Source organism: Ciconia boyciana, chromosome 5 (assembly GCF_034638445.1).
Source record: "Ciconia boyciana chromosome 5, ASM3463844v1, whole genome shotgun sequence".
NCBI lineage: Eukaryota > Metazoa > Chordata > Aves > Ciconiiformes > Ciconiidae > Ciconia > Ciconia boyciana.
In genome coordinates this window covers 77,402,513-77,463,460 of record NC_132938.1, presented here as the reverse complement: position 1 = coordinate 77,463,460, position 60,948 = coordinate 77,402,513, and the positions used below count along the sequence as shown (strand labels likewise).

Here is a 60,948-nt window from a genome sequence, read left to right as displayed (position 1 = left end):
ACACCAGCAAATTCGATTTTCACTCTAAAGGTCAATCTGTTTATATTCCCTACATAGAAATTTGGAGACTTCTTTAATAAAATGATTTGCCAAGTAGATTTCTCAGTCCCATACCCTATTTCTGTGACTCTTTGTAGCATACAATGATTAGGATTTAGATCAATGCCAAATTCTCATTGCTGTTTCTCAGAGGGCCTCAAACTGAAAAGCTTTAGTTCACTGTGCCAACTAGTCCCAGCTTTCTTTTGGAAAATACATGTAATACACAAGCCAAATTGTTGTAAAGATCTCATAGAAGATGTGAAGCGTTATTCAACGTGATTGTTTATATCCCATAGAATAGGAGATTTAAAACAGGTGTTGAATAATTTTATTGAAATATTATTACAGTGATTATCTGAAGAAAATGTGTGTCTCTGGAATGTAACATAACTTACTCAAAGATTAATTCAGTGAAAATGATTCTTTGCCTCAATGAAAAATAGCCACTGAACTAATGCATCTCTTTGTTATTTCAGACCTAAAGAACTTAACAAGAGGGTCAATAGTTATTGTGAGAAACCACAGAAATATACAGAAAACAAGTCGTCAGTTACCGACAATTTTGTTTGTCATTCTCCTAATCTTAGAAATCGGTCAACCCATAAGCACCAACAGCTGGAAGCAGTGTGAACCAGAATACGTGGAGGTAAACCTGAACCATCATTTGCAGAAGGCACAGCCAAACTCTTCCTTCACACTCAACAACCCTCTGCAGAGAAATCATGATGGGTATATAATCTAAAGCAGAAGTGAGACAAGACCACAGGGGCAAATCGGATTATTGCAATGACTGGAAAACTTCTCTCTCCTACTTTTTTTAATAAAAAGTTCCAGAAAAATGAGTAGCCCACATCAGTAAGCGAGCTTTTGTGTAAACTGAAAATACTACAGAGAAACACTGATCAGAAAGATAATTAACAAATACCATCCGAAGTGGTAAAGAACTTATAGCAACTGAAATATTGTATCTATTGGCCCTCCTGATATATAGGGTATATAATGGTCATTTTAAACAAAAGAACATGCAGTGACTTTCCTCCTGCAAATGCTCAGGGTTGACTCGGATTAATGTGAAAAAGGTCAGCTGAGTGATAAGCAAGGTCATAGGAATTAACGTCAGGGTCTGAGTTTTGCTAGCCCAGACTGCCTACTGGACACATACATCGGCGTTTCGTTAAGTACTACACAAATGTTAAATCAAGTTTAATAACCTTTTCCTGAGATGTCCCAGGAAACGAGGTAGTAAAATTAAAACAGTTAGATGTCTGCTGAAAAGCAAATATATTTATTATGCACTTTCATATACACAGGGATTTTCGCTTAATATAATACAAGGAATAAAATAAAAATTTTACAATGTGAAATTCATTCAATGTACATTAAAGGCTATTTACAACCCACTCCAGGAAAAACAGTCTATCTGCAAACCAAGTTAACTGAGGATTTCAGATGGGGAATATTAAGCATAACAGACATTTGCATAGCAGAGTAACTGATGAGGGAAAATACCTTTTTATTTTTAAATAAACGGTAATGGTTTCAATACTGATCACAGAGAAGACAAAACTGCATCAATTGTGCCTCTGTATCTCTTAATGCATTTCTCTTTTGAAGAGTTTTTCCACATGCATACAGTATTGATATCCGTGTCCACAAAACAGTCTTTTCCCTAGCACTCCCATCAAGAATTTTCGATGTCTTGTGGAGATGACCTTGGAAGGACCAGTGAAATGGGATGAAGAGAAACAGGATTCACGTTTTCTTCAGGTTTTTTAGGTTGTGAGAACTGTTACATTGCCAGAAGAAACAGTGCCGAGTCACAGCCACGCAACTCCATTCAGCTCCACTTGATTGTACAGATGGGAAAAAGCAGAGCGGAACAGAGCAAACAACAGGGGGAACAGCAACTTTTCGTTGTACGCAAAACCCTCACAAATGATGATATTAAAAACCACACGCAACAGCAATGTGGAATGACACAGACCTTCTGAGAAAGTCGATGTTTTAAAGCAATTCATGCTGTGTTCCAAAGGGATATTCGAAATCTGTAAGAGTTGTCATTCTGTCATTTTCAACAGGTCTACTTTCTGCTGATTTGGATATGAGGTTTCCCCACCAGCTGTTTCAAATGTAAATATTATTCACAAAAAAACCCATCAGGCTATCTATAAGTTGTGGCCCCTTGTGAAACTGGCCATATTTTTACGTCCTCTGTCCACAAGGTGCAATTAATAACAACACAATAAAATTAAATAAATATAATCCCAATGACAGTCAAGGTCAGTAGAAAAATGTCGGCATTCAGGGATCCCTTTCTACAGAACAAAACATACATCTAATAACTAAGAAAAGTTGTATTCTTGCACAGTATTGCAAATGTACTGTACTTGAGGTTCGGAACAAGTTTGCTGAGAACATTTTGGTACTCTCTCCTTACTGAGCCACTAACCCTCTTAAGGCCATTCTGCCAGACCCCTGTTATGTTTATTTTATAATTGTCCCACGGGGACAAGAAATTCAATACATGAAACATTCAGAATAATCAATATTGCCGTGTGTCAACTTTTAACATCTAATTTTACTGTATGCTGAATGCCTGACTATAAAAGATTCTTTTTACATTTAGTAACAAGCAAATAAGAATGGAGGTGCATGATATTAAACAAAAAAAATGTTCTGACGATTGTTAATCATAATAACAAGACACGGAGCCCTTTAGTGCCTCAGAATATGCACTACATATACATCCAGGGGCCATTTATCAAAGTTTAAGGATAGCCATACACCTAAGTAATCCTCTATGAAAAATAACCTCAGGTTTCTATCATCTTATTTGTGGAATGATCAGAATTAGAGTATGAAAAAGATGAATCCCAAGCCTTTAGAAGAAATACTCACATACAAAAATAGGCTTATTTTCTAAAGAGCAAGGCTGTGTAATGGTGAATAGTAGAATATAGCTTGCATTTTTAGGAGAAAATAACCCACTTGTTTCATTTTATCACTCTCAGAGCTGTGCAAGTAAGATGTGCACGTTCAAAGGAAAAATTCATACTGTTCACTTTCACAACAATGGCCTTGATTTTGCTCTCTTTCATACAAGTAAAATTTTTCTGCTGTAAGAGTGGGGAACCAGCTTTCCGTTATCCGTAGATGGACTATCCAGGCTGCTTATTAACCGTGCTCCAGGTACAGAGATACTCATGCTGGCTCTACCTAATCCATCTGAAGCAGTAACCACATTCATACAAGTTTGTGCTTTAAAGAGTTATTGTCTCAGGACAGGGCTAACTCAGTAGTACTCCCCAGACAACGGTATTACTAACCGTCTGCTTTTCCGTTGTACTCTCACTGTATATTCTCTCAGCCTCATTAACAAAGCGCCTGTATTTTCCATGGTTTGTTTCACAGACATTCACAATACAGTCCTTTACCTTGGAAAAAAGAAAGAGCTGTTTCTAACGTATAAAGATATACATGAAAGCAGGATCAGACCTTTTACTTTAGCACCTAAAACATACCCATACTCTGTTACCTCATCACCATAACAATAACGGAGGCCATTTAAGATCAGGTGTCCAAGACCAAATTTGCCTATTGCTTTCAGTGGTCACCGTCTGCCATCCAGATTTGGTGCTGTAGTACCAGACAGTGGATTTTGTCTCTTAAAAATCCCAAAGATACTGCAGACAGTTGCAGTCCGACTCCTTTGCTACCACTGAACAGCTATTACACAGACAGAACACACAAGTACAGTATTTATAAAATACTGCTACAAGACTTGTATTTCTGGAGACAACTTTTTGAAGTACACAGGGAACTGACCATACATTACAACAATGCAAATGTGACAAACTGTTTGCTTATTTTCTTTAGCCACAGGAAAATAAATACAAAAAGCACTGCCCTTCCACACACAGTTCACTGTGGCACATGCACCTCTACCAAGCGTTCTGGAATAGGAAATCAGAATTCCTTGTTCTTACCATTTTCAGCTGTTGTCAGGGAAATACAGCATATATCTTTCTGCAATTAAAAAAAAGTGCTCATTCTGTGTATTAAATACAAAGTACACAAAATAAATTTTTGAAGCACAGAGGGTTATACTGAGAAGGCAGCCTGAAAATGTAGGCACGTTACAGTAATTAAGGTAACTGTACTGTAGTAATCACATTCTTGAATTTCTAGGTGGACTAAACAAGCATTGTATGCTTTCATCCCAGCCAGATGATAAATCATTCGGAGCAGAAGCGCTTCTGTTCGTAGCATCATGGAATTGGCCTAAAAGTACAAAATAGAAACATTAAGTTTTGGAATACTCCGTAATACGAACAACGTTGTCAGAAAGAGAGCTGTATCATTTCTAATTAAAGTTAAAAGCACACAACGACATACCAGTGATGAAAAATATTTCCTGCCTAACTCAAATCCTGTGATTGATTCCCTGTGCTCTCTACCATCCGAAGCAGCTACAAGGTTCCCACAGCAGGAGAGACTTCCCGAAGAGAGCTGGGAAGCGGCAGCCAGGGAAGGAAAGCCGTTCCGCAGGTGCTCCAGTAGAGTATTTCTGATGTGATTCTCCACAGGTGACTAATTTATTCACTGGTCAGGGAAATTACTGTTTTTGTGCTTGAGACTTGGCAAAATTATAGCCTGCGCCAAGCAATTCATAATCCACACAAAATTGTTTTAAACTTCCATATTTAAAATGAAGCTATGAAAAATTGTTAGAGAAAAAGCAAAAGGAACCATTTAGTTATCCACCACCTCATATGCTTAGCTACTTGCATAAACAAGTACTTCACAGAGAAAACCCCTGACTTTTCAGTAAAGCACTATTTGTTCCAGATAAAGCAAAGCCCAATTCGAGTTTCAAAATTATATATGGAATGTTCCAATTTTTTTTTACATGCTTTGTTTATATTTTAATATCAACAAAGATGGAAAATTCATCAAAACTAGTCTTTTGATGACAGGTCAGGTCAAATCAATACATCCTACGTCAAAACCATACAATTTATTTGCAATAAAGCGTAACATGAAAGTAAGCACTGAACATCAGGTGCAGGTACAGAAGAGTTAGGAAATACAATTCTTAATTATACATTTTAATATGTTTTATGGAAGCAGGAAAAAAATTACCAACAAATTTAAAGCCTGTTTGGACATGAGGTAGAACTGTGGGAATCTAAAGTTCTTTTGACTTTTAGGAAGATTTATTTAGGGCCCATTCTCTCTCACCTGCTTATTCCTCTCTATGCCTGCTCCCGTTTGTCCTGCCTCTACACTTTCGCCTGCCCCACAGCTCATCTGACCCTTTGCTAATATTTGGATTTTACAAATGTGCAGGCTCTAGTATATAGCTTTTTGAAACACTGTATTGTTTCAACTATTTTAATTTAACCAAAATGCCAACCCCAAGGAAGTATCTTGGAGTCCTGCATAATTTTCTAACGCTCTGCAGTTCACAAGAGACCTCAGCTACACCTAGAGAGATGCACTCCACTAAAGTGAAATCCATTTCCAGGATGTTTCGGGAAAACCCTGTCTGTGTATTTTTGACAGCTGAAAACCCCCCATTTGTGGACTCTGTACCACCTGCAAGTGTCCTAGAAACCTGCAGTCTTTGACAACTTGCAGCAGAACCGAGGCAGCTAGCAAGAACATTCTTGTTCCAAGGAGCAGCAGTCTGATCTGTCAAAAATGCAGCATTTACACAAACAAAAAATATGTTTTCAAAAATAAGCAAATGAGCAATAAGAGATATGCATACATTTCATAAAGGTGCTGCTTCTTTGAAATTCAAATAGAAAAGATATTAATTATTAACACATTCCCAATACCCTAAAAAAGATAAACTTCATCAGGAAGAGGGAGAAAAATAGTTCTATTTTAGCTGACTCACTGACAATTCAGCTCTGGAACAGCTACATAAAATTCCTTTTTCAGCTTAAAATTCAGTATGGGAGAGAAAGTGAGAAATCTAAATGAACTCCATTGATTAAGAGCTACAGAATGGTCAGAAAATCGGTACCATAACATAGATTCTAATCTTGCTCTGAGGAATGCCATCTCTTTTATAGGAGGGTTACTTTCACAGTAACAGAAATATAAAATCAAAGCTTTAGTGTAGTATTTTAACTTTTTAATTTGTAGATAATTATGCTACTGAGATTTCACATTTAAAATCCAAATTCTCAAAAGGGGTTGCCTGTAATCTATGAGAATCTTCAGAAGCTTCCTGAAAAGCATTTTTGTAAATAATGAAATAATTACTGTACCTGAAAATATCACATATTAAAATTCCAAGCTGTCCTGATGTTTGAAAAGAAAATTCCAAATCAATGCTACGTGAAACTTGCTGTTTTATTCAGTCACATATCAAAGACAGTGGGGTACGATTTGAGCAATCAGAATTCAACAGAAAATATGACGGTGATCCAATTCATCTATGGTTGATGCTTTTAAATGACAGCAAAACAAATACTTGCCAGGTTAAGATTTTAACATTCATGGTTTTCATTAAGAAAGCAATCATGATGATAAACGACAATAAAATGTAATTTTAGCGTATTTAAAATGCACATGATGAAATACACGCATTTGCTTCCTTTGTGACTGGACAGGTTACCTTTTATAATGGTGTTTCCTTCTTGTAGTTGAAGCTTGGGTCGCTACCTTCAATCTGAAGTTTTAAGGCTTGCTTAAGGCTGAGTTCTGTCTCTGCGGGAGGATAGCCTTCCAGTACTTCCTGATGCCCTCTATCCTGCACTGTTCGTGGGACAGAAACCCGACCGAGAAAAACCTGATTGCTCTGAAGATGGTAATTTGGATTTGTCATAATTCCATTTCTCTTCTTCTGTTCTCCACTCTGTTGGTGAATTAGGAACTGTTGCTGAGATCGGCCAACTTCTTGCTGAGCTGGCGGGACCAAAATTTTGCACTGTGGCTCTGCCGGCATTGATTTAAGTGGCACGCTCGTCCCAGATTTGGCAATAGGTACTCGTTTATCAAACTGAGTCATTTCATACTCTAACACTTTTGGTTGTGAGGAACTACTTTGTTTTATTTTTTTTCCAGCTGACCCAGATTTGCTGGAGTTGTCCGTTTTCCCTCCTTTGTTAGCTTTAGTTGATTTCAAACTAGGTTTTACTTGGCTCCATTCAAATTCACTACTTGGTGAATTATGATTTTGACTTAGGGAATGAGTTGTGGAAGAAGGAGAAACAATAGACTGCCTACTTCTGCTGCGTGGCAGGGAATGCTGCTGTATTTGCTCTGTGAATGACAGGCTGTGGAAACTATCAATGGGCACAGTCTGAGCAGTCGCAGTTGACGACGTGGTGCGGAGAGAAGAATTTTTGGAACTTTTCAGGGAATTATTTGATAAAGATGACTTCTGACGGTCAACTGTAGAATCAGGCGACTCTGAAGGAGAACTGAAGGCATGAGCAGGCCCATTAGATAAGCCACGCATACTAGGCTGCATATCTCCACCAGTACTCCCTGAACTATTTGACTTCATTGTTAATGACTGCATCTTAGAGGAGACTGACTGTAAGGGTTTTTGCTCCATTGTGTGGACTGGAGACGGAGTGCAACCATTCAGAGTAGATGCACCATATTTTTCCAGTAATTTAATAATCTGAGAGTGTCCATTTTTAGCTGCAACACGCATAGCAGTGCGCCCAAACTGGTCGGCATGATTTGGATCAGCACCATGCTCCAGTAATATCTGGACAACGTCAATGTGACCTTCTTGGGCTGCAATGCAGAGTCCAGTAGCACCTTGATTACATGTATGGTCAACCAGAGCCCCATGCTCAATGAGAAGCTGCACTACCTTCACATGACCTTGCCATGCAGCAGACTGCAAAGCAGATCTCTTCTCATTATCTGCAGCATTCACATCAGCATGGTACGTTATCAGCACCTGCACCATTTCCAAATGGCCCTGCCAGCAGGAAACATGGAGTGCTGTTCTTCCTTCAGCATCACTTGCTTCTACGTTTGCACCATTTTCTAAAAAATACTCAGCCATCGTAAGCTGGTTTTCTAATGCTAAGATATAAAGTGTTGGCCGGCCATCAGCATCTTTGTAGTTTACATCCGCTCCATGGCTGAGCAGTAGTTCAACTATATCTCTGTGACCTTCTAAAGCAGCAACCCGGAGAGCATTTCTCCCATCATAGCCTCTCTGATCAATGTTGGATTTATTTTCCAGTAATATCTGCACACAATCATAGTGACCTTCTTGTGCAGCTAATATGAAAGGTATACGTCCATCATTATCAATTTCATTTGTTCTAGCACCTTGTTCTATAAGAGCTTCACATATCAACCTGTGACCTTCAAAAGCTGCCATATGCAAAGGTGTCCAGCCTGCATCATCTCTATGATTTTCATCTAGCCCCCTGTCCAGCAGAGTCCGTACTACTTCAACATTGCCTTGTGCAGAGGCTATGCTCAGAACTGTTCTCCCTTCACTATCAATGCTATCAACAGCTGCACCCCAAAATAAGAGAGTATTTACAACTGAAGCGTGGCCCATGGAGGCTGCTGCCAGAAGTGGTGTACGACCATTGTTGTCTGTGTGATCAACATCAGCTCCTCCTTCTAGAAGTAGATCAACAACATCCACATGTCCTTCATAAGCAGCTACCAGCAGTGGAGTCATGCCGTCTTTATCGCAATGGTCAACTTCAGCACCCCGGTCAATTAGAAGACTAACCACCGAAGCATGTCCCTTACTGGCTGGTACACAAAGCGCAGCGACAGACAGCGCAGTCCTTCCATCCACATCCTCATGGTTTACCTCTGCACCATGGTCCAGCAGGTGCTCCACAATCTCTTTATGCCCCATGTACGCGGCTGCAATCAAAGCTGTTCTGCCCTCATTATCAGCTTTATTAACTTCAGCACCATGTTGAAGCAGATTCAGCACAATATCTTCATGTCCTCCCCAAGCTGCTGCTCTCAGTGCCGTTCGACTATCAGCATCTGCACAGTCCACTTTGACTCCAGCATAAAGGAGCGCGGAAACCACCTCTGTGTGCCCACCCCATGCTGCAGATCGCAATGCCGTCCAGCCATCGTGATCAGTGTGGTTAACATTAGCCCCACATCCGATCAAGCAATTGACAACCTTGGTATGTCCCTGCCGAGCAGCTAAGGTAAGTGCTGTTTGCCCATGAGTGTCTTCTATCTCTAAATCTGCTCCCCTTGAAACCAGTAAGTTAACGACATCGAGATTGCCGCTGTACGCTGCATTGGCCAAGAGCGTTCTCCCATTGGAATCGCACTGGTTTACTGACGCTCCGTTGTCTAACAAGGTGCGAATGGAATCTTCTCTCTCCAGAGCCTGCCGAACGATGCAAGACGTGCGGTCATCTTCACTGTTGACGTGAGCACCAGCTTTTACCAGTAGCTGTAATACTTCTTGTTCTTTAGGAATTAAGGTTGACAGGGAGTCTTTGACAGGTGTGCCATTCCATATCATCCATAAAGCCAGCTCTGAAGTCTCTAACTGTAAATTTGAATTAATTAGATGCAACGCAAACTCTTGAGCTTCTAATGGTGTTAAATCCTTTGCTCGGCAAGTGTAACTCATTGCCAGCATTCTGTGCCCCTCTGCTGCGTTACACAAGTATTTCTGCGTACAGTGCTTTACATCTAGCAACCATTCTGCAAAACTGTAATGAAACAAGATTTTTGTATTTCCAAGTCCATCAATAAGGACTTTTGACAGGACATCCAATTTGCGTTGAAAGTCTTCCATCGTCCATGTCATATTTTTGGTCCACACTGCATGATACAATTCCGTTGTGGTCAACGGCCTACAGGCTGCAAGAATTACATTAAGAATAGGCTGGACTTTTGCAAATTGTTTTCTCACAAAAAGTCTCTGACAGAGCCAAAGGTATAGGCCATTTAACGTTCCCGGAATATCACGGATCTCTCGTAACATAATAAAATTCTCCACAACTCCATCTAGGACACGTTCCAGATACAAAAAGCAACCGCTGCTTTTGATGTGAAGCTGATTCAGCATTTCTGCAGTTTCTTTTGTGAGATGTTGTCTCAGTGCTTCTTCCTGATCTAAACGATGCAGAATATATTGCTGCACATCTTTCACAATATAAGCCTTTCGTAGATCATCCAGACTGATTTTTCGAAAACCTATTAAAAGGGAAGAAAGTTACTATTATTTCTGATCTAGTTTTGCTTTAACTCAATGTTAAAGAAAAAAATAAAAAAGGCAGACATTTCTGGGTAGGGAACATCCACAAGAATATATTGTGTGTGTACACATAGTGAATGTAAATTAATAATAATAGCAGAGAACTTTGATAATAGACACATTTTTATCATCGTCTACTATAAGAAGAAATACATGCTACTAGTGAAGAAAATTTTAAAAATCACTTTGAATCAGGCATTGTGTGTCTACCTTGGACAACACTAAACACCTAAGCAAAACCACCAGAAGTGCAACCAAAATAAGATTATTAAGTATTATTATATTATTAAAGGAATAATCTCTTCTCCAATGTGGTTAACAATGGAATTCCAAATAATTTTCAGCTATTTAGATTAAGAGAGCTATTATATTAATATAATTATAGAAGAGGTTATTCACACCTGGTGCGTATGCATGATGAAATGTACATAAATAACTTGATCACCTTACTTTCTTTCAAAAGATTTTATGATATAGGAGAGAGACTCAAAAATAGTTTTAAATATCTTTACATATCTGTGCATTGAAAATTACCTATTTTTTTTTCAAGTAAGGACTGAGTTTTAGATAAACACCTCAGTTCTTTGGTAGGTGACGCATTGTATAAGGAAACAGGTTTTCTCATAGTCATATGATATTGTTTTTCCAACCTGTTTACTATTTAGAGGAAAAAGGGAAATTATGTCATACATGCACACTGTGTAGATCTCCTCCCTACACGTCTACATGTACACTCCCTCACCCAAAGCAAAGAATGCTATTCTTAGCGGCACGTGCGAAGAAGTCCCTAGGGCAACCTCAGTGGCCATAAGCCTCTCAAGAACGAGGCGGAATTAAGATATAGTTGTATGGACTACACAGCTATCTCCGTCATTTAAAACACTTGCTTTGGTAGTGCCAAGTTAACCATTTGATGAAGACCTACCCTCTTTGATTAATGACACATTACATTGTTTGAACACTACTTTTCCGGAAGCCATGGGAAAACTGCAGAGGTCACAGACACAGCAGCTTCAACTACTGTGTTTCAGGCCAGAACTATACCTCACTTCTCCAGGGACAGGCTGTAATCTCTTCCTCCAGTGTAGCAGACTGCACACATTTCCTTACAGTCAGCTCAGCTAGTCATAAACCACCCCCCCCCCGACTTTGCTTTTCAAACCAAAGCAATTACTAACCTCCAAATTATATTGAAGGAAAAGCAACCATGAGCAATGCATTCAATGTAATTTTGGCCCCACCTCCATGAAGCAAATAATCTTAAGTGAGACTGAATAATGTTATTTTCAGATCTATGTTTTTATTGTATTTAAACATTCTGTGGATCAAAATGCTTAGTCTGTAAGCTTGTTCTGACTGAAGATTCCGCTTGACAAAGAAACAGCGGTGGTTTTTGTTCCTAAGTGTCTTCATCAGAGGTTCTGAATGTCACATTAAGCTCACTCTGTTAATAGTTTAGTCTACATGAGCATTGTACAAACACAACAGATTAGAACTGAGAGGCAAACCATGGTGGAGTTACCAAGATATTTCTGCTTCCCTTATTAATTATTGTAGCATTACAAATCTAACAGGACTAAATCAACGGAATACCTAAAACAAAATCATGCTTCTCCCCAGAATAAAATCACTGGATAAGACACTTTTGCACAGTCACTTCTCAGGCTAAGACTACATTAATAAGATTGTCTACTTTAAGGTTTTTGAATGAGAAGGCCAGGAGGCAGAATACAATTATTTTTGGGGGATCTTTCTGCATTCCACAGAGGCTTTTTTTTTGCTCTCAGAAGAAACACAGAACAATCTTCATCAACCATAGTTTGTCACAACTTCAAGTAACGTCCTGACCTGACCTGCAGAATGGCATAATTCATCGATTTACTATGTATTTGATTAAAATATTCTGTATGTAACTTTGTAAAGCCATTATTCATGTACATAAGCCAAGTAAGAAACTTCACTGAGTAAGGACAGCCAGTGCCCTGTGATTCTGCGGATCCCAAGCTTTCACTTCAAGTGAAAGGCTGTTTCTAGGTTATGATCCCTCAGAAGATACAGAAGTGAGAACAAATGCATTAAAAACAGGGCATTGCTTGGTGCGTGCATTCACAGCCATACGCATACACAGAGCTGTAATCAGACACAAGTGTCCCTTTGGTTGTCTCATGTGTGCAGGGAACAGCTCTGTTTCGCTCAATTCAGAGCAAATGCAACCACTGCATTCACTCACCTTTCAGTTCTTTGAACCTCTCTGCTTCTCCTAGTCAGATTTTACCTGTCACTTGGCTGAATGAGAAATAGGTACAGAGCTCTGCAAACTCCTCAATGTGTTTAGTCATAAGTGACTCTGCTCACAACATCCCCAATCTCTGACATTAATCCCAAGCCCACATCCTTCCTTCCAATATATATCTGCGTAAGTTATTTTTATTTTTAAATTATGCAAGCGTTTCTTCAGTTTTAACAGTAGTGGATTTCATTTCCCCCCAACAACAAAACCCCTGACTAGCTCACAGGACAGCGATCCTGAGATTTCAGCTCATGTTCAGTGTTCACTGACTAATGACTACACTTCACCTCCCTTGACTCCCAGCCTTCACATGAGAACTTGCAGAGTGATAACTATTTAAGCGTCTCAGTCCCTGTATGTGTGCTTCAAAAGCAAAAGACTCTTGCTTATCTTGCAGTGTTCTTTGAATACCAATTTTCATTTTGCTTCCCAAAACAGGTGGGGAAGTGAACAAAACCATTTTGGATGTGATAAAAAAACCCCAAGCCCTCCAAAAAAAGTGAAAAAGGAAGGGTTTGTGTGTTTGGGTTTTTTTTCTTCCCTTTAAATGAGGCTGCATTATTACTTCGTTCCATATTAGGGTTAAAAATATTGCCCTACTCTGTACTTACCCAAGACATACCAAATGCCTAAGCACTTCAGCCAAACAAATAAATTTCAGAAGACTTCAGAGCAGTGAATATTCCAGAAGTCAGTAATTTAAACAATTTGATTGGTGGTATGTCCAGGGAAGCTAAAAATTGTTTCTTTTCTTTTGCAATACTTCCAAATATTCCTTTTTAATGAGATTCTATATATCGTATCTGAAGAAAGTTTGTACAGCAAGAAGCACACTACACTCATACAGATCTTCACACATCCCAGGGATGATACGCCCTTTAAGGGCTGGGATTAACAAAGTGCCATTGTAACAGACTTTTGAACAGAAATAAGTTGTTATTTTTAACCTGCACCATGCCATACTATAATAAGCAAACAATTCAAAAAAGGCCTTGTAGATAGAATTTTTTTTTTTATATCTCAAATTCTTGTCGCTAGCTTGAAGGAGGAAAACAAAGCCGTGGTTTTTTCCCCAAACATCTATCTAAATGAGGTCATTTTACATTTCCAAACAAAGATCCTGCAAACTTGCTTTTCAACCCTACCAGATACAATAAGTCACTTTCATGGACAAGAAGCACCAAAACATTAAGAGAAAGCTCATTTTGTTTCAGATGCATTCCCATGAACTACTTAAGCTCAGCAAAACAGGAGCGCAGTAGACAGAACCTGCAGCCCCACGACCCTGCTTTTTGCATTGTTAAAATTTTTCTTACAACACATCACTTTCAACCCAATGGGAGCTCCAATATGGATTTTCCTGATTTATTAAATTCCTGGCAGTTCTGTAAACAAATCAGTTCCAAATGTATTTCTTGGCAAGATCTAGGGTCATTCAAAGGGACAAAAGAAAAAGTATCTTGGCTATACAAATACTTTTACAGTATGTCAACCTTTTCAAACTTTAATAATAAAAAATAAGCTATTAACTAGCAGGTAACACTTACAGTATTACTTATTTACTTGTTAAGTACTTATTTACTTACAGTAAATACTTAAAAATATCCTTCTACTTTCATATCTTTAAATATATTTACATAAGTAAGTTACAAAAGTTTTAAATACATTTTAATATATTTCATTTAACTGAATTGTTAACTTTAATCTAAATGATTAAAACCATGGCAATGTTTTGGCATTAATCATCTACACTGCTGATCTAAGCATATATTAAATTAGGTATTTCTATGGCCATTTATGCACACCTGCTCAAAAAGAATAATGTATCCAGCAGAGTAAAATGCACCTGAAAACTCAAGCAGCACACTAAGCTTTTAGTGCATTTGCAGGATACTATGCATTACAAATATCACTGCATCTACCCCAGATGCTAAGAGACACTGAGGCTGAAATCTGCTGCTCTCACTGGTTTGTGTCATTGCACAGAAGTTTGATTAGTTAGATTACAGGTAACAGTCCATTTAAAACAATTTAGTCTTCCGTATTTAATTACAAAGCAAATAAGTTCAAAATTCACACACAACTTTTTACTAGGAAATATGAAATTCCCTAGTATCATGTTTTCAAAGTGGTAATCAAAAGAAAGTGGCAATGAGAAGAAAGGAAACAGTAATTAAAAGCTCCCAGTTTATTTCCCAAGCCTTCTAAATATTTTTTTTCCTAAAACCCAAACCAAAACAACAAATAAACTTTTTCAAAGCTTTAATATTATAGAAGTAAATTTTACAAATACATAAATATATAAAAATTATTTTATAGTAAAAATCCAACTCCCATAAAGACTTTAAAGTAACATGAAATGACGCAAATAAATTCCAACCTACAATGAAAATTTTGAGGACAACTTAGATTTTCTTTTCTGAAGCAATCTCTCCTGAAGTGGTCTCATGCCATTTATTTTCTGGAATGGCAGCTAACGAGAAAAGGTTCAGTTCCAAATCAGGCAACTGATTTGATTTGGGGATTCATCAATATGAGTACCTGAGTAGCTTCAATTACCAGACAGTATGAGTTTTCTGGGTGCAGAGAAGCTGGATTGTGATTTTTACTATATTTCTCTAAAGTTTTCACATTTTTGCTTATTTTTTAATTTTAGGAAAGGCTACAAGAAAAACAACCCTCCACATCTATTCAGACCAGAACCAGCAACTAGCAGAAATACGAGAAAGACTTATGCTCCCAAGATTTCTAATCCCAAATAAGTCTGGAAAAATATCAGCTCTTAATATCTGGCTGTCTGGAACGGAATGATAGATAAAAGGAAGAGTGAAAAATGAATGACAGATTGTCTGCTTTTGCCTATGGGTAAGTGGGTGAATGGAGCTTAAGCTGCCTCTGAGGCTAAACTGAACCCTTTCACATCCACTTTTGATTCTTTTTATTGTCGTTTCCAGTATCTTTCTGGTATCTAACATTAACTTTATGGAAACTACGGCTCCCTGAGATGTGACATCTGCATGGGTTGTACCACACTGGTGCACTCATGCCTCATGCATGAGAAGGAATTCTTTGGATGAAGAATGTCAGTGTTTAATTGAGGGATATCATCAAGCCAGATGCCACAGACATTTGATTTATGTGTGTAGCAAAAAAGAAGAAATTAAATGCCTATTAAAAAAAAGCCTCTTTAAAGCAATAAATAAAGCATTTGTTCATGTGCACTTTATCTATTTGCCTTTATGCTGTTAATCAGAAATGATCTGCTTTTCACTCAAAAACTTATCTAAATAAAATTGCCTGATTTTAAAGTGCCTGCATTTTTAAAACTAATATGATGGATCTTTAAAAAAGGAATTTAGTTTTGTAAGAACAACTGCTATGCTTTCCAGATTTAGCCTCATTTTAGAAGCAGCATTTTTATTAGCTAATTAGCTGATGCATAAAAAGAATTGTATGTTCTGTGCCACTTTCAGGTTAGAGGGCTTTTTCAGTTATTTAGAAATACAAGGAAACTTTTTCTAACATTATAATACAAAGATTGGAAAGACTATGTTTAATGCAGCTGCTTGACTGTCCATACTTGTAGCCAAATGAGAGGAACCGATGATATGGAAGATAATGTGGATAATTATGGGCGAAAGACAGAGAATTGTTAAATTTAGGGAAAAAGTCCATAAGAAAAACAAATAGGCATGATGTGGCAGTTGGTGACAGTGCAGATGCAAGAGAAGGCAGGAGGACACGCATTATCTGTTCCCCTCCTTTTTTACTCAATTGGCTGGTTTTGCTCACTGTGGAGGGTGACCGCAGACTTATGCAGGCATCATTTTACATTTGGTTCATATTTTTGAGGTTGTTTCTGCAGCCACAAGAGACAAAACCTTTTTTTTTTTTTTTAATTAATGAAAGCTGAGAATCTGAGTAAGGGGAAAAATCTGTAGCACATTGTGCTACTACAGAATCTGGGAATACAGAAGGGCCCAGAATACAAGCTGCAGCAGATGCAGGCATAACTATTCAACTTTCATAAATAAGTCACCAACAAAAGTGAAGGAACAAAGAGGACCAGAACAAACACCCCTCCTCCTTTTCTCATTCTTAGAGTGGTAGGGATGATGTATTCACCACTGGCAGCAGCAAGATGACAGTGGATGAGAAAGACTGGATTCCTTCTTCCACATCATCACTATTTTTGGGTAAGGAGACGCTTGCAGAAGTCTCATCTGTACTGGACACCCAAACAAGAGCACCGTTAGGACCAGGCCACTGCAGCAATCCTGATCCCAGTCATTGATAACACTTTATGACAAATGGGGTTATCTCTCATTTCAGCAGATTTCTGGAGGAAGTTTTCACTGCATGAAAATTTTAAGTGAAACCCGATATAAACTGATGGTAAACAAATTAATATTAGTTAGTATATATTTCATATCATACTCTAAAATTTTTAGCAGAAAAAACTACAGGTAGGACACATTTTCCTAAGATAATCCTAAAAGGATTCCAATCTATCTTACTAAGTTATAGTGAAACCCATTTTTGTTTTGTTCCAAGTTAAAAAAACACATTTGAAGAAAATGTACAGTGATTATATTATCGTTATAGTTGCAAACATTTATTTGCTGGGAAATTGGAAGTACTGGAAATTCAGTACAATAGTGTCCCAGAGTGCAGCGCACATTATACACCATTTATTTCTTCAGTCATGAGTGGAACAAATACTCATCGTTGATCTTGAACTCTGCCTGCCCACCAATTAAATAGTTTCATAAATTGGCTCAGCTAAAAGTAAACATTCAAATACCACAAAGGAAGAGGAGAGTTTGCCCCAGTAGAAGCGTTAATGACAGTCTATCCTTTTCAGGCTAGAACCAGAAAAGAAATGACCATTATCTCAGATTTTACAACACAAAGTTGCAATGTATCTGAAGTTAACAGAAGCTTCAGTGACGCTCTTCGCATCCTCGTTATACCTTTCACAAACTTGAATATTGGCTGTAAAAAGGAAAATCATCCAACAGCGTATTAAGTGGGCAACTGTCACATTGGCTGTAATGTCACAGTTTTCTTTCATAGTGGAAAAAACTACCACTTTCTCCAAACAGACCCGAAAATTTCTACTCAGTTTGTGTCCAATTATTTTGGGATTCATTCTTTCTTTGCTGTACCTTTTCCACAGTGAAGATGGGATTATAATATCACAAGCCAACTTCCTTTATGCTATTCATCAAGTCATTCTCTGTGGAAATGAGAAATTAACTCATTTAAATTAAATTTATTTTAAAGGCATATCCATTAGTTCTGCTGATTTTTCCTGTCAGGAATTCCATCTGGAAACATACTTAGAAGACAACAGCAACTTTTTAGGACTAGTCTGAAACATTATATGATTCAATGGAAAGGAAATAAAACTGCTCTGAAGAAAGTTTTGTCTGGTTTTTTGGCAATGACAACATACCTAATCAGCCAAGCTTTGACAAAACTATTCCCATATGAACGTCCAAAGGAGCCCTGTGAAGCTACCCCAAAGTTTCCTTTAGTTCTCACATACTCCCAAATACCAATGTTCATGTCTGCCACTGATTAATACAGTGCTTCGTTCCAAAATGCAATTATCCCATTGACCTTTTGCACCGTGGAAACAAGCAAGCCTATGGGTCAATGTTCTATAATCACATTTTTGTCCTAATAGTTGCCTTAATACACACAGGCTTTATACATAGGCCTGGAATCCAGTCTAGATATTGCCCTTTATTAAATTTCAGAGAACTTCCAGTAACAATGTCATTATAGTGAAGAAATGCTCTCATGACACAGTAAAGCCTGGATGAAGAAGCTGTAAAGAAGTTTTTTACTGTGCAACCTTTGCCAAAAGTATACTCCAAGAATGCACATCTACATTGTTCCCCTCTCAAGTTCCATCTTCAAAGGTTATTCCCCGCTTTCTGAAAATAAGGGGAGAGACTTTAATGGAAGATGAAAAAAGAAAATCTTTTGCGGTTGTAAGGAATGGGTGTATGCAGCCGACATACTTATGTACTTACACATCACCTACACTGTTTCAAAGCTTTTTAAAACTAGCAAAACAAGAAGAAAACTCAAAGCAGCCATATTCTTTGCAGATGTATTGCAAAGACATAATTTACCTCTAAAATACTTGGCCAATTTAAGCTTTCTATAGTCCTTGGTAAACTGGAATGCGTGGTTTTTAGAATTACCGTTTTTGTGATTATCATTTTTTAGAACTAAGCATGCATCAGTGCCTTCAACCATCACTGAGGGTCTTGTAAATACTACGTCCTAGTTACAGGCGCAGATAACAAACCCTTCCTATGCTCTCTACTCACCTGTAAACATTTTTGTAACAGCTTTACTCTGCTTGCGGGCAGAACACAGGAGGAGCAGCCAGGGAGGGAAGAACTCAAAGTGGCCAGCTAAAAGCTCCGCTATTGTTCCAGATAAACTTGTAGAAGTCTGTTCACCCTCGGAAACATTACAGCCCTCGTCAACCGAATCTACAAGCAAGAAGAGGCTCTGCTGAGGGGGCTTCATTCCCAAGAGAGGGAGCAGAATGCACCTGTAAGGAACATGAAACAAAATCAGTATTTTAAATACCTTTAACAACACATTGACTATCATATAGTCATTCAAGTTGAAGTTATGATCAACTTAAAATGCAAAGTTATTTTTTTAAACAGTCTAAGGCATTTTTTTAAATAGTTACCACAGAAAATACTGAGGTAGACTGAACTAACAGAAATAGAGACAGTTTGAACAGTCAGTGATGTAATTCTTTCTTAGGCAATATTACTTTTTAATGAACTTATAATTTCTAACAATACTTTAAAATGATGTAATGTTGTTCAAGGCTCATTATAAGACTTGGAAAAACGTTGCTTTACTAAAGAAGAAGCTACTTGGCCTAAAGTTTAAGAACTTAATTACTGTTGTCTCTGCCAAACTTGTTATTATTGCTTATCAGAAACAAATAGCGAACAATAGTTGGTCATGAAACAAAAGTCTAAATAAAAAAGACACATGAAATATCCTAACTTGAAGAGTTCAAGTCTGAATGAATAACAGTTTTACAAAGAACCATACCTTCACAAATGAAATGCAAATGAATTTAGTAGCAGACTGAGACATTTGGTAGTGACTTTGGTGTATTAGTTTTTATTTATATTGAAGTTGCCAAGTTCCTATTACTGGGAAAGGATCCTCCGGATGCTAGCATCTACACCAACGCATCTGACTGCGCAGCTAAAGATCTCAAATTTGCATGTATTGTTGCCACCCTTAACGGTACTCCACTCTGCACTTACATGTATTTTCACATAGCTACTACATAACGGTCATGCGTCTATCCAGTATTTCCACGTTATGCTACTGTTTTTTGGGAAACTTCATGATTTAGGCCTGTACGTTTCACTGACTAAATTATCTTTAAATACATTTGGCAAGTAAACTTTGACTTTATAGTAAAAAGATTCAGAAAATGAAATGAGGTGAGAAAAATACGTATCTAAGTTTACTCTCTTTTATAGATTTGTTATTTGCACGTGTCCAGAAGGCATGCACACTGTAAGTATTTTTTGTTTTACTCAAGACCATAATAATCTTTTTTCATTTGTTTTACTGAACAAATTTATCTTCAGAAGACTTTGATCAACACATTATTACCTGCCAAGCATTTAAATTGGAATATAGGCAAATCTTGCCTGTTAATGGAAGAACGCAACCCGCTTCAGAAACGACTGATAAGCACTGTTAGTGGAATGTTTGTTGTCTTCTGACTGAGAAAATTGCAAAATGGAAACAGAGTGGTGCACCTTTCATGTCCAACAGTAACAACAGAATCTAGTGGAGCAGACTAGGTGATCACACTTGGAGAAATTTCCCCAAAGGTATAAAAAGGAAGTACAAAATACTTGTGTTCTTAAAGTATTCAGTATTAAATAGATTTTAAACCCCTAACACTGCGCCTCCCCCCCCCCTTTTTTTTTTTGGATGCACAAGACTACTGAGAATTCTTTGGTATTCCCCAGCTAGTTACTCTTTCAGAAGATGCCTGAAGTACAACTAAAATCACTGTTCACTAAGCTGGGAAGTTAAGCAGCTACCAATTTACAGAACAGGAAATTAAAATAGCCATAAGGTTAAAATTACTTTCCTAAGTGATGCCAATCCCACAATGAAAGGAAGCAGTTGGAAATGACCACATTTTCCACCCTTTCCCCCACCAGAATGCTGCCTTGCCCCCTCAGCTATTTAGGTCAAGGCATTTTCCCTGCAACATTTCTTCTTCTATCAAACCAGTTTTCTTTTCACATAGTTCTCGATATGAAATTATTTTTCAAGTATGAATGTTACTATGAGATATGAAGAAATGGTAATGGTGTCTTAAATTAAAATCTCACTTGAAATCTGTATGACCCTAACGAAATGCCTCCAAAATATCTTAGGAGGATCCGACAACATTCTTGTGTCGGTATTTACCTGTTGGGAATACCAGCAAGAAAAGCTAACCATCACGTCTGGGAAAGAGGCCCAAATCATTCTGCATAATTCCTGCAGTACGCAGCAGTTCGTTGTAGTAGGTCAAATCAAAAGGTTCAACCTGCTTCCAAACAGGGTTGAAACAAGATGTTCGAGGAATAATGTAAGCACCGGGCAAGCACGAAACCACATTTTCCCAGAACTCTCAGGGACTGCAGCAAACAGTGCTTCCAGGGACTTTCTGAACCAGAGGTTCAGACTCTGCATTTAACATCCCTTAACTGACCGTGCTTCCACAGGTTTGTCTGTCCTGGTTTTGGCTGGGATAGAGTGAATTTTCTTCCCAGTAGCTGGTATAGTGCTGTGTTTTGGATTTAGGATGAGAATAATATTGATAACACACTGATGGTTTAGTTGTTGCTAAGTAATGTTTATACTAGTCAAGGACTTCTCAGCTTCCCGTGCTCTGCCGGGTGCACAAGAAGCTGAGAGGGGACACAGCCAGGAGAGTTGATCCAAACTGGCCAAAGGGCTATTCCATACCATGTGGCGTCATGCTCAGTATAGAAACTGGGGCGAGTTGGCCGGAGGGCAGCGATCACTGCTCGGGGACAGGCTGGGAGTCGGTCAGCAGGTGGTGAGCTGTTGTATCACTTGTTTTTTCCTGGGTTTTGTTCCTCTCTCGCTCTCTTGTTGTTTTCCTTTTCATTACAATTCATTATTATTATTATTTTCCAATTATTAAACTGTTCTTATCTCAACCCACGAGTCTTCTTACTTTTTGCTCTTCCGATTCTCTCCCTCATCCCACCAGGAGGGAAGATGAGCGAGCGGCTGTGTGGTACTTAATTGACGACTAGAACTAAACCACAACACTGTCCAAGTCTTCTATGAACTGATTTAAGCCTTTGGCGTCCACAACATCCCGCGGCAAGGCCTTCTGCAGCTTAGTCACACTGCATGAAAAAAATCACTTCCTGTGTAGTTTTAAATCCAAAACATCCTTGTTTCATTTGATACCCTTTTGCTTCTGTGCTGGAATGGACAGTGAGCAATTATGCCATATTCACCTCCTCCATGCCGTTTGTCATCTTCTGACTTTTATCACAGCCTCCCCGAGCCGTTTCTTTCCAAGCAGAAGAGTCCTAGCATATTGGTGATGCTTCATAAAAAGCTATTCCACAGACCCTTGTCTCCCTGTGCTCTGCTTTTTTCCACTACACAATACTTGTATTTCTCTATCTTAACATAACTTCAATTCCAATAGGAATATACATATACATGCATATAAGAAATGAGGCACAATGACTTCTCCCAGCTTACAGCAATATTATTACAAGTGTGGCATTGACAAGACATTGATAGAGCTTTCTCTTAAAGTGCCCTTAGAAACTGTTTGATAAACTTCTGTTCTTCCTAGACATTTTATATCTCTTGAGTTCAGAGTAGATGCCAAGTAACATAATAGTGAAACTTGTCAGAGACAGTAAGTGCTGTGCTAATTTACCAGAATTCACATTATGTTTACCTCCATAATATGACTTAGTAATTCCACTCCCCTACAATTTCTTGCTTGCATAGGAAAATTACATAAATCAACACGGAATTAACAATGTCTTAAAGTACTTCCATGAATGGTGATTAATCTACAGATTGTTGTAACAGATAGCTTAATTTGCAGAGTGCCTCTCAAAAGATTAGAAGTTGATTTTCTTTACCTTCTGAAAGGGTAACAGCTTTATCTTTATAACTTTTATATTCAACATAGATATAAAAGCGGTCATCATTACAGAAAATTTCTGAAATAGAAATCATTATTTAAAACAACAAAATTAATTAGTCAGTAAAAATACAAAATCTCTAGAGAAAACAGTGCAATTAGGTATTTTAAATGATGGAATTCATTTTAATGGCAATGTAGTGTAATGACTTATTTATGCAGAGCGAAGATGTTTTACATGCTCTCTAGCAAATAAGGAGTCCTCAGAACAATGAGCCATCCCACAGAATTCTTCAGGATTGCTACCGAGTTGACTGAACCCACGCAAACATGATTTTCCACATATGGAAGGAATATATACAGGCTATGCTGAAGTTCTGCTTATGATTATCCTTGAGATTTTTAGATTGGATCCACAAAAATACCAAAGACACAAAAGAACGAAGTAGAAAGATACCAGCGTTGTCCACAAATGCTGAAAAGAGAGTCACAGCAGAATGCTCATACTTGCTTAAAAAAAAAAAAAAGGCAAACACCCACATGCCAAATAACAATTAAGGAGTGGTTCTAGGAGCAAAAGAAGTTATAAGTCCTAGTTTCTTATTAACATGTTCCTCATATTTGATTGTCTCTGGTGTATAGGAAATTCAGTTCTGTCCCCACTTAAATTGTTTGATGCCTGTTACAGTGTGAACGTAGCTTATCCCTAAAAGGGTTCCCTTTTCTCTACCCAGCTGCTAGCATTCACTACTGACAAACACAGAGAACAAGTGTATAAAACTCATCTCCTAAACTAGCCAGAAGCAGCAAGAAAAAAAAAAAAGACACTCCCCCCCCCCCCCCATTTGTCAGACTCTAAGTGCTGCTAGTTTTAGCAATGCATGAAATATTTCAAATTTCATATACAAATGACTGATTTGGAAACCTGCTTAACTACTACTACAGCTCTTGTGTTTCTTTTTCTACATCAGTATAACAATTCTTTAACAAGCTGCTTTTTGAGTCACCTTGTCACCAATAGGTTACAGTTTAGCACTTGTATTTCAGCTACAGTCGCTGAGGCCAAGAAGAACCATCCCAGCGGTCTGAGTTGGGAATTTACAAACTCTGCTCTTTTCAAAGAAAGTTTGTAAAAAAGCAGACAATATCATTATCCCACACATAGCCTTCTTTGCTTTCTCCTCTTGCTTTTTTGCAAATGCTTCTCCACCAGACTCCTTGAGCAAATTCACCAGCTATTTGTCATATTCCTAATACCTGCATATTAAATTAGCCTCCCCCCCAGTTATTGAAGGGTGAACTTTTCCTCCTCATTTTAAACTATTAGATGCCTCCAAACATTTTTATTCAGAGGAAACAATCTCTGTAAACTACAGCTAGGGAGCCAGCTTCAGGATTAATTCTGAAAGCAGGCATGCACCCTGTACTCTCGCAAAGGTGGAACGTGAAACTTGATTTTGCATCCGCAGACCAAAACCATAACATTTTCACCAGTGTTATGGAGCGAAGTCTACTGTCCTCTTCCAAGCTTTGCTGCTGCCTTTGCCAAGCCTGCGGTGAGCCTCCGAAATGGTGTAAATGCAAAATCAGAGCGGTACGGTGCTCCGAGCAGACCCCCAGCCCATGGAGCAGACCCCCACCGCAGCCCAGCAGGCCCCCCAGCCCAGTGGAGCACACTCTTTTCTACACCAGGTCAACGCAATTGAATGGGTCAGGGATACACTTCTGCCCACACACAAATTCCTTCAGGCTGGCTAGCAAGAAAGGACCCATATTACCCCAAGCACGCAAGCAGTACATTTGAACTGCAGCTAATTTGTGCTCAGACTTTGCATATGTTGTCCTCTACTCCCACTCTGCCTGCGTAAGTTTTTCTTATGTACCAAGAGAATGGCATTGTGCTGTGTGTTCTGGTTTGAACCATGTGCAACGTTATCACTCTGAATGTGGCTGGATCCACTGTTTGGGTTGTATTTTTTACTGTTGCATTTTGTCAGGTTGGAAAGAACAATCTCTCATTGGCAATGCTGCAAGTTAAAACACACCACTACAGGACATGAGCACAAGAAAAGTTAAGGCAAACATCCCAAATAGATTATTAAAAATGGTGCTAAGTGCTCCAAGTGATGTTTGTTGCTGTCAGGTAAGGTTGCCCTTATGCTCTACGTCAGCTTATCTGTCTCCCCCACTCTATTTTTGGGAGTTCTAAAATGTTAGGAAGTTGGCGTTCTCCTGCTTGAGTTCACCAGCACCTCCCTGCCGAGATCCCCGCACAACATCTTCTTTCCTAAAGACTATTTGTGTTTCAAAAAGGAAAGTGATATTCATTGTCAGCGAGACAGTTAATATGTGATATTTACAGTTAATTAATATTAATGCCACTATTCGCAGTCACAAGAAACAGTAGTGCCAGTAGGCAATCACACAGAATAACAGAAAATAGCTGCGAACTCCATGAGGGTTGTAATTCCTTGGAATTGAAGTAATTACTTGAGGATTGTAAACACAAGCTGAAAAAATGTATTCATAATACCTTGGATGAATAGGTTTGGCGATTACTAGCAACATGGTGGAGCTGATCAACTGATATCAGCAATCGAGGTTACATTGAGTTTTACCTGAATTTATTATTCTATTGGCAAAAATTTGCCAATAGACCCTCATAAAACATCCACCTTACATGAGAGACAACACAGTGCTGTCCTCTGTATGAGATCTGAATGCCTCCTAGAGTTTACAAGGAAATTGCTCATTTGCACATTTGATCTAAAGAATTATTGAAGATTAAAATAATGGAGGAATATGCCTATATATATATAGGATGATATCTCTTTATATATGAAGAGTTTAACAGTACCTAGCGTATAACAAAATAGACAATCTTCAAACGCTAGTCTCAATGTTCGGAAAAGCAGACAAGCATCTTCCTTCTTACGGGTGGTTTACAACATGATGTATCACAGCAGTTTCCCATGTAATTTTTAAGACACTCATTTCCATTTATGTTATATCAGAAAATACAGAAAATGAAGTACATAGTGAAACTGTAAATAAGCCAACTATATTTATATCATGTTGTAGTAATTTTTGCCAGCAACATAAGTAGTGGGATTTTTGCCTAAAAATCACACACAGAGACCTAGCAAAAATCCTAACCAGTAAGTGGAAACCTGATGCTGCCTCTGCCAGCTCTGAATCAGGTGTAGCAGAAGCTCCGTCTTCCCCAGCCCACTGCTGGGGGACATGCAGGGAAGGAGAAGGCTCTCTAGGGCAGTTCAGAGGTGGAGGTGCTGCATGACAGCAAAAGGGGAAGGAATTACGTTATACAGGCATTAGAGGGGAGCCCAGGCCATTGCAAGATACCCAAGGGTGCAAATCTATACACAATAGGGTTTTCAATACTTCCACTGCTCATGGAACAAACATAAAAGCTTTAAAATGTGTAAGAACAGAAAACAAAATGCAAAACTCCACATTTTTTTAATCATCTGTACTTAAAAAATTCTCACAAGTGACAGCAAATACCCCACCTCGCTCTCCACTGCCTCATGAGCTTACAGACACATCTTCATTTGTATGTTCTAATAATCCAGGGGTTGGTTAGCAGAATATAATCCGTTAAGGATGTCCCCCCCACGGTTTCCAATTTGCATTTAAAAGAATGAAGCCAGTGAAGATAAAGCTGTTAAAGACTGTTAGAGCTCCAGCAAAGACAGACGTATGCCAGTAGCTGAATTTTTCTCTTGCTTTCCAAACTGCATACGGGGCATAGGTCGCAATAAAAGAAGTAAAGGTAAATTTCACTTCTAATAAAATTGACAATTTGTGCTGCTCAGTTGAGGAAATATTACCCTCTTTCCGAGAAGACTTTCAGCAGCTGTATTCACACAGAAAGAAAAACAAGAGCATCTGTACAAATTACTTGCAGTACTGTTTGTAGATTAGCAAGTTTTACTTTGTCCTATGACAAGGCATTTATGTCTTATGGATGACTGACAGTAAACAGTTTATTTACCTGCCTCGTAATGCATTCTGGCTAATGATTAAAAGGGAAATTCTAATCATCAAGTCCAATAGCTGCTTTCTGTATAATATCACCCCAATTCTTGGCATTATATACATGCGTAATACAGGCCTTGGCTTCTTACTAATTGCCCAGCTGCTCATTCTGGTAATAACATCCTGAAAAGCATACCCACAGGACCCTTAACAGTGGAAATATTCGAGAAATACAAGATCTGTGAAGCACAGAACAGTTCTACACTTAAAAAGTTGCAAAATAAAACATATGGCTAAGTATGGCAAAAGTGAACTGACTCAGTTTGATGTGTGCACACCTGTGCACGTACCGATGGATTCGATCAGGTTACTGAGGTACCTGTTCTGTTATTTTTCAACATGATAAAGCGTACTGCAACTGATTATGAGTTTCTGACAAAGTGCAATACGGGAATTATGCACACTCATGGACTACAGTATAATATAGATTATTGTTTCTAGTAACTTATTTATTTACAGGCTGCACAGAAAGACAAGCTGGCTCTAGCAGTTCTACTCAACTGCATTTAAGTCTTATGAAGGAAGAGGCAGAAAGCAGAAAAGAAAAAAAACCCTGAGAATCACCTATTGGGAAAGCTCTAGGTACAGTACAAGGATGTAAATCTAGGGTCTGGTCTTTTCAGCAGCAGTGAATTAGAAACAGCAGGCAAGTCTTGTGTAATTCAGTACCTGATTTTGCAACGTCTTGTAGCAACCTGAGTTTTATCTGTAATTGTAAAGCAGACTTGCAGTCCCACAAGGAGAGCACAAAAGCTAGCTCCAGGGCATCAGGCCAGACAACTGCAAAGTTTATCGTAGAACCAGCGCCATCAGTCACACATAAACAGAGCATGCTGGACCCCTGTGTAATGATTAGAGACCTCCTACTGTCTCATACAAATATATAGGTGATTTTTGTATATAAAGCATTGCCAGCAGATCTACTGGTAGATTTACTTGAAATCTCAGAAAACAGAAACCTTAAGAGCAAATATTTTGGTGTAATAGTTGGACTGCCTAGAGCAGTTTGCAAACAACTCAGCTATTATGAAGGACAGACAAGTGTAGCTGAAAACCATTCACACCTGCTACCATGAGCAGGTTGACACTCTCTATATATTTTTAAATGGAATATATTTGCCATATGTGCTAACATATACAATATGTTCTAAACTACTCAGTCTGACATACAAAAATCTGCGTCCCTACCAAAGGCAAAGAGGAGGAGCGTACAGGAAACAATGCAAACGTTTTCCTGAACATGTAATATAAAGTAGTAATTTATTCTACACAAACTCTCCCAGTTGTTTTTTAGTGATTGAGAGGTCATCTAGTCCACTTCTCTGCCTACAGCCAGATCAGCTCTATGTCTGCCAGCCCTGAGAGATACTAATCTAGGCATTCCTAAAGACTTCCACTGATCAATACTTTGTCTCCCCACGCAATCTATTCCAGTGCTTCAATATTCTTATATTTGGGAAGTTTTCACCTTCCCCCCATGTCTAATCTTAACCTGCTTAACCTATTTTCCTGCAATTTAAACCTTGTACTTCTTGCCCTATTACTTGTGTTCCATGGATAACACAAGGGTCATTACAAGGAAGCCAACAGTATCCAAAATTTATAACCATTTCCCTCTACTCACTCAGCCAGACCATTAAGGAACGCACTGAAAAGAGGCAGACGCAGGGCAGACCTCCATGAAACCCAACATGATGTGCTTTGTCAGTATGAAAATGAACTACTGATAATTACTCCCTAAGTACAGTTACTCAACTCTTTTTACATGTAGCCAAATATAGTTCTACCTTGCACATAGCTTGTTTGCACGAGTCTCATGTAAGCATCGAAGCCTTCCTGGAGTCAAAATTGACATTTACGGTTACCCCTTATCCACAAGTACTATTACACTGTCTCTTACAGAAAGAAGTTAGATTAGATTTGTCAAAACCAAACCATGTCATAACATGTTAGCTGTTTTTCAATGTTATCTTCCAGCTGCTTCCAAACAGTTTGTCTGATTATTTGTTTCAGCATTTTTTATTTAAAGTGACACACTTCTAATTCCCCAATGCCTTTTTGTCCCTTTTTAAAGCAAGGCACTAAATATACATCTTTTTCTTTCAAGTCTGATTTTTCAGCCATCCTGATAAAGATAACCTGTCCTTTGAAGATAATCAGTAACACTTCATAAGCTGAACAGTTTCAAAACATTTTACCTATTCCTTTTTTTTTTTTTGGTCTGGGCTATGTTTTTCTGTAATCTTACTTCTTTGTTGCTACTTTTAATTATGTTAGCTGACTGCAAAATGACTGTTTTTAAGAAAGGGCAATATACACAAGCATTGAACATTTCAGCTTTCCCAGTGCTATCAGTTTTCCTCCCCAGTGAATAGCAGACCAACACTTGGTGGATATTATCTTCCTTCTGCTAAGGTATATATGGAATTATTTGTTATTACCAAACAAAACACACCTCGCAGGAAACATGAACAATGCACCCTGAGCTTTCAGTTTTGCCCTCATTTTCACATTACTCTTTTACTTTCATATTCAGTAGCTGATCTACCTTCTTTCTGCAGTCTTTTTTCTAATGTTTAACACATGAATGATGAGGAGCTCAGTTTCACTAAATTGGACATTTAATATACTGCTTTGAGACGTCAGTGTTCTTTCCAGCTAATTCCTTTCTTTCATTATACTTGTCTTCATGAGATCTTACCCACTAATTATCTGAGGTCACCAATATCTCCAAGTCCACTGCTTTTAGTTTGTCCTTCTTTCTCCTCCTCTTCTAAACATCACACATTTAAGATCATTTCATAGTCACTATCTCCAAAAGTTGCCTTTCATTTTCTCAGCTAGTTCTTTCCAACCTGACTGAAGCAAATATATCTTCCCACCAGCTATTTTCTCCTCTGACATTAGAAATATGGTCGCTGATAGACTCCTGCTTATATCATGCTTTCCCAGCTGATGTTTGTCTCCTATTTGTTTTGTTATTAAAATTTTTCAACTATATAGACATTATCATGCAAATTCTATGCTTTGGATAATTCCATTTGATATCTTAAAGAAGCTTAGCTTGCTTGATCTTGCTGGTTTGGTAGAGTAAAATATTTTTTTAGGAAAGACATGGTTTAGAGATGTGGGAATCTCTCTTAGCTATACTTTGCCAAAGCAGGTACACTGTTAGATACACAACGTGGTCTAATAGGGTAGTTGATAGGTAGTCTTATTTACAGTCCATAAAAGGTAACTTTTGCCAACAAACCTTTACACAGATATCACACATAAAACTAGCACCACGTGTAGTGTATATCTTCAGATTTTTTCAGTGGCTTTAACTTCTTTAGTTTATTCTAGAAGTACAAGCAAGCATACGATATACAAAGCAACTCCTAAACAAGCTTTTTTTTTTTTTAACATACCAGTTATGCAAGCTATCCTGACAGATCTTTTAGAACATTTAAATCAACCTTGGCTGTGTACTAATATTTCCAGTTCTGCTTGTTTACCCCATACCTTTTTTCCATTAGTATAAAGACACCTAAGGCATTTGATTAACTACTTCACTTATCTTCCTCTTTGTCCGTCCCATGACCCTATATGAATAACCCTATTTCCTCTCCTCCTCCGCCCCCAGTTTTTGAGCCGTTGCCTAAGTTGCTGTTATTTATATTTACCCCTGGGATTTCTCATCCACCAGGTGTCGTTTAAAAGCTCTCTTTTATTAGGGTCAAAAATCACTGCTTTTCTTTGTATTAAGCATCAATTAAATTCTCATTGTTTGTTCCCACAATTCAATCTCTTTCTTAAAAAAAAAAGAAAAAGAATAAGGTAGGGGTGTCAAAGAAAGGACACTTTACATCAAATGCATGAGGTGAACGCATCAAATCGGACTCACTGAAAACTATTATTCGTTGAAATGAGAGAACTACCTATACTGCACCTTATTTTCCATACCTGTAAAGTTAGGATAATAACTAACTTTGTAAATATTCAGAAGTCTGTGGTTGAAATGCAACATGTAGGAGTGGGGTACCACAATAAGAAAACTAACAAGTTTATATATGCAACAGAATGTATTAAAATTACAAAGTTAGTTTTAAATAATTTATGAAACCAAAGGTACAGCAAAGTGAAATATATAGTGTTTTCAGCTTTCCCTATTAACTACCTGGTTCCTTAGCCATATAAAAATAAATATTTGTTTGTTAAACAAAAATGTATCTTCTTCTATGAGCAGTGTTATCTGAACACATTAGTATAGAGCTGAATTGAAATTCTTGTAGCTTTACAGGCATTTGAATTTGTTGGTATTATTCTACGTTTTGGAGACAGACAAAATCCTTTTCTTTCTTCTGTCTCAATTTATGCAGAGCATAAACACAACTGAAGAAACAGATATTGCTTTCCATGTATACGATTGTATTTGTTGACATGAGAGAAATGCTAGCCACAAAAAAGAAACAGAAAAAAACCCCAGATGATACAGGTAGAAAACTGCACTGAATAGATTCAATTGTGTGGTTTTTGTCAGGCTATATTCTACTTTACTGTCCAGCCAGCCCTACGTTCTATTATTCCATGACCGCATAACAAAAGACAATACCATAATGTACACGATACAAAACCAACCACCGTTATTACTGCAGTTCAGTCTGACAATCCCCAAATTAATTACATTTTTCCTATGCAGTTGATTCCAAAAGAAAAAAAAATACATTACTGATTGGGAAGCACAAAGAAGAGGTGCTGCAGTGGCTATTTCAGCAGTAGAGCTGTTTCTCCAGAACAGGGGGTTGTTGAATTGCCTGCCTGGAGGAACCAGGATAAACAACAATACATATTTTGAAATCTTGATCATTGCCTAATCGAGTTGCTCTATACCTGCCTTTCTCGCTTCTTGCACATCATCATAAAGCATCCCACACTTCAACTGTTGAACTGATTGCAGGATTATACTGTCCAACCTCATTTTCAGAAAATCCTCTGCACAAATACCAGATGAAAAGCTGTTAAGATTTTTACCTTACTAGTCAAGCACTTAAAACAGCTTTCCTCTTATGTTTGCATTACCACGTATCTTTTTCCATCTTATTTTCTCAAGTACAAGGGACTATCCTAACCTTTAAGTGCACTGTCTTAGTTGAAGAGGCAACAGATGGAACAGCTTTCGTGTGTTCCATTCAAAATTATTTTCCCATACTCCCCAAAGTAGCATCCACAGCATATGTTCCTCGTGCATCACTCTGGGTCCATATTAGTTACCTTGTGGGTTTTTTTTTCCCTCCCCCAACCCCAAGCAGTTACAGTCTCTCAATTTGACTGTAAATCTCCTATTGATCCTTTCTGTATCTTCTCTGTAATTTACTTTAAAAAACATTGTTAGGTTAGCACCATGTGAACCTGATTCTACTATCTTACTGCAGTGATGCATTCAGCTTTGGAACTGATTCTATAACTTTATATTTAGTAAGATCTATTTTTAGCCTTACCTACAATAGAAGAAGTGACAGAAACTACATCCTCCCCCCCCCCAAATTTATACACAAAATGTTTACTGTAGATGGCAACTTAATCATAACTTAAAATAGGAGGTACTACGGAAAAAAAGTATACCTGAAAATCATAAAAATCAAACTTAATGTGAATGTGTGGTACCTGCTACAAATCTTCTGGGGAAAAAAATAATCTTTTTACTTCATTTTTTAAGAGAAAGTAAGTGGAACGAAACTGAAGCAAAGGAAGGGCCAACACTCTCCAATATGAAATAAAGCAACTGAAACCAAACTGCTGCATACAACTGTCAATGGAATGCAGGAAAAGTTTGGAAAGTTTACCTACGTGTTTCCAGACTACTCAAAACTAATGTGTGTTGGTACCACTGCCATCGCTTACAGCACTGCAACAGTGAGGCAACTTAACAGAAGAGTTCGTAACATTCTTCTTTCTCTTAAGATGACATTGTGTTGTTGACTACTTAAGTTTCCATCTAGTAGAGAAGGCAGAGTTGATATCCTTTGCTAATTTAGGGTAATTTACAACCATATAGGACACAATTTCTCTTGTTCCAGATCAGCTGCACCTTACCTACAAATGGAGCTTTTTTTCCAATGGCCTGTTGAACTCTACTTCATGAAAGCGTGGATGGACAGCTTAGTGATTGTATCATGCTCACCATAACTGCAGGAGAGCTGATGTAGTTAAACCAAGACTTGTTAATTAACTGCTTTAAGATGGAAATCATGTTGTAATCCCATTTTTATCCTCATGACGTTCTTTCATATCTGCCCATTACTGTCATCTCTATACTGCTGGTATTTTCCTTAACCAAACTAGAGCTTCTGAACAGTTTTCTGTTTCTTCCAGGACAACTCCATGATTCTTCAAATAACCTTAAATAAGATCCTGCCACGGCCCCTTCCTCTTAATCTCTTTTGCCTACTAAGATATCACGGATCTTTAGCACACAAGCTTGCATCTGTGCAGCCAGATGCTCATCTCCCCTTCTCTGCACACACACCAGTATTACCAACTCTTGTTAGTACGTGACAAAGAAAAAAACACCAAGAAAAAGACATCATTGATGGGCCGCGGACCAAAAGTCCACTTACCTGTGATTCTTTATTCCCATTCTTCCTCCCACTCCCGTCAATTTAAACAGCATCATCCAAAACTGAGCCAAAATGTTTGATCTCCTTCTATCAACAACAAAGACCTTTCGGTCCTTGCTTTGTGTGAAGGTATCTGCAAACATGCAACACAGAGAGGACTTTGATTGCAACTGTTTTGCCCCTTTCACTCCATCAGCTATGTAAATTTCCCCATTTGCCTTCTTTGCTTGATCTCATTTTCAGTTCTTCTTTCATGCTATCCCATCACATTTTGATGTCATCAAGTGCACCAGGAACCTACCCACCTACATTCTTTGCAGCACCTCCTCTGCAATACCTTTGAACACCTATATACAACTCAACCCTTATTTCAACACAATTCTTTTCTTAAAATTTTTTTCAATCACTCTTGCCTTTTTTCCTAACTATTTCTTTTTGAGCAGTAATTCTTCAATCATGAACTGTTTCTGCATTAACTATTCAAAACATTCCTGCTCCTAGACAAAGATAGAAGATTTCTCACCATTCCCAGTGTATTGTACGCATCATCGTGCGGAAGAAACTGAAACCTCTTCAATGCATTGCTTCACTAACACTTTCAGGAGGCGATATTTCAATACTATCTTTTCCCAGTACATTAGACACACTGAGTCCTTTCTACTTCACAATCCGCCAAATCCTTTTCATTTTTTCATTAAAAAGGAAGAAAAGAAAAGAAACTTAAACCCTTGCACAAGCTATGAACACGTGCATAGAAAACTGGAGGGAAGGGAAATAATTAACAAGTGAGAATTGCTATGAAGGTCCATCTAACTAAACAGCTTATAGGAAAACCTGTAAGGTTTAAGACTGAGCCAGATAGATTAAAGGCAAAATGTTAATGCCTATAGAAGTAGAAGACAAAAAGGTCTATGTAAGTTGTCATTATTAAAATGCCTTAGGGAAACTTTCTTATGGTAATTTAAACTGAAAAGGTTAAAACCTTAAATGGTATTATGTTCAGTCTGTATGCAGTACTTCCATACAATGAAAGAAGAACATACAACTTGCTCTTGCAGAAACACTAACTGTTGTTATGTGACCCGTTAACTCCACAGATTTAAGGGAAAAGCCTAAAGAGAAACATGCCACAAAGTACTTAAGCTTCAGGCAATGCTCAACTTTTAATAGTCTACAGAGCACCAGAACACAGCGTTTTCTGTGAAACCTAGTGTCAGAAGTCTAAAGCATCAGTTACATGTACATACGAGGAATCAGAAGCTCCATCAGAGTCAAGATGCTCTCCCAAGAGCGACTTTTATGAAATACCAATTCACCTTCCACAACTTCACTTTCACTGAGCTGGAAATACAAGCTGAGTTAGCAGATTCTTTTTAACCTCTTGTGCATGCTCTTAGAAAAATAGTTTCTCATCTCACCCATGAATTGGTATGATCTTTAGTCGGTGAATAATTAAAATGTAGACAAATGTTGTATTTACTAGAAGTCTCTATAATATACATGACAAATATGTAAATACTTACAAATTAACAGACTCATATCACACAAAAGTGAAAGTCAGCAGAGAAACTACTCATAATTACTTGAACTGTTGTAACTAGTAAGCTACATTGAAGACAAGTAGCATTTTACCACACATGTAGCATTAATACACTGTAGTTGTTCACACCTTCACAGTACACCATCACAAGGGTAGGTGTGTGGTTCAGCGCAATACATTTTTTTTGTACCGTTCCTTACTTCTTTCATACAGACTGTCTTGTTCACCATTTTCCTTCATTAGATCTCAAATGATCTTTTGATCTTGCAGATATCGGCTTACATGTAGCTGCTTCCTATAAAGAGTCGTAAAAGGCTTTGTGCTGTGAAGTCTGTCTGCTATTTTTAATATTTCATGTCTTTCACTACACAATCACTAAGTGTAAGCCTCCACGATATGAAGATCAATCGACCAGGCAGCTAAAGACTGTAAAACTGTCCAGTCTTTCTAACGAAATCCATAGGAATAAACTTATTTAAACTAAAAAGTACCTCAGACACTTGATGTTGCAGGTACATATTTTTGACACAAACTTTCTTCAGCAGAAATGAGATACTAAAATAAAATTATAATTATTCCATTATGATTGAGTACATAGTACTGTCAGTGATAGAGGCATGTGCTCCTTATGTTTTGGCATGACTATGTTTGACAGTCTCAAGTTTTTCAAAAAGCAGAGAGACTTAAATCCTTTCATGAATCTAGCCTTAAACCACACAGAATTCAAAGCTTGTCATTCCAACACCCAGCTTCTGTGGAATCTCAAACTCAGACTAGAAACAGGCAGAAGACTACATGGGAGAGACCACTGAGAACCTCCCTTGCTAGAGCACTGCTTGCACTTCTCGTTTGGCATGCTGCAGGTGCCGAGATCTTGAACAACCCACTGATGCACCACAGGAAGTCTACAAAAAGGTAGCTAACACAAAACAACTTGCTTTTAACTGAAATGAGCTTGCTTTTAACTTAAAATGGTTAAGGCTCCCACTAAAAGCAGAATTCAATCTTGTACCAGATCAAGCTCCTCTGGGCCAGGATCCAAGTAGCTTCAGGATTCTAGTCAAGCGTAAGTGAAAGATGTAGGAATTGACAAAATTCTGGGAAAGTAGAATGTTGTGCATTTACACATCTAAAATGTTGCTAAGAAAAATTCCCTTTGGATATAGAAAACTTTCAGCTAAGGGATTTTTTAACATCACGTTCTTAGGTGTGACCTCTGAGGAAAGACTAACAAGTTGGAATTATTTAATTTAAAGATGAGATGAAAGAGCATAAAGCAGTATTCAAATATGTAAAAGGCTGTCCCAAAAAGGAAAGAAGAATCTATTCTCCATGCCTCTGGAGAACACCATTCAGTAGTAACAAGCTTAGATTATAGCAAGAAAAAAACCCCTCAGGTTAGACATATGGAAATTTTTTTCTGATAAGAACTGTGAAGTGTAAGAGCAGATGAAGCAAGCATCTCAGAAACAGACTTGGTTTCTTCTGCCTGGGGAAGGAGATGGTGGGCTTGATTTTCTGAGGTCCCTTTCCAACCTTCTCCCTCGACACTGAAATCAGTCACTTGCACATTTGAACTTTACATGTGGCAAATGAATAAAACACACTGGAAGTTTAACAACTTTCTTCTTTAAAGGGTCTTGTAAATTAATTCATTATGCATTCAGATCTTTCTTCACATGAAACAGGATACAGTTAGTCCTTGGCTTTGTTTCTACCATTTATAGCTCTACAAAATTAGAGAGTCTGACAAGATCTATGTTCACACTACTCTCCCTGTAACCGTTGCAAAGCTACAGCTACCAAGATTGTACTGGAGCTGCAGAAGCAGAGGGAAAGGTTGTGTAGCAGCCCTTTCCAGAAGAAAGGAGAAGATTAGAGAAAAACGTGTAGATCACTTCCAGACAGTCTTTGAGACGGGTGAGGAAAGTCAAGGCATTTCTTTTCTATAAAAAGATTAATACTGAATTACTAATGGCTTATAGAATAAATTGATAGAAATCCCAGCAGCTTTCGAGTTTCTGGTGACCCAAGCTCAGGCATCTAGAACTGTCTCCAATGTGCTGCCTCTCAGAGTATCTTTTATTTCAATCCCTCCTAAGCTCATGGTAAAAACAGACCTTTACTAAATACATTTCATTTAAAAAAAAAAAAAAAGGGCAAGAGAAAAGTAGCCCAAATATCACATGCTACCGCCTCACTCCCTCCACAGCAAAATTAATACTGCTTATTTTCACAACAGTCACAGAACTTTGGGTGCTACAAACAGCAACAGAAATATGTACTGTGGTTAATTCACTAGAAAGGAAAACTCAAGGTTTGTAGAGTATCAAAAGACTGACCCCATGAAAGTCAGGATACTCTAATTAATCTCTGGCCTCAGCCATTAACGTGGATTTGAAACTTTCTGTTAGCTAAAGACGATGCGAAAGTAAACAGTTGGGGGGGGGGGGAGAGAAAGAAAAGGAAAGAACTAAAGAGGAGCTGGCCTTCAACTTTGCAGATTTACTCCAAAAACCACTTAAGTTTTTGCAATTAAGAATAAGCTACTCCAAAACAGTGAAAAGCTCACTAATTAATTGTTCAATAAAGCCTACACAATCCATGATAATTTTAATTATATTACTGGCTTCGAAGATCATACAAGGAGTTCGAAAAAGAACAGCTTCTTCACACTTCATCTTTTATCGCATACAACTCAATTTGTAAACCTGTTCCTTCATCTACGCTAAATAAATGGCAAGAAAAATGGCACTTCAGTACTGCAGATTTAAACAGTCAGACAACAGTCACAGAACATTTGCTGAACAAACGTGTGTTCTTCTACATTGTCAGACAAACAATCCAGAATTTGAAATAAAACTTGTTTCCCCTTATCATTTAGATAAGGGTGAAAGCTCTCTCAATCACCTGCAATTTGCAACTTTCTGATGATACACCACTCTTGAGGGAAACGGGAAAGAAAAAAGAAAAAAAATAAATTGGTAGCACGGAAAGCCAATACAGGTGAAGGGCCGGGGGGGGAGGAAATGCTTGTTAGCATTGGTTGACAATCCTAGTATTTTTACTCCGAATTCTGCTGTATATGAGATTTTCATCACATTGCCAAACAGGAAATACCAGAGGGTCGATCCTTTGGAGTTCTCCTCCAAAGAGGTAAAAGTAACTTTACATAGATAACAGCTATTGGCACAAGATTTGTTGTACTTTAATGCTGTCCAAACAAATGACTCATACAAGAAGGCTTTCAATTTTAATCAACACAAACCCTTGCTCCAAACTTGCAGTCAGCATAAAACCTTACATGACCTCTCACACTTTTTACTATCAAGTCTACAGATATTTGCGTATTCTAGAGAACTATGAAACTGCTTTACTTTTTATATCACTTAACATTCTTGGTCATGTTCCATTACAATGCAAAGCTGTTGTGCACGCAAACACATAGGAGCTATACCATGGATACTCAGTACAGCTTCACAGAGCAATAGTGTGTGGAGAAACTGCAACATCCAACAGTTCTTTATTGCCATTATTCTAAAGTTTTGCTGTGGATGCCTCTTGTCATTTGTCCAGCTTATTTGAAAAGGGAAACCCCAGAGAGTTAACAATGAGTAGCAGAGCTCAGGAGTTAGAAGAAAAGCTGTGATTGTCTGAGAACCTGCAAAAGGAACCATGACACTGAATTTACCACCAGCATGCACAGAAAAAGAAATAAATCTTGTGTCCTTTCTGAAAAAAAAGGATACTTAAGTTCTGGGGCATAGTTTCCACTATATTCATTTTTGGTAAAGAAGATGTAACATCAGCTTGAGAGAACGTCTATGAAGTTCTTACACAAATTTGTTCAGCAGCTTTTTCTTCCTTTTCTTTTAAATTGTTCTTTTCTTGGGTCCTTACTGATCAGGGACAGCTACTTGCATGGGAATGCAATTTCAGCAGTGCAAGTAAGTGGAAATCTGAATTCATAGCTTCATTCTTCCCCCAATAAAAATCTCAAATCAGAACATCTTACATTAAAGTAATTGTATTAGAAATACTTTAGTAATAAAACTTTAGGACACTTCACAAGTAAAAAACACTTGAACATCATTGACCCAAAATCAGTATGTGAGAAATAAGTACGTGAAAAGTCTCATAAGATTTGAAGTTTCTTGAAAAGACATGCAGAAGACAGCAAGAAACTTCATCTGTGTGTGATAGCAAAGCAGCTCCATCTGCACCACCCTACTGGCAGATATGGAAATTCACCATTTTTGGAGGATTTATTAAGTTCAGCAATTCACCCAAGCAAAATTCAAATTTTGCTTTAAGTTTGTACGAGACCAATGCACACTAGAGGTGAGTTTAGTGCAAGCTTAAAAACATTATGTTATTTAACCGACATGTTCTATCTCTATATTCTCTGAAACTGATTCAGAAGCTCTGGTCATGGATGTCTTCCAAACTTAGAGCAATAGCTGCAAAGGAAATAAACTCTGCAGGGTAAACTAGGTCTACACTTCTAGTAATGTCCACTTCCTGGGCTCTGAATTAACCAAGCTCTGCCTTCCACCGCTAATCCTAACTGTAGCCCAACACGTGGGAATTATATGCTTTCCCCTACTGTCTGGAGGTGTTTAATGTCATCTCCTTTGTCTGAAAAACGTAAACCCGGGTCCTAAGGGTAAATGTCTTTTTACAGCCTAGGTTGCACAAATTTCGGTATTATCCATGGTTTATATCAGAGTTCCTCTATGATATGGCCTTGGATAACTGATAGCTGCCTGTATTCCTACCAGTCACTGGAAGTGTAAGCTTGCTGCAGCAAAACCAAAACCAACCCACATTCACAACCCTAGACATAGTATTGCAAAATTTGGGTTATTCTGATTTTGACTTTTCTATTTAAATAGGGAAGAGTAGCCTAATAGACATTTTAAATTAAATTCTTTCAGTTTAACACATCGTTTCTTCTTACTTTTAGAGTCTGTAACACTCTTTGCCATTTCCTTCATACTTTCTGCTTCACTTTGACCTAAAATTTGAATGTGAGGCTTCAGCATTCTCCCTTACATTTAAGACTGCTTTCTGCTCCAGTACTGGATGCATGAGAAAAGTGTCTCAGAAGTGGTGCTGTAAGTAGCAGTTCTTTCTCTCAGCTGTCCATGCAGCAACAAATGCTTGTTAAATACATTTGTATAGATCAGCCCTTCCAGCTTTTCAAATCTGCAAGATCTGCCCCTAAAAGGATTTTTAGGGCACGTTAAGATGATAAAGACATGAGAAATTTTTAAGAGAAGACATTCAAACAGGAGGAGAAAAGTCTTAACTCTCCGGGTCATCACTTGCACATGTATCACTATGACCATCAGGGTTGCTGAAAACCTATTTAAAAAAATGTTCTTCAGAAAAAGATCCACTATTTTAACTAAGGAACTTTATATTGTTTATAAACTGGAATGTTACAAGGCATTAGAAAGTTTTTCTTTCTTACTATTTCTAGTACAATTAGCACAAAAATAGAATGGTGTAATCTTGTTTAGCACTTATGAAGAGAAGTCTTTCCATTTTAGGCCATGAATACATAGCTGGGTCTGGAGCAGCCGTGCAAAGCAGAGCAAAAAATCTGACAGTGTCTTTGAAGAAAGATCTTTCCCCTTGTCTACTGAATAAAGAAAATTAAAGTAAAAAAAAAAATAAATCAATTGAGCATTGAGACGAGAGCTTTATGCTGTTTCAGTGCCTTTACACAATGTGAAAGGCAATCAGCTATTAAGTCTTCCTAGAACACATTTCACATTGTAACAACTTTCACTTAACAGAAAGCATGTATAAACACATCAGACCAGAAGTCTGAAGAGCTCAGTGATAAGTCCTAGAAACCATGAAAAATACTAACATATATTTTTGTTAAACATTGCTTGCATGCTTTATATATTAACAAAAGCTCAATTAACAAATGATCGAGGTATCTGATGGTGGGAAGGGGGCTGCCAAGTTCCTCTTGTTTGTGGACAGCGATTGTATCGTACAGGCAGCAGAACAAGCTCGCGGTACGGCTGTCAACAGCCATCTCCCAGTCCCCTGCCACAGTGCTGAAAACTTATATTCCCAGTACAGCACCTTGTCTCTTACCCCTCATCTCCCTTAAATCCGAAATACGAGAATGAAGACTATCTACCACAGCTGCTTTTGAGAGCAGGAGATCAGGGTAGGTAGGCAGCAACAGAATACACAAAGGGCAAAAAAACCCAAACAAAACCAAAACCCACCTCCTTGACTGAAGCTGTTGTACTACAACATAAGTATTTTTAGCGTAATAATAACAGTTCAGAATCACTACTGCAAAATTTGAGAAGGGAAAGACTAGTACCAGATGTTGGGTCGTATTTTATTTTTCCAGTACAAAACCAAGAACCCTGCATATTGACCTAAACACTCAAACAGCCCATCATTAAACCCTGTGCCCATAAAAAGCAGTCTTATCTAAAAAGCTGAGTCTGACTCACAAGTATCTTTTATATTTCTATATTGCCTTTTTGTCTACAGACATTTACCTAACTCCTGTTCTTTGGAGTAAGGCAATCATATTTAGAACAGAGGAAGGATTCCAGCTCTTAGAGAGAACGTGCCTGTAAATTAGGAAGATTTCCTTGTAATAGACTTTTAAACATAAATGGGCTCTTACTCACCAGATTAATCCACTTCCATGATTTTAAGAGACTGCCTAAAGCTAGATGGCCAGTCTACTATTCCATTTATAGACACTTAATTTCACCCAGTTTTTAGTCATTAGAAATTGAGAGGGCTTAATACTTCTGAAATTAGGACCTTAATAGCTGCTAGAAGTTGCATCTTCACTTAGCAGCAAATAAAAAAATCCAGAATTAGTCTTGGTTTAGACCATTTGTTTTAAGATACTACACTCAGAACAATGTAGACATGCATCCTGTTTATTCAGCGGGCAAGGATGTAACAGCCATCAGAACTGGAAGGCTCTTTTACACCACCATGACGATATGAGCAAGCAGTACAGTTCAACCTCAGTACTTGTTTACCCAGTCTTAGTAGTCAGGGGAAAAAAAAAAAAAGAAAAAAATAAGACAGGAATTTTTTTATACTGCAAACATCATCCAGTAAACCCTTAAGTACCACAAAAGGTTACATCATTACACAATACTAAAGAACTTCAGTTTAACTAATATTCCAGGAAAGTTTTATACAGGCAACACAATCAGTTGAAGCTCTATTGCTAGAGACAAGCCTTATCCTTTCTGAGTTTTCCTTCAGTGTGACCCAAAGGAATAAAAAGAGATAGACATGTGCTTGTGAGGGCTGTGTCCAAGACAGCACATTGTTCTAAGTGATCTATGGATATACACTCTTACATACACATTAGTATCCTTACAGAAACAAAATTCTCAGCGACATACTGAAGAGACTTTGGTTTGTTAGGGAACACTAAGTAAAAAAATAAATATTTTCATTCAGCTTAGATAGCTGACAAACCTTCTAAGGGGCAGGGTGAGCCCTCTTGATAAATTTCTGATCCACTCAACACTTTGGAGTACTTATTTTATAAGTAGCAATAAAGACTTGACATAATCTGTGCATGTTGTGAGAAGTAACGTAAGGAGTTAATTGACATTTCCCTACCACATATTTTTAGACAAACATAAAACTGATGTGCTGGATCAGACCCAGAGATCCATTAGTCCAGTTTCCTTTTAGACAAAGCACAATATTGGAAGCTTTTGAGAGGGTCCTGTAAGGTCTATTTCAGGTCTATGAAGGACAACTGCCCTACCTTTATGGCACATGAAGGCCACTGATTAGTTATCTTCCACTCTGAAGTCAATTACTTTAAAGTCTTTCCAAAACACCAGTTACAACTGAGGGTATAAATACACAAATGTAAATAAATTCACTATTAATAATAAATTTTGTTTAAAAGTAGATATTTATTTATGTCAGCTATAGGACAAACTTAGATTTTTCCATGGTAGGTCTGCAAGCTCTGACAGAGATAAGCCATGAAACAAACATGTTTTAAACCACCTGCATCGTAGACTCTTTGGAAGGAAGACCTAAACAGAAGACAGCATTTTTTTAATTTGGGTTTTATTTTTGATAAGGTTTTTTTAATTTGTTTTTACCTTTTAAATGCTTCAGCAGGGTTCCTCTCACATTCCCCGGGTTGCAAGAGACTTTGAATAGCAGGATCTCTTAGTTTGTCCTCGTATCCCTGGATCAGTCCACTGCGGCAGATTTGTGTAACTAGACCTCTAATAAACCCTCCAACACACAGTGTGTCAGAGTCTTGGGCCCTGCAGAAATGGAAGGCTAGAGCCTGACGATGTAAGCCTCTTTGTAGGTTTGCAGGTGAGCTTGGCCACAGTAACTCAGTACAGAGGGCTGTCTTCCCGCTACCGGGCCCTCCTACCAACAATACACCCCAGGCAGCTCCTTTCCCAGAGACAACACTGATATTATTCCCAGAATTTGCTACAAGAGATGGTTTGTTGGCAGCACTACTGCTGCAGTTAGCTTTCTCCTGGAGGCAGTGCTGAAGCTTGTGGAAAACCCACTCCCTACAGTAAAACGGCTTTCCCTGCAGCAAGCTGGTTTGAGCCATTTTATAAAGCTTCTTCTCTTGGATTTGTCATAAGCAGCAGTACACCTTCAACGTCTCAGAGCAGGGAGACAGGCGTTCATCTCGCACAGAAAAAATCCTCTGCACGGAACTTGACAGAGGTTATGGTAATCAGTTAACCTTTCTCGTAAAGCTTAACAGCCTCTTCTCAGGAAGGGTGTCACTCCATTTGTATGCTTTATTATGATTAGCATAACACAATCACAGTTCAGCTGACATCATGAATCGGTGTCTGATACCAACGCTCAACAATACTTCTCATACAGCTCAAAAGTTCATACAGCTCCATGGCTGCATCTGTAGTTTATGCAGTTGTGTGTGTTCCCAGTATACAGGGGAGACAGTACATCTGGAAAAACTGAGGGAAAGCCAACTTTTCAGTGTATACTAAATGCCTTTCAACTCTAGGCATTAATCTCTCTGGATATACATCCAGAAAAAGCTGTCCATAATAAAACGTTCCTTCTGGGAATTTTATAGAGAAAGTGATTTTTCTTCAGAGTACTATATACATACCAGAAATGTGGTTAAGTACCACTTACTAAGAAACGATCAGTTTGGACAGCGAGCTTTGCAGGCTTCATACATCTGGGCGAGTGTCTGAGAAGTGCTTCAGTTTATGGCTTCTTATGCAGTATAGATGACAAAAAAACCACGTTTACAGCTCTTATTTCAATACATTCGTAAGTGTCTTCTTCAGGAACTTGGATTCTTACTGAACCTGTTCTCAGGTATCTTAATCGCAAGATGTCAGAAGAGACAACATCTTCCCCTAGAGCTCTGAAATAAAGAAGACGGCACTTTTAACCCTACATGCAAGTCATAATTCAGTCAACTGCAAACGCAGACAACAAAGAGTAAAGTCAAGGGCTCTCAGTCTTTATTTTTGCTTATACTATTAAATCAAATTACGCTAAAAAGCTGTTTTAAAGAAATTTGTTGTTACAAGGTACGATTAGCAGCACATAAAAAAACATAACAAAACCCAATAAACAGATATGACAGTGGCCTCAAAACCACAGGAGCACTCAGCCTTGCGTTTTCTCCTGAGGAGAACTGAATACACCCCTTCATCTTCGAAACGTTCTTCCTAACGAGGCTTCACCACCGAATTCTCTCTTCACCCCATTTTTCTACTGCCGGCTACGGGGTTTTTTTGAAGTTTATTTTACACGGGAGAGCTGCCGACGGCTCTTTGCACACTTCTTTGTTCACGACTCGCCGGCAGCAGGGCGCCCGGCAGACTCCAGGGTCACGGTTTAACACCCGCACCGCCGACACCTCACGCCTCCTCGCTGCCCTTGTCACCGCTCCACTCCCCTCGGCCGAGCCCCGTCCCCACCCTGACACCCCCCCGAGCCCCCCAAACCAAACCCCTTTATCCCGGGCTGGGCTTTAACCCCACGCTCCGGCTTCTCTCAGCCGAGGCACGGACACAGACACACACGGCTCACAAGTCACTTCGGCAGCGCCCTGGCAGCCCGACCATCTCTCCCTTTGAAAAGCCCCCAAGTCCAGCGAGCAGCTGGGAAGCTCCCCCCTCCCCGCCCGCCCTTCATCTGCTGCTCATACCCCCGGCGCGGAGCACACACGCCCTGTCCCCCGCTCCCCTCCCCCAGCGCACACACCCGCCCGGCTCCGCACAAAGATCCCGGGCACCGCACCCCCACCCCGCCGCGGCACCCCGCTGCCAGCCCGGCGGCAGACAACACCCCCCTCCCCAACCCCGCGCACCGCTGTCAGCCCCCCGCTCACCTCAGGCGGCAGGTACAGCCCGCCCCGCCCGCCGCGCAACGGCCGCCAACCGCCCCAACCGCCGCCCCGCCAGGGACGACCCGCCGCCGCCGCCGCCGCCGCCGGCCGAGGGGCCTCCCCACCGCTGCTCGCTCACCTCCGCCGTCGCCCCAGCGGCGGCTGCCGCTGCTCCTCCAGACTCCCCCCGCGGCGGCGCGCCCCTCCTCTTCCTCCGGGCCCCCGGGCTCCCGCCCCCGGCCGCCAGCGCCGTGCCAGGGCCGCGGCCAGCCCAGCCCGCGGCCGCCCCAGCCCGTTTGGTACTCTCCTCCGCGCCTCCTTGACCCCCCTCCGCCCGGCCCCGCCCCGCCGCGCGCGGCCCCGCCCCGGCCCGCCCCCTCCGGCGCCGGGCCCGCCCCCTTCCTCTCCAGCGCGTGCGGCGGCGGGGGCGGGGGCAGATGCCGCCCGGCATCTGGGGCGAAGTAGTCCGGGGCGGAGGGAGACGGGCGTCGTGCCACGCCGCCGCGCGCCGGCCCCTTCACCGCCCCGGGCTTTGTCCCGGCCTCCGCGGGCCGCCCGCCTCGCCTCGGCGCCCGCCCGCCTTTCCTCAGCGCCCGCCGCCTCGCCTCACCGCCCGCCCGCCTCTCCTCGCCTCAGCGCCCGCGGCGGCGGGACCCTTCCGGCGCGGCCCTGCAGGGGGCGGCAGCGCGGCTCTCTCCGCCGGGGGCCGCGGGCACGGCCGCAGCGACCGGCCCGGGGCGGGTGGTGCCGTGCCGTGCCGTGCCCTGGGGAGCCGGCGGGGAGGGCGGGGGCAGCAGAGCGCGGTACCTGCGGCCCGGCCCCGGCCCCTCCGGCCCCGGCCCCGGCCCCTCCGGTCCCGGCCCGGCGTTACCCGCCGGCCCGGCGCCGCTCGAGAGAGCAAAACTTGAAAAATAAAGGTTCTGGTGTATGAAAAACCCGCCGTCAAATCAGCCCCGGGACGCTTCACTTCTCATCCCAACTCTGGTGTAGCGACAGCGTGCGCGGGCCCTCTAATGCAAGACTTTATTTTCTTCTCTTTTAACCAAGCGTCGGCCTAACAGCTTTTTTTTTTTTCCCTTCTGCCACACCATTGCCTTTTCTCATTTTGCCCTGAACTGGCCCATTTCAGACAGAACTTCATTACACCGACGGAGGAAGCGCAGCCTCACAAAATACGTGCAGCAATTTTGAATGCTTTCCCCCCTTTGCTTCTGGTGATGCACGCAAGCGAACATCATTTTTCCAAGGGCTGCTGAGAGCACCGGGGCTTAGCTACAGCCAGGGTCCGGTCCCAGCCAGCGGGATGGGAGCAGCCCGCACCCTTGTCTTACACCACGTTAAGATAGCGACCCTCGAGCTTTACAGCCCATGGATCCGTACAAAGCGTTGGAAACGTGGACCTTAATATGGAAGAAAATAGAGTAGAACTTGCTCCTGGACACCTTCAGGAGGCCACTGTGAAGCCCCCCTCCACCCATGACAAGAAAGGCAGAGCTCTTTATTTTGGCTGCGTGACAGCGAGCAAAGGAGAGATTTTCATTAAAATTTGCTCCCCTTGGAGCTGACTGCATTATAAGGCACTTTTCCATTAACTGTTGGATCAAGGTCTTTATGATTACTAAATAGTGCCTTCATTTTAGCACAGCTCTGTATGGTTTCATATACCAGGTAATTAAAGTATTGTGGAGTACACACTGAATATATCCATATGATACAACAGAGTGATTTAGGGCCCTCCAAGGAGCGTCCCGAGATTCTTTGTGGGAGCAAAATGAAAAATTAAATTCGGTTGGTATACTGAAGAGCTTAGAAAAACAAGTCTGCCTGCTTCTGAAAACCAGTAGAACAAGTTTGAAGAACCTTTGGAAGCAGTGAATTACAAATTTGCAAAGCAATTGGGAGTGGGGGAGAAACAGAAATAAGATTAGTAGTACGAAAAAGTTGTGTGGTTGTTTTGTTTTGGGAGGGGTTTTTTAAGCTTTCTTACTTGGTTGGGTTTTTTTAACCATGCACTTTAAGCAAATAGTCTTCTCTAGGCTTTTTTTTTTTTTTTCCCCAGCTGCACTGTCCTTCCATTTTGAATGTTGTGGAAACTCAAGACTTCTAAAATTGATGCTAATACAAGTTCTAAGAGACTTTGAACTATAAAATCTTTTCTTTTTTCTATTTTTTTTTCCTTTTAACAGTAATGGAACAGAGATAGATAACATTTGGAGTGATGGAATTGCAGATCTGGTCAGCTGAGTTAGCTAGAGACAAAACAGAGGTTGACAGAGGGAAAGAAATTGTAAAAAACCTGCGAGAAATAATTGCAGATTCAACACCGTAAGAGACAGATCTTGGGCACAAACATTAGAGTGGTGGGTGATCCAGGGGAAAAAAAAAAAAGAATGAAATTGGACAATGGTGAGACCCAGAGGAAAGTGCAGCTTCCACTTTTCTGATGACCAAGACACAAATGAAAACCCAATTTACATGAAAAGGTGCTGTCAGATTTCACAACATCCGATATGAACACATCGCAACAGGAGGAATAATAACATGGTTTGCTAAAATCAGAGATATTTAAATATAATCACAATGGAGTGCTAGATAATAATTGTAAAAATACTAACCTCTCCACACTAATACATAAATCCTATAACCGAACAGATGGCAATAATTTGATTTTAGCACGGGGCAGAGGACACAAAATAACTACCCCCACAAAACTAACTTGTGGGTGCTGCATCTGAGCAAAGCTGCCCTTCAGGATATCACCTCTACAGCTAACATGAGTATTAAGTACTTGTGGGAATGACAAGGGGAAGAAGGAGAGGGGAAAGGGGGGTGGAATAGAAGTAGGAAAAAAATGTGGCAGGTCTTCGATATAATTATACCCTTATCACTGGTAGAAATTTTAGTCTTTTTTTCAAAAGAAGGCAAAATATTGCAAGATCCAAAGTATGATCTGCACACTTCTTTCCAAAAGGATGTATGTACGACCTAAAGGTGAAAGTTGATAGCGGCCTTGCATTGACCCCCTGGAATTACTATTAGGAAGCAAAAAGCATATAGACACTTTCAATGATAAATCCTTTTTTTTTTTTTTTAAATCCTAAAAAAAGTTCAAAGGGTTAAAAAAATGACATTGTCATGAAGTAAGAGGCACAGCCGCTTAGGCTGGGATCTTTCATCTGTACACAAAAAACTAAGACCCTGAAGTCAACCTTCAAAAGCAAGCAAGGCATTTTGTTATCAAGTTTATTTGCATAGTACCTTCTATATATAACGTGACAGCTTAGATGACATCATCCTAGTGAATTATTATAGCTAAGGGTCAGATATTACTGATACTATTGTGCAATGTTGTAGTTAATGAGACAGTATCAGGATAAGAACCAAACCTTATTTTGTGGTTTTGTATAACTTAGTTTGACATAGATAGCAAACCAACCATGATATAATTGGATGCAACCTTGCAGGCTACAAGACTGACAGATAAGTCCTAAAAGAGACACAAAGATGATGAAACAGATCAAAATTTCCTATCTGAACAAAAACCACGTGTCTCTTCTTTTAGCTGCAGTGGTCTGAAGCTGTAGTAATCTTCCTGCTTAACCTGAGCCATGTTGCAGCACCTGGTTTTAAAACACGATGGGAGGTTTGTGTCATGCGTGGTTTTAGGTACAGTTTTGTACTTACTTAAATACTAGTTAATGCTAAGAAAATGAGAAGAAACTTTTAGTAAAAAGATTGCACAAAAAGTTGTAACATCATGGAGTCTGTGCCAACACTGAAAAACCTGAGGGGGTGGGTTAAACAAAAATCTGTTATGCTTTCTGAATGATTTCTAAATGATCAGAATATTAGAAAAGACTGTTATGTGTTTTTCAATTATTTTAACAGTTTCAATATGATGTTATTTGGATATGAAAGTAGTCAATCCTGATGGGCAAGAAGGCATAATTGATTACAATAGGAAAGGCAGGATGAGGCTGATACTAAAAGCCATCAAAATCTGAGCCATCGTATGCACAGGTAAACTTTCGTTTGCTTTGTATGTAGTTTGGAGCAGTATTATCAGTTTGTCTCTTTTCTGTTTCGTGCATGACTCAGACCTGCTGCGGGTCCTGGGGTCTGGGTGCACGCACATTCCAGCCAGTTCGGAGCCGACTCTGCACGAAGGGAGAGGAGCTACAAATCCTCGCAAGCTTGTAATGTCTTTGGTAAAGCTTTTGGTAGGCAGTGATTCACATCCAAAAATAAATGTTTTGCAAGGGTGGGCCTGAGGCGTGATCATCTACTTAAACATGTAGTAGTCATTTTAACTACTTTTCTAACTTTAAGTTACTGATTTTCATGCATAATTATGTATTAATTCAGATACTTTCATTCTCTGACAGGTAAAATTAGTGAAGTTGATGGTAAATAAAGATAACGTAGACTTAGTATAACATAAGAACATTAACATAAAAATTTTGTAATCTCCCAAGCAAATAGTGGAAGTCTTATCACATGAAATATTTAGGCAAAGGCATTTCTCTGAAACTGATGTTTCAGGTCTCAGTCCTGAAATCTGTCTAGGGTAAGATGCACTTTCATCTTGGGCCTCTCAGTATCATATAAGATGCCTCCACAAAATCATCTGGAAGTCCTGTGCGTGGGCAGCCCGTGTTCAGCCTGGCATCCACTGCAATGTTTGTGTGTCCCTTTCAGCAGGGTTGCGGCTCCACTGGTTGCTTCTCAGCCTGGGGAGATGCCTGGGGTTGCTTTGTGCCACACACAGAGCTCTCCACCTCTCCTTATTGAACTTCATGAGGTTGCTGCCAGTCTGGTTTTGAAATTCAGCAAGCTCCCTCTGGACTGAAGCTTGCTGTTTGCCATGCCAGCAACTACTCCCACGTAGCGCAATGCCCTCCACAAGTTGCCCTCTGTGTCAGCATCCAGGCTAGCAATGAATATGCTGGAAAACATCAGCCCTGGTATTGATCTTGGAGCCCTCCGCTAGTCACTGGCTGCCACATGGATGTTGCGCCACTAGTTGCCATTCTCTGAACTAAGCTGTGCGGCCAGTTTCCAACCCACCTGATCATCCGTTCTTCCAGGCCATAATTCTTCAGCTCCTAAATGAGAATGCTACCGGATGTCAGAAGGCTTGCTAGGCTCTGGTTATTCACCATTTGCCCATCATCCACAGAGTCAGTCATAGTCAGTTGTGCTGGTAAAGCACAGTTTGCCTGACTACTTCATCACGTATTTGGGAATGGACTCCAAGAGGGTGTGCTTCATGAGCCCCTCGGGAACTGAGGTGAGGCTGGCCATCTAGTTCCCTGCATCCTCCTTCTTGCCTTTTTCATAGAGGAACATAATGCTGTTTGGTTTTTTTTTTTTCCTACTTATCAGGGACTTCCCCTCATCGTTGTGATTTTCAATAGATGAAGGCAATAGTGTTCTTTTACATAAGAATATAGCTAGGAAGTATAATAGTTCCTTTCAGCTCCTTCCTCAAGCCTTCCTCATTACCCAGTAATTTGGGTAGGAGTACTATCTATCCCATCTATTGAAACTGGATTTCTGTGAACAAAGGACGCAAGAATGATTGAGCTGAAGCAAAATTAAACAAAAGATCCTGGATAGGATAATGTGGTGGCTGGAACACTTGGCCAGGAGAGGAGGGAGCTGTATTCTTGTTCCCCCTGAAAAGGAAATTGTTCCCCTTTCCAGGCTGACAGCATTAATTTCTAGGTCATCACAGAACTGCCACCACAACTTATTCTAGTTGCTCTTTGGTAGAAAAATGGTGCCTTTGGGTTAGAAAAGGCAATTATCTGCTCCTTGATAACCAAGGGCCAGGATCTGTGCCCTCTTTCAAACAACAGCATCTGTCCTGTAGCCACAGAAAGGGGAAGGGAGAAGGTTTGCAGCCAAGTATCCTCATCCTTTGTGCAAATACATACGTGCATTGAATACCCCAGCAATGGTGGATGGTCATTTTGTAGCTTAAAAACAGAATGGAGACAAACTCAAAAGACCTGCTCCCCGTGCCTGGAAAAGATCGTGGGTGGGAAGAGAAGGCAGGCGGGGAGAGGCACCCACACTGCCTGGCTTAAGGCACTTACCAGCTGGCAGCTCACCCTCCTCCGCAGCACAGGAGCAAAGAGGCAGGGCAGGCAGGCCTACCCGAGCTGGACTATCAGCAAGAAGTAATACATCAAAGTACAGCTAACCGGAGCTGCCAACACCAGAGCAAAACACAGCAGCAGTATTGCAGATGCATATGAATGCCTGGTAGCTTGGGTATCTTTTGTATCACGTGTAGTTGTAACTGATTATATCTACTACTATGTGATACTATCATCCTAGTAGTACAATTGCTCATCACTGCTACGCTGTCAAGAAAAACATTTCTCCAGATGGCTATTCAAAATAGGAGCCCTGTTTAAATGCTCTGAATTGCTTCTGGAGTAGCCTTTTTCTTCCTCTCTCTTGACATGAGAGCACCATCCTCCCAATGTAGGCACCGGGATTGCACACTAAATTTAGCCAACAGGCTAGGAGACACTTTTATGCCTCTTGGGCAAAACCCCAGGCATTAGCTTTCAAGATTTGCTGCAGCATCTTTTTTTTTTTTAATATATGTGTACACAAATAGGCATCTGCACAGAACTAGGAAGAGATGAATCTTCTATTTAATAGTTGATACTCAACCTCTGATACTTATATTGGGCACAGGTATAGCTGAGTGTCTGGAAAATGCATTCGGCATTTGCCTGGAAAATTTTTCGGCAGCTAAACAAAAAAAAAATCCCGAATGACTGCTTTTAGTATCTAAGAAATACGTGTTGATGTAGTGCTCTGGAGTGCTGTAGCCTGTCCAGCCTGTGTCATTCTAACCTTGAATATTTCTGTGTGTACAGGAACATGAAGATACTTCAGCTTCCTCCTACCTGGAAGTAACATGTTACCCAGTATTTGTGCAATATGAATTACCGTATAACATTACCATTCCATTTAATAACAGTTGACAATGCACAAGGCCAGTCAAAATTAATAATAAAGTATAATATTCTGGAAAACGGGTGCTGCAGCTGGTAACTAGTTCTGTTGGATGAAAACGTATGAGGAGCTGGGAAGAACTTAAATGTCTTTAAATGATGGCATGAAGATATCCATGGAGTAGAAAAATCTGCAGCAGTAAGCCATAAGAGAAAACTAAATCAAGAAAGTGACTTTTTATGTGAGTTGGACACCAGAAATATATTCAGTATCCTTCTCAGACTGGATATGAAAAAGATAATCAGTTGCCTAAGAATATAATACTTATATGAATAATCAGAATTACAACAATAACAGAAGACTTTATGCTGGGGCAAGATTTTGTATAAACTTAGTGAAATCTAACAAAATATTTGATTTATGTGAGAAATGAATAGCTGTAAACGTTGGGAAATGTTGTGTACAAATATCTTAAGTACATACTATATATTCCTCATGTAATCCCACTGTTTTCATCAGTTTGTGTTACAAGCAATGTCTGAGTGCTTGCCCTGACCTGCTCTGTGATCTTGAGCAACGTGAGTCACCTTACCTGCTTCTATTTCCCCATCAGTACAATAAAAATAGTAAATCTTTCCTATCTGCTTTCTTATGCCTGTTCAAACGGCAAGCTAAAGCAAGATTTGCCAAAATATTTTGTACCACTTCAGTAACACAAGGTAGCCGTAAACTTGCTCTAACTGACTAAGTTTGACTGATGCGTCACTGAATCAGCGTAAACTATCCAGGCTAAACCATAAGTAATAAATAACCAAAATGCTTTCTGCTGTATATGCTCTTACAACCTCCTGCCCTAAGCCTATAGTAGCTCATAAGTTTTTATGTGAGAATCTTTCCTCATAATACTATAGAGTCAATTTAACTCATTTTCTTTCCATGTAGTTTACCCTGTCTCAAGACAGTTTCTTGTTATTTGTGAATTCATGCATTTTAAATGCTATACTGCAATCCTTATGCAGACAGGCTGCCCATTTGACAGAATCCCCCATGTCAGTAAGCGCTTGCTGTTGCACTTCTGCTGTTCTTCTGAATTTGTGGGTGCTCCATAAGTCATCGTTTTAGAAGTGAGAAAATGGCAGGATTTAGTTTTGCCTGTCCTTTTAAACAAACTTCACCTGAACAGGGAGCAGCCTGCTCCATCTGAAGCTGGGTAGGCATTCTACCATTCACTGCGTTAGCTGCAAGACTACTACATCTATCAAATGCAAATTTGGTTTTATCTATAAAAGCTAAGCTTCCAGAGTTATCAGCATTTTGGAAAATAATATGGAATGCAATCATGCCCATCTTTATTCCTTAACATAAGGCATGCTTAAAACAGCAAATACAGACCTTCCTTTCTTAGGAGGAGACTCAAGTAACACAAAGCAGGTACAGGAGCTCAGCGAGAGCACTGGAGGAGCCAGGAGCAGAAGAGAGGAAGCTCAGAGCTGTCCTGGTGGCCCTTGCTGGCAACGTTGCTCATAGGGCAGCTCTGGCCTCTGCCATGCCCAGGTTAAGGCAGGGAAGAAGGGGGTAAAACGCTGCTTCAGCATCTTCCATCGCTGCACTGAGGTCGATTTGAAAAGTCATACCCATTGCTTGTAGAATGATTTTTGTGCTTACAAAGTTAGTAAATACAAGTAATCAGCATAATCTTAAAAAATTTGTAATATAAACTATATTTTTTTTACAGGCTGGGGCCACTAAAATGTTGTAGACACTCAGAAAATGAAATTATTCATGACAAATTGTAATCAAGAGGGATAAAGATACAAGAAATTTTTTTATCTGTTTCACTGCATCTATGAAATCACTTGATTAGTCCTTTTCTAACACATTTCTAAACACAGAGAAAATACATAGTGAGCTGATGAATTTTTAGAGTGTATTTTGGATAAGTTTGCTTAGATTAATTGCAGATCTTCTGGGTCTAAAAGAGGAAGCTAAAATATATTCCTAGAAATGTCCTATTAGACTTTGAAAATAAAATGAGAAAGACAAATTCATGTTGATTGAAAAACAGCATTTGCATTTTGTGTGGAAGTGAATTTAGTTTGATCACTAATGTCCTTTGATAAGCAGAATTTCATTCACTTCCCCTAAATAAGAAACTCGCTCTATTTTCCATCTTCCAGACTATCTATCCTAATGGATTTTTAAAAACCAAAATAATTCCTTTTATAAAGGGAATAAAAAGAAAAGAATCAAATTATGTTTCTGCATGCACCACAGTAAATTAACTCAAAACTTTAGATGCATACTGGAAGAGAAGACTCGTATCAAAGCAACTAACTTTTCCACTTGCTATTTTCCAACATGACAAAATTGGTGGTTTATGGGCTAAAATTTAGTTTGGCACATCATAATAGTAACATTAGGTTTTTCTGCACCTACCAAACACAGGATTCACATGGTTTACTTATACTTTACAAGCTGAAGGTAACTCAGGAGAGATTCGGGAAGTACATAAAGTTGATTCAGGGCAGATACTAACTTAGGATATTAAATGGTATTTGTAGAAATTCACAAAACCCACTGTTCTGTGAAAGGCAATGCCTGCAGATACGTAGATAGCATCCGTGCAGGTGCATATAGAGCTGCATTAAACACTGCAGTATGAAAGAGAAAATGCAGGTAGCTTTCCTCCACAGAAGCAGCAGTCTGAGCAGGAGACTATTCTTTTCTGTGCCTGCGAAGCGTGACGTAAGCCACTGCAACCTAAATAGTAGTAGTAATATCAATAACAGCAACAGCTTCCACAAGTACCCTCTTTTACAGTAATTGGCAAGAAGTTCTGCTAAATTGACAGACACAGACTTTTCCAAAGTAGTTTGGGATTTCGGTGGTGTTTGATTTGGACCAGTGAGTGTACTGGGAACCTGGAAAACAAACGTGATGATGGCTTTGAAACAGCTCTTCAGCAGCGTTGAGTGTGATGATACATTACTGGATATCTTACTGTTTGCTATTAACTCTCTCCTGCTGTTTAACTTGCATGACCAAATACCTGCCTTTTCTGCATTCCATTAGCACACTGTAGAAATCCAAACTGAAGTCAAAAATCCAGGCCACATCTTTAAAGCTCAAAGGGTTTGGGTACAGGTTGTTTCCATGAGTGCCTCATCTTCATAAAATCCTGTTAACACTCTTACGAAGCAGACAATGAAATTGAAAGCTGTGAGAAGAGATGAAGATCTGGCTTATGCAGCAGATGGTTTATGACTGGAATACACTGCCCAAAAGGATTAAAGGATATTTAGATGTAGTGCAAGGCTCGTCTTATTATTTTAGCTTTCTCTTGAAAGCAAGTCTCAGTCTAAAAAAAATACAAATGGGGTTGAGGTTAAAAGAGAAAAAAGCATTAATTTGATGATACAGTTCCTCTGAAAAAAATTAATACTAGTCTGTGTTGAAAATGGCATATTAAACTAAACAAATTACCGGTCTGACCTATTCACCTTCTTATAGGTGAATTCCTGTGATCCTGAACCTGCAGGAAGACTGGAAAAAAGCACAAAGTCCATTTTGTTACATAGTCATAAGCAGCAGACAAAGGGCAAAAGATAAATTGTCTTTGCTGGCTTTAGTGAGTCTTAGCAAGAACACTCCAGTACCTTAGTGCTGGATATACTTTGAAACATTAAGAGGTGGCACAGAGGACCTTGAAGCTGAGGATTTAGCAGAAGAAAAAAATAATAGGAGGATTTAAATGGATTAAGTGGGTGATGGGACTCAGGCAGAAGGAGGTGGAGATAACTCTAGCTATCTGGTAAATGAGAAGAGGGAGGGATGATAAATGGAGTCCTGAAGCCTCCACAGATTAAGTTACCTGGGTGGGAGGCAGGTGTGAATTACTGGGGAAGTGCAGGGACTAAAAGGATTTTTGCATTTGCTGGTGTAAGGTAGGTTCCCCTTCATGTGACATGGTCACAGTGGTGGAAATGCTTGGAGTGTGTCTACACGTATGTATTATCTAAGGACTGGGGAATAATTCTCAGCATGAGAAGAGAAGGAACCTGTAGCCTCTCACTAGAGACTCAGTGAAGTGAAACAAAGGCAGCAGAAAGATCAACCTTGACATAGATAGGAAAAAGTCATTAGTCACCATGGCAAAGACGATCTTACTATCGTGGAGGGGATTGAAAGTGGTGTGAAGACGACTGAGGAAGCTGCCTATACAGCAGATAGACATGCTGCAAGTGTTGCTAGAAATCAATGACATATTCATGACATCAACAGGTTTTCAATCTCATCGCCGGGAGTCTCATTTTAAAATACTTTTGCAACTATTTTCAAATCAATCTGTATTGCTCAAGTGGTGAGAATGTTTGGTGGCTGTAACTCCATTATCATATCTGCCATGTTTTGCTACATTTTTTAGCATGTATTTATTTTCTTCCCTTTTGACTGCTAATCAAGAGGGTAGTCACTATTATGCTTACAGTAAATCAAAATGAACAGATTAAAGCCAGGTTTATCAGAAGTTCTACTAGGTTTTGCCAGAAAAAATAGAAAATAAATTCAATGACTTCCTAATTAAGCATGATAAATTATGTCCCTATATTAAGCCACTATATTAACTCCCCATGTTAAGACACTAATTAGTGTCACTGCCATAATAGAAAAACACCAGTTATTTCCCTCCTTTGACAAGTGTTCCAGATTTCAGAAATCACTGAAAGTCAAGTAGATACTTTCTACTTCGCAAGAGCTTTTATGGAAAGTGAATAGTTAAGTGGCTGTTTTCAAGGAGTTTTAGACTCATCTGTGTTTTGCCTTGCCCTATATTCACAGCATTAAATTCAGTGGAAGAGGATTAAATGTTTTACTACTAATTCAGAGTCTTATTACTGGAGGTAATAGCATTCATGTGTATCATCTGCTTTATAATCCAATTGACATAAACCAAAGTCAGATGTAAGTAGTATACACGTGCGGTGGTGACCACAGCAGTTGTCCCAGCTTTATCATCCAGCAAGTCTCTATGCTCTCATTTAGTAGAAATATTTTTTCAATCCTTTCATAGTTACATTTTCTTCTTGTTTAAGCCATGCACCTTAAGGGTGTGCATGGGCTGGTTATATTCTTTAGCATTTTGACTGCATTCTCAACAGAGGGTTACAACCACTAAATCCCCTACTAGCTTGTTAAGTAGCTAGCTTGATTTTTCTAAACACTCCTTGAGATCCACCCACACCATGAAGAGTAATTCCCTCCAAATGAAATTAAATTATATTTAATTGGGAAATTTAATTATGCCATGGCAATAGGTATTTTTTGAATGCCATAGATTAGATGGATTAATTGGGAGGGTTGATATTGAAAAGGCAAAATTTGTTTGCACTGTATGTGCAGACAATTCTGAAACTGCCAGCTAAATCAGAAAGGAAGGATTTGCATTGGTACTTTTAATGAGAAGTACATTAGTAGAAGCTGTGCAGTTAAAACAAAACAAAACTAAAACAATCACCATTTTAAGCCAAGCAGAAGAGTGCAAAAACAGTGTAAATTTTTAATAAATACAGCATCACTGGATGCCAACAGCTTCAATATTATCTCACTATAAATGTATAATAATTAGTTGGGTAATTCAGCTTTCTGAGGAACATTATTAACTATATTAGAATTGCAATCAACTCAGGAAATCCAATTCCTAAGTACACTGAAGCCAATGCCTGTTTTTATACACAGCATCTGGGAGGGAGAAGGGGCAGTGAGCACAAGTGGAGTTAGGACAATGCAACACAAGTATTTGAGGAACCTAGAGCCAGATTTTCCTTAGCTTGTGTCTGAACTGGAACCGTTTCCAGCTCCACAACGGGGCAAGACCCCACTATAAAAGCAGTCCCTGCCCTGGAAGCAGCATGCAGCCGGGGTGGGGAGATGCCCGAGATGCCTCAGGGAGAGTGCTGCAGCAGCCCTCATGGGTATGGAGTCAGAGGAGTGTGTGTATATAATTATATTCATGTTCTCATCATATAGCCAGATGACTCAAACACATGTTGCTGCTCTTCCTAGGAGCATAGAAAATTTAGACCACACCAGTCACCACAAAAAAAATATAATGGCTGTCATCACGCTGGTTTGTAAGCAAGGCACATTGTCACCTTTATGAAAATCTACTTCATTAAGAATAACATCAATGTGACATTTTCATTTAATCCTAATGACTGCATAATTATTAATTACAGTAGCTACAGAAGCAAAATCCCAGGGAAGCTAGAATCTCAGTCATATCATTCTTCATGGTTGCCAGATACTTTTGGATTACTTTACCCAGAAAAAAAAATCATTTAGCCATTATTTTTGAGAAATGGTCATTATGAATATAGAAGTTCTGCCACAGTCACTGAAGATTCTTCTATGGCAGGCCTAAAAAAAAAATTATAAACAGCATTTCTTTTTAAAAATGTTATGTTATGACAATTCAGTTTATTCAAATCACACCTTGAAGTTATCAATGTTGAACATACACATCAAATAATATTGTTCAGCATTGGACTAAATCCTGCTGAGTTAATAAGTAAGCATGATTCTCATTGTCAGTGAGTTACAAAATTATATTCTATTACTATTAGCATGTATGCTAATTTAAATCTGCTTTCTCCTATTTAAGCTTTTGGTACTTCAAATATTTCATTTAAATTAGTGAAATAAAACTAATTTTTTGTTTTAATCAGTTTCAGATTATATGAGCTGTGCTCATTGCAATTAGAAAAGCCCCCTTTTAGCAAGTCGAGGGAGAAAAATTGAAATTGTCAACTACACAATATAATTTTTTTATAGTTAGTTCTTCAAAATTATAGGATACTTTGAGAGGAAGAAGGGTTTCTGATGCATTTCAAATTTGTAAATTTTTACATCTATTATTGGTTTTGTTCTTTTTGCTGCATTAAACAGATTATATATTTAGAGTAGAAGTTGAAGCAGAGGGGATGATGTAACTCCAAGTATTTTTCCCATGCTGAAGTAATGAGCCAGATTACAGAAGACAAAGATAAAAGTGGATGAAAAATAGGTTAAGCTACACTAATCGTGCTCAGTGTGGTGGTCTGAAAATATATAAGGAAATACCATAAATGCCATTTTTTATAAAGGTTCCACATTAAAATTGGCATTTTAAGACCTCTTTGTGGAGTTAATTTTGAAGAATGGCAGCATTAGCCTGAAGTAACCTTCAGCTAACCTTCAGACTTCCACTTAAGTATTTTGGATAAGCCATGTTTCAGTAGCCTCTTTGCTTTAATCCTTACTCACATGTCTAACTGTAGGAATGAGTAGTCTCAGAGTCCTGTTGGGCTACCAGTGTCTTTAAAGCTGAACATGAGGTTCACACATAAGGTTTTGGATCTGGCTGTGTACCCTAAATAACTCTGTGCATATTTGCCCGTGGAGTAACATCTAGCGTTTGTGAGTATATATGTGTATTTGTGCCAGAGGAAGCTATGTGCAGACAGACATGTAATACGTGCTTACCTACCACACAAAGATGTCTGTCTGCCTATGAGAACCCAGGTTATTCATGAAAGGATACCTGTACTGAAGATACCATGGATGACAGACACCTATTAAAAATTTGATCCTTAAAGCTGAACTGTTTTTCTTTTGGTGTTTAGTATATGCAACTATTCAGATTTGTACATATTAAATATGTTCATACATAAAATATTATGAATCTTCATTGAAATTTAGAGCCCTTTAAAACTTCACTTAATATCAATTTTGTTCTGTCATGAGCTATTTACAATACAAATAGGAAAACTTTACAAACTGCTTGGTAAAGAAAAATCATCGTTAACCAGCAAATCTTTGCTTAAGAACGAGTGCCCCTTAATGTACCCACATCAGCGTTATGAACTTGAGAAATGTTTATGAACCAGCACTCAGCAAACACCAACACTCACTCCTTTGTTAAATAGATGCTGGTAGATGCATTTATCTGCAGAAAGTGCTAAGGGTATGCACTGCAGTAAGGCGAGATACAGCAGCGCAGCATCAAGAACAAGGACATCTTTTAAGAAACGTGGGACTAGAAAGGCTGTAACTACTGTTAGGGGTCTAGGCAAGCATTTTGATGAGTTACAGAGAAGCCAAAGACAGGAATATCTGGAAAGGGGGTTTTTATGGTCATAAAATGACAAGCAGGTGTGCTACAAGGGTGTCTAGGCAAGAGCAGTGTGCCAAGGCTATTGATGTACCAAAGGTCTTTGGAGTCAGAAAACTGAGAGGAGAGAGAATTTAGGAAGCCTTGATAGGGAAATGTGAAGTCTATACTAAAGGACATAAATGGATTTGCAAAGCTGTGTTCTAAAGGTGAAAAAACATGGTTAATAATAGTAAGAAACAAGATCCTGGAATGCGGGAATTTAATTCCAACACCAATTATACACTCTGGAAAGAGTTCTGGGACATGGAAGACAGTATAGTGAAAAGGAGGACAGTGTAAGCTTTAATTAAACACAGAACATGGAACTGGCCCTCTAAATCAATCATTATTTTTAGGAGGCAAGGACGAGTGCAGAGCTGTGTAAATGTGTGAACAGAATTTTGGGTAA

General features: G+C 39.3%; 1 protein-coding gene across 1 annotated transcript; it reads right to left on the bottom strand.

The window, feature by feature from the left end:
* Positions 1–495: 495 nt before the first annotated feature.
* ANKRD50 (ankyrin repeat domain containing 50) lies at positions 496–45,653 on the bottom strand. The gene is made up of 5 exons (XM_072861693.1): positions 45,513–45,653; positions 43,125–44,401; positions 18,920–19,149; positions 6,674–10,221; positions 496–4,323 (listed from the first exon to the last, which is right to left on the bottom strand). Exons 2-4 carry the CDS (start codon positions 43,601–43,603, stop codon positions 6,677–6,679), a joined length of 4,254 nt encoding a protein of 1,417 aa, XP_072717794.1. The 5' UTR covers positions 43,604–44,401; positions 45,513–45,653; the 3' UTR covers positions 496–4,323; positions 6,674–6,676.
* Positions 45,654–60,948: the final 15,295 nt, after the last annotated feature.

Excerpts from the sequence above, each read along its gene's own strand:
- ANKRD50 (XM_072861693.1), bottom strand. The coding sequence starts at position 43,603 with ATGGCTCAAACCAGCTTGCTGCAGGGAAAGCCGTTTTACTGTAGGGAG. Across the intron at positions 19,150-43,124 it reads CCTGCTGAAGCATTTAAAAG|GTGCATTCTGCTCCCTCTCT; the intron begins GTAAAAACAAAT and ends TGTTCCTTACAG. Across the intron at positions 10,222-18,919 it reads TGTTACAAAAATGTTTACAG|GTTTTCGAAAAATCAGTCTG; the intron begins GTGAGTAGAGAG and ends CCCTTTTAATAG.